This window comes from Megalops cyprinoides, chromosome 12 (genome assembly GCF_013368585.1).
Source record: "Megalops cyprinoides isolate fMegCyp1 chromosome 12, fMegCyp1.pri, whole genome shotgun sequence".
Classification (NCBI taxonomy): domain Eukaryota; kingdom Metazoa; phylum Chordata; class Actinopteri; order Elopiformes; family Megalopidae; genus Megalops; species Megalops cyprinoides.
The window spans coordinates 30099258-30152803 of record NC_050594.1 but is presented as its reverse complement, the minus strand read 5'-3'; the positions used below and the strand labels follow the sequence as shown (position 1 = coordinate 30152803).

Here is a 53546-nt window from a genome sequence, read left to right as displayed (position 1 = left end):
CTGCAAGAGGCCCAAGAAAGAAATAAAAGCCACTCTAAAGAAGGTCAGGACTGAGGCTCTCTACATCAGAGCGAGAGGTCACTGAAACAATTACCCGGCCTCCTCTCTGACAGGAGTGCATTCAGACAGACGTGCGGGAAGCCCATCACTGGCAGTACAGTAGCCGACTTGCCCGGGGCTGAGGCCCGACAACCAACTGCAGAATCCACTTTCATTGTGCGTGTCAGTGGTTGGGGTTGCCTGGATACGCAGTGACCCGAGCCAAACGCAGCAGTTAGCGCTTTCATCCACGCAGTAGGCACACTGTAAATCATGTGAAATTTCTACAGGAAATGAAATCAGGGTTATTTACAGGGGGCCTGGGAGCAGGACGTGAAAGCACACGGACAAGGACGTTTTTTGAAGGCGAGGATTTACAGTAACACCGCGGTCCCGGAACCGGGGGGCACCACGGCAGAGTGTTTGATGGTGAAGCAATGAACAATTCATCCCGTGGCAGCCTGCTGAGCTATAAATAGGGGCAGTGGAAAACTTTAGCCCGCTCATCATGAATAACCGGCTCAAAACCAGATTTTACCAGATCGTGTCTAACGTGGCATCACCTTTGTGCACTTCACATGAAATTATTGTAATTTTCACTCAGAGATCAGGCAGCATTTAATGACTTTATAATGGTAATTGTATACCGGGGATAAAAAAAATTCTTAAAACTCACTATTTTTCATTAGATCATTAGAATTTAATTGATTCCACACGAGAAGCACCTATATAAGCAGAACTACCATATGAAATACTATCAAGTAAGGGGGAGTCAGCTGCTATTGCATTAATTAAACTCCTTAATTAAACTGGAATGTGTGCTAATCATGGTATAGGTAAACTGTCACAGGTACAGGTAAATTTTCTTCCTGGCTATAGTTCACCGAATACCACTGACCTCAGAAGACTAAATGTCAAAGTAAAAGACTGAATGGAACTTAGGGTTAGGGTTAGCAAGCATGTCAGTGGTTGTTCAGATGTGGTTTCATCTCTCTGTAAACATGCTTTGTGCCCTCAAAAATAACACTATTCAAACACAGTGAGTGACCACATGAATGAGCAGATGAACGAAGAAAAGGCTTCCAGCGGGATTAATGACCTCAGGAAGCTACATAAAATGGCTGTGGCATAGAACATCAGGATTTCACACTAACAGCACTGTCAGCGTGGGATGACAATGCCTCCGCCATCTGGCCGAGCAGACGGGACTGAATTAAACATGAGTGTTTTTCTTATTTTCTGCAAAAGGCGTGCCTTCTCTCGTTCTAAGGGAGAAGGGGTGGGTGGGCAGTTAAAAACAAACATACTGTAAGCAGAATTTCTCTCTCTACTGTCCTTGGCCTCAGAAACGGTTTCTGATCTGGGGCTGTTAGGCATGATTAGGAAATACCATGTAATCTCCGGTGACGATGATGACAGTCATTACAATTAATGTCTTGGCACTGGCTCCTCGGAGCGCATTAAAAGCCAATGAGCCTTCTATGATTTGCTTCCTTTGTCAGCCTGGAGATCAGCGACTGGAAGTCTGACCTGTGCCTCAGGCAGAATAAACTGCCCTTTCCTGAGAGCAGCATCTCCTTTTAATACAGATATCTGAGAGCTCTGTTCAAAATATCTTTATCATCTTAAAAACCGTGATAAGATAAAGAATTGTTTAAAGTGAAAACTTCTCATCATCGTTGTAGGAGCCATACTGAGCAATTGCGTGCATGTACTACAAGCACACACATGAATAACTGACGCTGTAATGGAGAAACTTTGTTTTACTAATGCATTACATGTTCATTTTGGTGTAGAAGACACATTTAATTTAGATGTATCATTTTAAGGGTGTTTCAGGTGACCATTGACCTGTATGTAGCTCTATGTCTCTTGGAGAAACAGGAAAGAGTCGAAATGCTCCTTTTGTGAATAATGGCAGAGAAAAACAGTTTTTGACCATATTTAGAAGGCCCTCCTGTTTCGTTTTACAGACAGACACATTGACTTATTATTATTATGAATACATGCATAGCTTACAGTTTACATATTTATCAATTCTCTCGACTCTCTCTTTCGTTCCCGGTCACAACTCCATCTTCTTTACCACTGCTCCAGCCTCCAGAGGTGGCGTAGTCGAGCAAGTTCAGCTCAAAGTTGTAGCGATTGCCTTTGTTGCTTTTTAATCTATGGTCAAACTGAACAGAGAGGATGACAGTAACAAGCTTGGGGCTTGGAGCGCTAGAGGGTGGCCTGCTACACCCAGAGCAGAGAAGGTGGGCACCACAGAGCACTGTGGGCACCCTGTGTGCATTGCATGGGGTCCTGCACCAGCAACTTATGCTCTTCTTGTGAGCTTATCTTGTTGAAAAGACGGCAGGCTGAGAGAAGAACATGCCGTGCCTTTCCTTTTTGGTGCAGATATGTTTAACTTCTGAGCTTCTGAATGCAGAGCGAAGGCTGTGTCAATCAAGATGAGCCCAGGTGTCAAAACCAGTCAAAGTGATTACGTCGGATGGCCGCACTGACAGGATGATAGTGACTTAGCATAATTAGCCTGCTGTGCAAAAGGCCCATCAGCGTGCTTTTGTTCAGTGGCCCAGTGATGCAGCACGGTATGCGCACATTCCGCTGTAATGGCTACATTGACAGGGCCTCCCTCTTTTATCTTAACCCAGCATTAATTAACGTGTCAGGTCCACACACGCTCCGGTTCTCACGACTCCAAAGTCCCGCGTGACGGCACTGTTACAAAAGCCTCTCAGGGCTCCTTCTGCGAGCGAAGGTATGAGAATTCTTTTTACTCTTCCTAATACTTTGAGTTTTATAATTTCCTGTAACTGATCCTCACTGTTTGTGTGGGGATGTAACTCTAATTCAGTATTATGAATTTTGGCGTGATGCTTTTCGTTGGCAGTCTTTCAAGCCAGAAGGAGCAAAACAACAACATATTAAACCCAGAGCATGTAAAAACAAGCATTTCATATCGGCATCAAGCAAGAAGTCCGGGGACACTCTGGCATTTTGTACTGAGGACCTGATCTGTTTTTCACATTTCAGACTAATATTCTTAAAGTGGTTAACACCAGTCCCCATGCCCTTACCCCACCTAAAAGGTTCATGCTTACTAAAATATTCCTTATATTTGAAATCAGACACATAGCTGTAGGACACTGTAGAAACACAAGCACCGCAGAACGTCAACTGAGAAACCTCATTATATACGATGTAGGGGCATGGGAGAGCTCAGATCCAGGTGAAGTGACAGGTTAGAGTGGAAACACAGTTGTATTGATGGGCTGCATTCATCACCATGGCCGTGAACAGCAGTGGCATTAGCAGGCTCAGCTGACTGCGTGCCCGCTGCTGCAGGCCCCAGGAAAGCCCAGGTATTTTAGTGCTGACTGTAAATCCAGCTGCTCAGGGAGAGCGCAGAGCAGCTGCTGATAGTCCACCCACTCCGAGCGGGCGGTGATAAGAGAAAGATCAATACCTCGTAAAACCCCACGGGAAATTAGAACTGACTCAGTCCAAGTATTTGACTACGCAGAACTAAACCATCCCCTGTGACACCATGCAAATCCATCCATTTTGTATTTACACTGGAGTTCATCATTGAGCTGGGCAGATGAACAAAGAACGCTCTTGATGCATGCACCCTACATCCGACCCTCTCTTTAAGAATGTACCATAAAATTACTTTTTAATGCACCAAATAACTCCTTAATTCAACTTCAAAATCAATCAAATTACACACATTTTTGTTACCACTTTACAGATGGAAATTATTTCAACAGTTTGGCATCTTCAAATAGAATTTGAAGGATAAAATAAATGACATTAGAACACTTTCTACAATGATAAGGAATACAAACCTTACAGAAGTAATCAGTGCACCTGGAGTAGGCATTACTCAAAAGCAGACATTTTGTCGATGCAGAAAATCATCTCTTGATTTACCTAAAAATATTCAGTGCGCAGAAGTTGAGTATTTCTGTATCTTAACCGATATCAGTGAAGATCACATGGGGCCATGTGGCTCATACTAATGATGCTGGAACAAGCTGTAATTTGTGCTGTGCCACTTCCTGTCCTGTCCACTCACTCTGACTGCCAGCGAGCCTGTCATTAAGAAGGTCTTACTCACACCAGTAAGGGTTAAACACCGCCACCAGTCTTCAAGTGAGCCTCACTGTTATTACAGCCAAATCAAAGGATCCTGTCCATAGCCCCAACACATTAGCTCTATTGAGCTTTACAGAGCAAACACATCAACCGCAGAAAATAAAAAAAGAGAGGGGAGTAATCCTGGACTTGGAGGCGTAATTGCTTCTAATAACACTTGCAAGAGTGTGGGACCATATTGTGCTCTTTTTCCCCCAAGGAGCTTAACAGCACTGTGTTCGCAGAATGACCCAGTACAAAGCCAGCCAACGAGGAACCTGCTCTCTTCAATAGAATTTTAATCATCCACCAAAGAGCCTGACCACAATCTGCTTGTATTTATTATCCAGGGACAAACTGTACTGAGTGATACACTGTACACTTGTAACTTATTGGTTGCCCATGTTACTGTGGCAAACTCATTTTACTCCAAACAGTGTAGACTACAGACTGATTGCCTTCCAACTTCCGGTTTTGATTTTCCCACTCTTGCATTCCACTCCGGGTTAAGAACTGGAATAAGAAGATTACGGATTTCAAAGTTTTATGCAACAATTTTAATTAGGTAGCCAGTATGAACACCCATCACTCGCCTGCACGTGCTTTGTTAACTATTGATTTTACCAATAGTTAGTCTAAAGCTTTAACTAACTGTATTTTCCTGGGGACAGGCAGGAAACCTGTAATCCAGACATGTCAATTCCTCAGTTTCACTTCTCGACAATGCAGTGAACAGTAGCTGGTCCTGCTAGGGGGAACCCATTAAAAGGTTCTAAGCAGAACTCTCTCTCTTTTCACCTGGGGCTGCCCTGTGCAGAGGTGACCCCTCAGCGGTGACGCATTCCGTGGCTCTGCCCACACGAAAACATGTGGGCTGATTTCTAAAACACACAGCTTCACAAAAAGGTCACAGAAATTGAAAAAGTGGTGCTTGAATTGAAGCAGAGGACATTGGCGGGAGGCACTGATACTGGATATCAAATTAAATTGATTAGAGAAGGGCAGCACAGAGGAGAGAGGGGCAGAGCTGATGGCTCTCAGCCTCAGGGGCTGGATCCAGCTTTGTCTGTGCGGGGATTACGTGCTCCCTGTGAGATTCTCTGGTTTCCCCCCGCCGTCCAAAGACATTCTGTCTAGGTTAATTGGGATCTATATGTTATCATTGTCCCTGTGTCATGTCATAGACTGGCATCCTGTCCAGTGAATGGCCCTGGTGCCCTTTATGTTTACAGCAACCTACTATAGGACTTAAGTGGTGCCTTAAAATGAGTGGGTGACTGCAGAAGTCCTTCAAACTAGTAACTGCGTAGAAAGTTCATTCTATAGCCTTGTGATTGCACAGACATCAAAGTTAATGGAACCTAGTTAAGGTAACGTCTACATAATGTGCAACGTTCTCTTTGTAAGGAGACTGTTGTTTACAACAACTGACTGCCAAAGACAACTAGGCCAAATGAGTTTGGACAAAATAAAATAATCTGTTTCTCAAGCAAGCAAATCTCAAGCATGCTGTATAATTATAAATATCACAGATGATTCTTCAATGTATTTTATTAACTTCATAATGTTAAAATGAATAATAACTAATATGTATGGGAACATGGGCTCTCCTGAAACAGAAAAAAAATTCAAGCCAAAGTTACACAAAATTACACTCAGACTAAAACCAGACAGAGGGCACTTTCTTAAAGTTCACTTTTAATACAGGTCCTCTGGCACCCATTAAGAAAGAAACATATTCAGATACAATTAACATACTGATAAGCAATGCAGGTAACACACTTTCAGATTAATTAAAGAGATACACCACATTGAACAGCGTTCTCTCTGGGACCCCAATTAGATCCCACCCACAGGTTATTTTTATTCTTGCCCCCTCTCTCCTTTAAAGCTCCTCACATTAATTATCAACTGCAGTCTTTTTTTACAACCTAATTCAGTTGATAAGGAAAAACAAGCCCTGATATGTTCTATGCCCCTATAGTGCAGGAGTGACCCAGCGCTGTTTGAGGGTTGGGTCCGCCACACAGCTACTTAGCAAAAGCCTGCCTTTCCTCAGGAGATAAGAAGTCAGTGTGGTTCAGGAAGCCACTGCAATCTTCCTTACTTCTCAGCACGTTGAAGAAAGCTGACTGGCATGCTTCTCATGGGGAACCCTTTCCAATGATAAACCTGAAGAAGGGGCAAATATGAAGGGTCGCACGTCACGGTTTTTACCCAACCCTTACCCTAAATCCTAAATTACAGTTGGCATGCTTTCAAACCGAACTCATGGTTTTAGTCTCTGACTCAGAGCTTTCCACTCCATCATTGCCGCCAACACCTTCAGACAGACAGCAAAGTAAAAGACTCCAACAACGAAAACTGATAAAGGCATCTACTGCTGTGCTTTGGGATACATTTTCATTTACTACATGGTCTGGGGTGCAAAATGTGATGCCTTTTTATTATTTCCATCTTTACATAAACCTCAAAAGTAAAAAAATGCCTGCTTCTTTAAAGATCACGAGCTTACAGGTCTGAAGACAAGGCTCCGAAGGTTTCTTTGTCCAAATCGCAGCAGAGTGGCCAGTATGTCCCGGTAACTATCATAAAAGCATAACTGCTAGGGCAGCAGGTGGGTATTGAACTGGATATGTATAAAGGGTTTAGTTCTTAGATGCGTTTGCTCGGACTTTGTCACAACACAGCAATATTCGTCTCAACACACTGCAGTTTAATTGTTGATTGTTCATAGTCCTTTTAAAATACATGTAATCAGCTATCTAAACTGAGAACTCACTCTCCTTTTTTTGATATTGCACTCCATCATGCATTTAGGACGCACACCCATGTGTAACACTTGATATTCTCAGTCGATCCTTGCTAACAGTGCAGGTGGTTTGGACCGACTTCCTTGCTCAACGTTACGGTATTCTGAAAAATCTCATGTTTTGTCAAAAATAAACCACTAAGCACACATAGAATTGATGCTAAAACGGTCAACTACAAGGTATGGGTTATAAAATATAAACTGGTTAACGTATGAACCCAGTGCTTTGTTTCCAGAATTTAGGGGTTAGCTGTATTACCTCACCGAGTTTTGGAACTGAGCGGCTAATTCTAACCGCTTTCTCCGGCTATCACGTGAAGAGCCTACCGGTTTCCTTCTTTTTCAATATGATTTCGCCGATTAAACAGGTAATACAGCACTGACACGAACCATTACAGCAAGCCAAGCGATTTCATTGCTGTTCACTTTTACTTACCTTTCCATTTAACATTTACATTTACTATAGAATAAGCTATTTCAGAGCATAACGCGCGTCTGTTAAGTACTAACACGAGCGACCAATTCCAAATAGATGACAACAAACACGATGCTCTTCCAGCGAAAACGGTAGCTATGCTCATACGCTGTGAATGATTTCGAGTAGAGGCTGATTTAGCTAGCAACCTCTGCAAACGGAACAGTATACCATCAATAGAGACAACATTTCATGTTAAATGACGATGTGAGATGTCTTACCGATTGTGGAAATGTGAGAAGAATGAAATTCATTGTCCGTGAACCTGCACAACAAACAGGTTTTCCCAACCCCGGAATCTCCTAGAAGCAGCAGTCTGAAGAGAACATCGTACTGCTTGGCCATAGTGTGCAACGCTATAGAGCCGCCGCGGTCCGTGATGGCTAGCTGGCAGTGAAAGGAACCCTAGCAGTCACCTCCGGAAACAAATGCTGAGAAAGAAGGCTTTGGTTTGCATTTCGACATTTATGCGAGATGTTTTGGCAGAGTGCAGAAATTCGTTACTAAGTTAACCACCTCCTCCGTGCCAGAAGGGACAAGGGTGGATCCTGATACACGCCCTATCTATTGGACCGCGGGAGAAGAGGCAGGGATGCGCGGTGCAGCTCCTGTCGTTTCTACATCATTGAGAGCACAGGGCGGAAAAGGGGTGGAGAGATGGGGCGGGGAAAGAGACGCTACCTGGGCAAAACAGTTTAAATAACAATACATTCATATGATGTAATGCACTTTAGCCTATTTCAAAGAACTTTAGCTAATTCCAACACTACCCGGCCAATACTTTCAGTGTCCCAAGGATGGTAAAAAAAAAAAAAAAAAAAACATTTACGCTGTGGAAAACATTGGAATTCATAGGCATTTTGTTCATGGTGGAATATTGATACATGCATATCTCTTTCATCCCTGTATGTTCATTTATTATTAATACAAACCAAGATTATTTAAATGTGAGAAATTAAGCATGCGTGGGGGTCACATTACAGAATTTAAAGACAGACTATGTACAGTGTGGTACAACTAGAAAGAAAGCAATGGCAACAACTTTATTAACTTAAGGAATTCATAGAATCTGTATCAATTGATGTAGCAAGAACAGGTTGGAACATATTGTCAATGTGCTGACCATAACATGGACTGGGACTCTGTATTATGACTGTCATGACAGAAGACTTTGTGCTGAAGTGTTTTTCATTGATTTGTGCATGTAACTCAAACTCAATCTGTGATGATTTGCAAAAAATCAAGTTAGGTACATGTATCTCATTGATTTGGTCCCTGCTAACCACAATGGGATGACACCGTCTATTTGAGACAAAAGGTATAGTTTCTAAACTCAACTTTATATCATTACAGTATATGTGCACACCTATTATGTGTGGTTTCATTATGTATGCAACTTCACATTAGAGCAAAGTCAGGGAGTTAAATCAAAACAAAAAAGTAAACATGCACTTGGAATGTTTTCTGCATAAGTGCTTGGGTAAAACATGTAGGCTGATTTAATTGGTTTAAGCTGCTTACAAAAAGAATGAGCCCCTAAAACTTTCCTACTTTGTGTGAACTTATTGGTCCAACTTTATATTTTGCAGTATTCCAGTTCTCAGAGAAGTGTGCAGTGCAGCAGCACCAAATGCATTTGGTGGCGCATGCCATCCATTCTCCTGCATCAGAAGACGGCAGAGATCAAATACAGTTTCATCACAAGGGTATTGGGCTTTGGGTGTACAGTCCTCTTTGCACATAACCACATCCTCCATGTCAATTGGTCTGACATGGTAAATGGCAATTTACTCCTTTAAAAACGACCAGTGTGATCAATATGTATGTATGAGAACGTGGCGGGGCCCGTTGCTGGACCATACGCAGTTAAACGGAAAACCCTCAGTGAATGACACTGTCAGCAGGAACTGCCGCCAAAACGCGCTCCTTCAAGCACCAACGTCTGAAACCGCTAGGGAGCGTAGGAAACCTGTCATTCACAAAGCGGTGAGGCTCGCCGAAGGATGCCGTTTCGCAATGGGTTTCCTGATTTTTAAACACAGTCCCTTCTGGCTCGCCGTAATTATACTCAGCAGTCACCACCCACTTCACAGGAAGTCTCCAGCCCACGGCTCTGGAAGGGAAAATGCCAAGCTGATGTACTCTGACTGAACAGAGGTGTTCCAGCTTTTTGTACGTTTAATTACTATGGAAGACGTACTCTCACCATTACGGTGTTTCGGTGAATACCATAATTCCGAATCATTCAAGGACGACAACGTGAAGACGGTGACATCGGTGGAACAGGTAAATATAACGTTATCCGATAGCTAGCCTACTCATTTATCTATAAAACTCATTTTCTGTGGAGCTAGCAAGCGTGTTGACTAACCGATGTCTTTGTTTTTAGAGGATAACATTATCTTGCAAGCACCTGCATAATCACTTCAGTTTACATTGAAATTGCGTTGGAATTCAGAGGTCAGGATTCATTTTGAGTCATTCATTAGGCTTGCTTGTTTCCTTGCCGTCTTTCGGTGCAATTTAGGTTAGAGACCCAAGTGGTTAAAGTTAACTAACCTTGGAACTATATGGTTGTTTTGCGTAAACTGAATTAATTTGACTAAGCAGTTTCTCAGAGAGGGTTTAGCCAAAGATTAACTACAGTACCAAATCCCGAGATAGTAAAGTAGCTAATTCGGATTTCAAGATAGTGAGCTAGCTTCATGACTTGCAAACAAGAAATGCCTTTGACTGTAAATAGCTGGCTCCAGCTAGCAAGATTTTTAAGGCTACTGTTAATTTCTTTGAAATTGTGAGCTTATGGCAATCAATTATGACAGCGCCTCCCCACTGATATCTTAGAGCTTGCTGCAGAGCCCTATCAGTTCAGAACTTAACTAGCAAGCAATTTTAACAGGCAGGTAAATAATTCGCTTAAGATGAATACGAAGCAGCATTAAGTTTGACTCTAGCTAATGCCATGTGATATTACCGGTTTACTACCATGACTGGATATGAGCATGCGTCATTGTAGCTGTCAGTCACGTCATGTGACAGGCAGATTTTAGGGAGCTCTCCAGGCTGGTCCACTCAGGTGCATTAAGTGAAGTTAGCAAAATAATATAGGGCCAAGGGAATAATGCATGTTTATACAATCAACCGGTAGGGGTTGTTTTATTAACATTATTATTGGATACATAAAATTAATTCAGTAAGGAGGAGTAGTGAGATGCTCGTGTCGCATGCTGTGGTCTCTGAGAATCCGGGTTCCATTCACTGTTATATGCTTTTTTTCCCATACTAATGTCATACTCATTTCTTGAAAATATGTTATATATATATATATTTTGGAGGCATAGCTTTAATAACACAGGGTATGTAAGCCCATTTCTACTATGAAAAAAATATTATATTCATTAATGATGGTAATTAATTATAATTAACAAATTTGTCGTTTGTCTAAGTCAGAAAAGCACTGCTATTTGCAGTCAAACACTGGCTCAGTGTGGGACCACCCTCCCTCAAAAGGAAGCATTATTGTGGCCATACACTAAAATAATGGCAGTAGAACTGTATTCAAAACTGTTTGCAAACTGCATGGGGAGTTTGACTACACTATCAAGTTTATAGGAAGGAAGGAAGTTTATAGAGATTATATAACATAGCCATATTCAATAGGTATCAAGTAAACTATTTTGTGTATATCGTAGTATATCTCCAAAATGCATGTTTTGATCTGTTGCTCAGTGTAGATTGTAGTATAGATCTTGCTGTGTTATATCGGTGTTGCAGATTAATTACCCTGCAGTGCACTGTCTGGCTAGCGTCCACCGGTCATGCAAGTGATCACTCTCTGACAACATGTGAAGTTATCACTTGCTCAGCAGGGAAGAGGGCCCAGACGGGAATGTAGTCCATATGTTTTTTCCGCCTTTTAAGGAATAATTCTGGCAATTTCTGTATATTTTTTTAAGTATGTTTTTGTGTGACATCCCATCATAATTACCTGCCGAACTGATACTTTCATAATGCCATTGACTGCATTTTGCAGCAGTTTTGCATGTCTGAGTTCCTTGTGTTTTATATCACTCAGAAAAAAGTTGAAGACTCTATTCAAGAAGTACTCAGTGCTTACCAACAGAATCACAAATTACCACAGTAAGTAAATTTATGCTCCGCTTTACTGCAACTTCTACAATAAAAGCAAAGCAGTATAACCAGAAATGTAAAAACTATCAAAGACACAAAAATGTTACAATGGAGTATTGCATTTTTTCTTGTTGTGTTGAAATAATTATTATCTAAGTCCCATCTTCTGGTGAGCATTGCATTCTGACATATAACAACTCTGTTTAACTCTCTGTATTATATTTTCTAACCATTTCATCATTTAAGACCACAGAGCAGCTGTCTGAGTGTCTAATATCTTGCGTGTGTTGGGATGGTATTCATTTAGTATATTCCTGTTGAGATCAGCACCCCCCAAACATTGATTTGGATTACACCATTTTCTATTGGTCCTGTGCCATGTTTTAGTCATGGTGTAATGCCATGCTTATTTTAGGGTGTCCATAGCAACCGCTGGGTATGACAGCACCATAAGGTAGGGTTGGCATTACTGGCAGGAAGGAATGAGTCATGCTTGACCAGACAGCAGAAACTGTATTTATTTCTCATTTTATCCATGGTGTACTCAGCCAGGCTGAAAATGATTGCATGACCGGGTTGGCGCTCTTTTGACACATCAATGACATCAGCTGGGGGCATTACAGAACTTTCTCAGGATACCCACGTTGTGTGACATACTGGGCACTGTGTACGGTTGAATGAATATCCTCTCTGTGTATCAGGGAAACAGTAAGTCCATGTGCTGTAGGCCTTCCATGCTCTAGGTCCCTCTGCCTAAGCCCACAGTGACCTTGTCGTATTGACTGATGCCTGGCAGGATAACCGATTTCCCTTATTCAAAAAGCTGGAGGTTCAGGCCTAATGAAGTGGCGCCCGGCAGCCTGGCTCCACTCTGACCCTAATCCCCCCAGGTGCGACTGTGTTAGGAAGCCACATGTCCTCTGAGCCAGGACCCCACGACATGGTTGACTGATCCGTGGCTAAAAGCAGCCTGGGTAGCTTCAGCACGTCTAAGGCCATCCAATTAATAGTCGGCATCTCAGTGGCTTACACGTCTGAAAGGATAAGCTTTTTTTTTTCCTTCAGCAGAGGGAATGAGTGTTAACTCTCTGTCTGAGCCAATGTGTCACTGCTGAGTTGGGGACACAGGCTAGTGCTGGCTCACGTGTATTGTGATAAATCATGAGTGCTGGTTTCCAATGGATGCCCATTGGTATCTTGGCATTCAAAAAAAAAAGTCTTGGTCCTACACTGTGACAAAGATTCCAATTACATTTAGAAGCTTGTGCAATGTACATTTGTACACATTTGTGTACATTTGGAGTGCACTTTATAATGTACAGTTATAAAGAAGTGTTGTGTTTTTTGTTTTTAATTTTTTTTTTTCATTCTCTTAAGATTAAACAAGCCAAAAGTGCACTCCAGAGAACACGTTGAGTTTGTCATCGTATCACAGCTGTAGTAACTGTTTCTGCATGGAGAGACATAACTGTAGACCTTATCCTGGTGTAACTGGGTAATCATCAGGCCTTCTGGGTAAGGCCCCTCTGACGGCCACCCGTTACTCTGAAACAGAATCTCTCTGACACACCCTCGTCATCTGAACCAGCCCCGTCTTTTCATCCCACCAGTTTGGGCTGGGCTGGGGGGGGGTGGGGAGGCAGTTCACTGGAGCCCTTCCGCCAATGGTGTACTCATGATGCAGACTGGATTCGCTCCCACAGGGTTGGAGGCAAAAGGAGTGGGCCAGTGTTTCTATGCCAGCTGGTCTCCCAGTGTCTTCCCCTCGACGTCATCTCTCTCTCAGCGTCTGCTTCTGTGCGTGACCTTCTGTGTCTTTGTGGGTCTCTTCTCCAGGCCTGCACTGCTGAGAGAACAGCACTATGTGTATCTGAAGAGAGGCTTACGTTATCTTTCAGATTCGTATGAGGTATGTCCTGCCAAGAACTGACTGTAATGCAATTTTTGTGCTGCTTTTTATTTTTTTGTTTTCTTAATAACTTTCTCGTGTCCTGTATAGAGGTTGAGAAAGGGTGTGCTGAGCTGTGCTGGGTTGGATGGAAGGTTTTAATGGGGGAATCACAAAACACTGTGTATTGTACCATCTGTTTATCATAATCCTCAATAAAAAATGAATTGCAAAAAGAACTGACTGCTTTGCATGCAAATGAGCAAATGGTAAGAGGAGAAAGAGCTTAATTCTCACATGACACCGTTTTCAACAGAAACACTACAGAACGGCCTTTATGTGTCATTTTAAGAAGTTGGCCTCACTCTTCTATTGTCTATTCTCCTGTATGGCTTTGGTAGGAGTGCGTGTGTGCTCTTGGCCAGACCTGTATGACAGTGAGTGCTGACTCTGCGTTTTCTTGCCCAGTGTTTGGACGCCAGCCGCCCCTGGCTCTGCTATTGGATCCTACACAGCCTGGAGCTGCTGGACGAGCCTGTGCCCGCCTCCATATCCTCAGAGTGGGTGCTCACATTTGCTGCCAGCTGCCCTCTGGCCCTCCTATAAAACGTCCTAAGAGCTGTTTAAGGCGAGAATAGTTAAGCCCTTCATTTCAAGGCAGGCTCTAATTGACTGAAGCGCTCAGTGTTGTTGGTCAGACTCTATTTGCATATACTTGGCTCTGTGGTGTTGCTGTAAAGTTCCATAAACTGACCTGAACCATAGGTAAGTCTGTGTTTGAAATGGAGTAAGGCAAATACTATGGTTTCCCTGTGGACAGAGCTTGCAGGCTTTCTCTAGGGATGGTGCTTGGGGGCTGTCTATAGGGGTGGGGCTGGTGGGCTGTTTCTGTGGATGGCGCTTGGGGGCTGTTCTACAGAGTTCTACAGGGTGGCTGTGTTTGAGAACTGAACACCTCTCCCCTGCTGTTTTCCAGTGTCTGCACATTTCTGGCCCGGTGTCAAAGCCCAACGGGTGGCTTTGCTGGAGGCCCTGGTCAGCAGGCCCACTTAGCTCCAACCTATGCCGCTGTCAGTGCCCTCTGCATCATTGGCACAGAGGAGGCATACAATGTCATCGACAGGTAGAGTATGGGCCAGCAGCATCACTAATGAGAATGACTCAATGCTCACTGAAGGCAGTTAATTAATTAACCAATCAATCACCTAACGGCTTAATTGAAAAATTGATCAAGTTTAATGAACAAATGTAATATTATGTGCATGCACAGAAGTGACATAGCTTTTGTAATGACGTCCACCTCGGGTAATGTGTGATTCTGATCCCAGCCCACTTGGTGTTGTCTCCTGTGTTTTCCTTGGCTTCATTCTGGGGAGGAGACACATGGGGCACAATTTTGCCCATGGAGCAGTTGGGGATAGTTTCTCCGGGAAAGCAATGAGAAGAGGTCCTGATTATCCTAATGTATTTTCCAGACTCTGCATTCTACATAAATAAAATGTAATGGATAATAAAATATAAAAACATAATATATATTATATTTTATATTTTATAATAAATATAAACATACTATATATAATCTACTTAACAAAAAACAGATGATGAATCTATTGATTCATCAGCTAATAGGAAAAATGATCAATTTACAGCCCTGCTATCCATACATGTATGTACCTAACATGTTAGACAGTAGTACCATACTGTGTAACATCTGTAATGTCTAGCTTATGTGTTGTCAGTCTGAAAATGAATTGCTCTTATTGTAAAAAAAACTGGAAGCTGTTTATTTCTTTGAAACCAGAGAGGCCTTAAAAGCTTTAAATATGTTCTCTGGCATTTTATGAAATTTTCTTTGGGTGGCATTTTGTGAAGTGTCAGTTCCTAAATACTGGCGTTTTATACAAAACAAAGCAGCTCTCTGGACTGGCCTTGCAACCGACCTTAAATAGGATGCCCTGATTGAGTGTCTGCAGGACAGCGCAGAGCAGGCAGCCCTGTAGGACTTCATGCTCTCATATACCTCTCTCCTCTGCACAGACAGAAGCTCCTTGACTTCCTGTACTCTGTGAAGCAGCCAGACGGCTCCTTCCTGATGCACGTGGGCGGGGAGGTGGATGTCAGGTGCGTGTGCCGGAGGCAGACGAATCTCCTGCCTACAGCTGACAGGGGCTGGCTCCACACTGCAGACTCACTAGCCAGAGCCTATGTACCCTTGCATGTGAGTGGCTGAGACTCTCAGTAAATATGTCGAGAGGATGGCCCTTGTCACAGTGGTGTTTCAAAGCTGATGTGTCAAGCAGCATATTGGAGTTAGGTTGGAGGGGGGTTCGGGGGGCGGGGGGAGGGTGTTGGCTGTTGGGGGAGAATGGTACCAGAAGACAGCCCTTTGTCGCAGTGGAATTTCAAAGTTAGTGAGTCTGCCGTGTGTATCTAGCAGCATGTTATGCTGGGGGGGGATTGTCCTGGTGTGCGCCAGGCACTGGTCGGTACCGGGCGCATGGGGAATCCTCTGTCAGATCTGCTGCTGGAGAATCACTCATTGTCCCCTGCTGTCATCTGATCTGATCAGATGCCAGGACAGCAGTCTGACCACCCAGGCCTCTCTCTGACGTAACCGGTCTAACTCTTCACATACCCGACTTCTCTCTAATTAATATTCATGGGCAATCCCTATATTTGGAAAAGAACGCTGACACAGGCCTATTCATCAGTCTGTTCCATAATCTTGCGATATTATTAATGTACTATACTGCTCAAGCTCTGGCTGTAAATGTCTCAAAAATCTGTCAGGACCTGAACATTGTCTCTCGCCAATGGAAGGGATACATGGCCTCAAAAGGAATTATCATGCGGTTCCCAAGTGGCTCTTGGCGGTAGAGGTATTACATACATTACATTACAGTCATTTAGCGGATTTACCCAAAACGACTTACATAGGTTACAATTTTTGCAATGTTATCCATTTATACAGCTGGATATTTACTGAGGCAGTTGTGGGTTAAGTACCTTGCCTAAGGGCACAGCAGCGGTGCCCCAGCGGGTAATCGAACCAGCAACCTTTCAGTCACGCCAGGCCTCACGTGGGTGCTTGCATCCTGGCACACAGTGGTGACTGGCAGCGTGAAAAACAGCCACCGTAGTCATGGTATCAGGGGATCGCACACAGCTCACTATCATCCATTATCATCCACTAACCACTGTTTTCCGTCTGCTTCCTATCCCTGCTCCGGGCTCCTGTACGGAGCTGTAGCCCAAGCGTCTCATCCCGTTTTCCAGTGCTGCTACCTCGTTGCCCTGCCCATCAAAGCCAACTGCGTTCCAAGAACCGGACATCCTAGGAGACAGTCTTATAATCACTCTGCTGTTAACTACTATTGTCTATCAATCGTAAATGTCTTAAAGTACATTGCATAACTTGTCTTTAACTCTATCTGCCCAGTGCCGGCCAGAAGCAGATGGGGGCCCCCCCCCTCTGAGCCCGGTTCTGCTCAAGGTTTCTTCCTGATAGGGAGTTTTTCCTTGCCACTGTTGCCTTAGGCTTGCTCTCAGGGGGTCTCAGGCCTGGGAGCAATGTAAAGCTACTTTGTGACAACTTGTGTTGTAAAAAGCGCTATACAAATAAAAATGAATTGAATTGAATTGAATTGAGCTCACCACGCGCTGCCAGCCTCCCACATGGGTCCTTCAGCTGTCGCTGCGGTTGTGACAAGCCTATTGCTTCTATTGTAAACTACCAAAGTTGGGTGAAAAAGTTGGGTGGAGGAAGTGGAGAAAAATGTGAAAAAAGGAAAAAAAGGAACGATCACCATCTGGCACCATCTGTCTTAGTTGTCGGGTTCACGGGAAGTGTCTTTCTGATGTGTTGCAGGAGCGTGTACTGCGCTGCCTCCGTGGCGTCTCTGACACACATCATCTCGCCCACGCTCTTCGAAGAGACCCCCGGCTGGATAGCCAGGTGAGCGGGGCAGCTGAAGGCTGCCAAGCTTCTGTTCTTCACATCTAAACCGAAAGTGGGGTACACAGGTTGGGCGCTCGTAGGAGTACATCACTTCCTAGCTGCCGCTGTTTGCTGGAGATACACACACCAACTCTGAACCGACCCATCAGTTCTTCTGATATGAGCCGTGAACCGTTCCCCCTCTCTTTCCTCACAGATGTCAGAACTGGGAGGGGGGTCTGGGAGGTGTGCCGGGACTGGAGGCTCATGGGGGCTACACCTTCTGCGGGATGGCGGCCATGGTCATCCTGGGGAAGGAGCACATGCTGAACCTTAAATCCTTGTTAGTAAGTGGTCATGCTTATGGAGAGAGCACAGAGGCCAGTCAGGTGTGTGCGAGGCACGCCAGAGTTACAGGAAAGACATGACGCGCTAGTGTGTTCCTCAGTATCGTGAAGCATACCTGTGATTGCTTCCAACATACAGAGACTCCCTTAAAATGTACAGGGTAACATACTGCTTGGTGGTGAATGTATCACTAACACTGCACTGTAATAGTGCCTTTATTCTGTATGTGAATAAGTGCATTGGTCCTAGCTGAGAGTCTAGAGTAGAGTTTGGAAAAAGCAGGTATGGATCACAGAATGTACTAGTGCAGCTAGATAACCAGGACTACCACGAACCTGGAAGACAGTTTGTGACCACCAGGCTGTTGCAGGGTACCACACTACATCCAGTAACATGCAGGAAGGTAAAGCTATGTATTACCCAATATCCAGCAGGGGGTTTGAGGTTTTCCACGTATCACAGCCAAAAAGCCAGCTCCCAAAACCACACTATACATCAGGCAGGAAATTACTGTCTGAGGCAAAGATGTTCCAGTGTTCCGCAACTGCCATTAAATACACTGGCTAGGAAAGAGAGATAGAGGACACTACAGAGAGAGTAGTCAAGTGAAGCTTGACTACAGAGGGGGCTTTCAGAGGGACTCAGTGAGCTTTGATTCCGCAGCTCTGTGGAAGCCCCAGTCCTGCTTTCATTGTGAAACCGTCCAGTGGGAACTGCACGAGTACTGTACACATCTGTTACTTTCACCAGCTCAGAAGATGAGTCGGAGAATAGAACTGAAATCCTGTCGCTCTGAATTCTCAGACTGTCAGATGTCCTTACTTCACCCCGTGGATGCTGGCCTAGTGAGTGGCGTGTAGGCATGTTCAGCATACAGATTTGTTTTGACGACACTCACCCCTCTGATGTGAAAATCTTTGAAGAGGGGTTTTGATGTTCCCAATGTAGGCTTTTGTCCCAAAATGTGAGGCCCCCGTAGAGACAACTCCCCCTCTACCATGCCTAAGGTCAACCAAAAAGTAATAATAAGACATTTGATTTATCGGTCTAGTGCAAATGTTACACAATTGACAGAGGAAATAGAATCTGGTGTGAGAGCCTGCAAAAACTAAAATACTAGTTTGTCTCCTGAATTCAGCCTCAAATGTCAAGAGGGACTAATCCTAAGCCATGGCCTGTGTAATACTAATGAATCTATAAAGCAAGTGCTGTCATGTGTCAGTCCTCTCCTCCCAGCATCTGTGCTTGGTTAGTGTGTCATGAGCTACTGTCTCCCCTAGCGATGGGTGGTCTGCAGGCAGATGCGGTTTGAAGGCGGGTTCCAGGGGCGCTGCAATAAGCTGGTGGATGGCTGCTACTCCTTCTGGCAGGCCGGCCTGCTCCCTCTGCTGCACCGCGCGCTTTACACCGAAGGTGAGCCTCCCGTTTGAGCCCTTGTAGGACTGCGAGTTCCCAATGGCCTGCTTGCAAACATGCAAAGTGTTCTGTGAGAATGCAGATCCCATAGGAGCTCTGTTATTTGAACCTGCTGACCTCACTGTGAGAACTCTTGGATCCACTACTGTTACAGGGGACTCCACCCTGAGCCAGAGGAGCTGGATGTTCGAGCAGCAGGCCCTTCAGGAGTACATCCTACTCTGCTGTCAGAACCCAGCAGGGGGCCTGCTGGACAAGCCTGGCAAGTGAGTCACCGCAAACCACCAGTCCACAGCGCTTCTCATTGCTGGTTTTATTAGTTACCAGCCAAGGCTGAAAGGAACACATCTGTCACACTTAAGTTTCACCCAGCTATTTGATACCCCCCCTCCCCTCCCCTGACACACATGCTGCATTAGGTGACCGCTGTGGACAGAGTGACATGACTCCTCAGTTGTAATGGGTGGTTTGGCTCATCCTGGCCGTGGCGTAGGACGGCTGTGCATGAGTCACCCGACAGGATTATGCCCCTGTCATGCTGTGGGTTTTCTCATTGCAGATCCAGAGACTTCTATCACACCTGTTACTGCCTGAGCGGCCTGGCCATAGCGCAGCATTTTGGAAGCAGGGATCTCCACCATGAGCTCATCCTGGGCAAAGATGAGAACAGACTGGTATGTATGGGGGAGCCCCCATGCAAAGGCGTGTATCAAGACCTCCTGGTACATGGGCCATGCTAGCAGCATTTAAGTACCTACATGATCTAGCTGTCTTTAAGCCTTATTTTTCTTTAAGAAATACCATGTCACAAACTATAGGGTTAAAGTGACTGCACAAAAAATAATATACAATACTGTACTTTGTTTGCTTAGCTTTTTTTAGTCAAACTGGAGTCCAGTGGATGAAAATTATGGATTCATAATGGCTTCATTTTATGGGACTCTGTTAGGAGGAAAAAAGGTGTTGTCCCTTATTTTCAGACCATCGGTCTCTCAGGGTATGTTAACGTTCTACACTTCCATCTGGTGGTGGGGACTAGTAATGACATAACACCAAACTCATTCTCCTCATGGACTTTTGCATCAATTCAAGAGCTGACACCTGTTTTTGACCTTTGAAACATAGTCTAAAATGATGATACAGTGGATTTATTCTGCCTTCTGCCAGGTGCCGACTCACCCAGTGTACAACATTTGTCCAGAGAAGGTGGCCCAAGCTCTTAAACATTTCCACCAGCTGTCTGTTCCAGTGCAGAGGGAGCCGGCCACTGGCACTCTTAATCTGCCGTAGTCTCCAGAAGAGAAGTGCTTCTAACCTGACTGCTACAACCACTGCAAGCAGAACATTGCGCCCCCTGAAGGCATGGAGTAGAAAACCCTGCTTCTTTGCATTTTCAACCCAAACGGGATGTCTGCACTCAATGACTCTGTCTGTAGCACACCAGATTGCAAAAAAAAAAAAAAAGGATGTCTACAGTGGCAAGGTCTATTTTCAGCCAGTCTTACTAATAAAAGTTTTTATTCTTGTGATGGGTGAAGTTATTCTAATTCAGTATCTTATGTTTTCAGTTAAATCTTCTCCTCTTGTAGCTGTGGAAATCTTGTCTGGAATCTACATCTATAGCTGTGTACAAAACAATATGGCAAACTAATTAACATGAAAATATATCAATATGTAAGCATAAAATGCTCATGTATTCTCATTTGAAATGTAACACTCATGAAAAAACAACCTATTTACCGTCCTAAGTAAAAATAAAATACACATTCACACTATAGTTAATATTGCTTAGCATATTGCTACTAATATAGAATATAACTCTTATAATTCAATGCATAGACCACCACTTTTGGGTCTTTGATCAGTATAACAAAAGGGTCTTGTGTGAGAGAGGGAAATATACACAGGTAGATTACATATGGGTTGTGATCACAGGTGAGTTAAGCCTTCAGAGCCAATGAAATACCACCACCAAAGGAAGAGAATTTTGCACTACAATCAACAGGGTCAAATGACAAAGTTCAACTACAAACATATCACCTCACATCACATTCCAGTTGCAGATTACTGTAGAATAACAGTGGCACTTTACATCAGCATGTTTGTACTTGTAGCTGACATCCCAAGACAACAAAATGATCCCTTTCCTCTCTCGGACAGTTGTGAAAAGGGAACACGCTGCAAGATTAAAACAGATGGCTGCCTCTCCTTTGGTATACTGGATATTACACAGAATCCTTGTATGCAAGGATTCTGTGCAAGGAGTCTTTTTTTTTCACAACAGCAAATCAGTGTAACTTGTTAATGGTATGTAAATGAAGTATATATTCTGTGCAGACATCAAACTGCAATGAGCCAATCACAAATTATTACATCACAAAGCTGTGTAAGAGCATTTCTGCACCGCTGTGATTTCATGACACCAATTCAGGGCCAAAACAACTATGTGAGAGCAAGAACCACACATTTGAGACACCAGTAAAGGATAAAATAGTTTTATTTATAGTCTCATAGTAAAGGTAGGCCTCAACTTGCAAGACAATTGTTGGCAGTATGTACAACATACCTGTAATTTCCATGGAATGGAATCAAACAAAGATCTATATAGCACACACTAATCATGTCCTAATAATGCAAAAAAGAAACTGACATACATACACACATCCCCTAGACAGACAAGTTCCTCTGGGGATGTTATTTCTGTAAAATTTAGATCAGCAACATTTATAAGTTTACAGTGTAACGCACAACACACTGATATGGACTTTTTTCCTTTAATAAAAATAAAGGTAACTACCTTTAACTGCATTGATATAACATTCAATATCTATTTTATATCTTGGGAAAACTACATGTAGCATTTTACATTCTCATTTTCCATGAGAATAACGCAAAATACAAAACATCTTGATGAACCTGTGAAAAAGAAATATTCAATCAGTGTTATCTCTTTTAAACTTGGAAGCCTAAATTCAGCCATCTAAATTCATCCACTAATTCAAGCTAAAGGACAAAGTACAATACAAGTTTGGAAGTTCTTTCAATACATCACTTTCAATATAAGGATTCTTAAAATCAAAACAAAAAAAAACTCATAGTGGAAATCTTCAGCCTTCTGTGGGGCCTGAGGTGGGACGCTTATACATACACTTTTTTCTTAAAGTAACTTCACATTCTGTTGTGGAAAAGTACAAACATTAAAAAGCTAACTGCTCTTAAGGGCTTTTAAGGGTTTGTTTAAATTTCAAAAGATGCTTGAACAGGTTCATACAGGTGACCCCCCCCACCCCCAGAAAAAAAAGAATGTTTTGTTTTTGCTTTATTTGTAGCTGTACGGCTTGCCCTCCTCCAGATTTGACGATGAGGATTGCTATGAGGTTACAGAAGCGTCAAGTCTTTCACCTGCGGAAGCTGCCTGGCGTGGAGTTGGATTGTTGCTGTTGCTGAGAAGAGAGTGCTGGGATGGAAAGGGAGGCGGGGAAAAGGAACAAAGAAGCTTTAGATTACTTCTTGTGGTCACGGTCTTCCTCAGGGTCTGCTCTCCCTTCCCTGGACTGGTGCGAAGGAGTTGGGGGAGAAAGGGAAAGGGGGGGGGGAGACGGGAGGGGCCAGGAGAGTCTCTGGTCAGAGCACACTGGGCAGGTGGGCGGGGTCTAGCTGGTTTCCACCCTCAGCTTCTTCCTGTTGGGCGGCTCCTCTGGCTCGGACTCTGAGCTGGAGTCGGACCCCCCGTCGAAGGCGGACACGGCGCTGCCCTTGGGGTTGGTGTACAAGCTGCTGTCAGAGGAGTAGTTGTTGGCCTGGAGCTGCGTGTTCCCCTTGGCCTTCTCCAGTGCACGGACTGCAGAGAGACAGAGAGAGAGAAAAAGCAGAGGGATGGAGAGAAAACAAGGAAGAGAGGGGAAAACGAGGAACATCAACATGTCCGATCTGTCCATTTGATAGTGGGTGGTAATTAGCCTCCCTTCGGTGATTGGTATATGCACAGTATATATTAATTTGGCAGAATATTCCTCTGTAAACAGGAAACTGTAAATATTTTGTAATTCCAGGGAATCCCTCTTAACATTTTTGTAATTTGTGTATACTGGAAGCAAAAATTTAGATCTATGCTTTTGTCAACTCCATAGGCCAATTACCAGTATATAAATATGTATAACCTGTTTTTTAAACAACCTGATTACCATGAATGTAATGCAAAAAATTATATATATATATATATATATATATATATATATATATATATATATATATATATATATATTTATTATCACATTCACTTGGATTCATGGTTATTATACCCTACATGCTACAATCAGTATTTTACAAGACATTCGAAATTTTGTCTCTCCCACCACCCAGACATTGTTTTGAAGGTCAGTTGTGTCTCCTTCTATATTTAGAGACCTCAATAATATAAGAAATCCTTGACGAAAATATTGATTTTTTCTGTTGCAGAATAAAGAACAATAAATGAGTTTGATGCATGATGTTTGATTGTTTGTACAGTCTTTCATTGAGTTTTTCAGTCTTTCATTGATTATTTCTCCCTACTAGACGGCCTAGATATTGTCCCTTTGCGTGCTTTGGCAACACATTACCAAATGTCCTCTCCCTGCAGTACTTAATATTAAACATCAAAAGTATTTCAAAAGTGTTCCTCTTGTTCTTGGGTATCATTAACCAAAATACTCATTCAAAGCAGTTTTTGAAACTTTATGTTCATTCTTTGTTTACTTTATATGTTGCAAACAGTGCAAATGACTAGTCTACATACTGATGTGCATGAACAATGGTATATACAAACGGTCACATCACTTTAAAGATGGACAACATCACAACAAGCTTGCACAAAGAGGCCTAGACACACGCGAGTGTTCTACAAGCAGACGCCCAAAACTTCCTAAAACAAATAAGGGCTGGGTGTGCGCCCTGCAGCGCCGTTATTCAGGAAATGACAGCACGGTTTTCGGTGTGCCCTCATTTACATGTGACCTTACACAAATGACCACAATGAGAAATCTCACGCTTTGCATGGAGATTTGCGCACGCAAAGTTTGAGCGCTAATTTGCGCTTCAAAGGCCCTGCCTTACCTTGCTGCTCCAGCAGAGCGTTCTGCCTCTTCAGGTCGTCGATGTCCTGCTGGTGCGTGTGGTTTTTCCTCCTCATGTACTGGATGTACTCTGTGGCTTTGTCTAGGATTTGAGCTCGGGAGGCCTGTTTGATAGATTGCTGTCAGTGACAAAATGACTAAACTAAAACATGATGCAAAGTCGGATGGTCCTTGTCACATCACTGCACAGTCCATACACTCCTGTCTTTACCAGCGTCACTTGATCTGTCACACACCCCCTTAAGACACACCCCCCTGTTGTTACAGAGCTGTCTTTAAAATGCCCATAATACACTACACAACTCTGTTGACAAATTGGAAAATTCCTACAACAATGTGAAGGTAAGAAAAGCTTAAAAATACTGAACTGTTTTACATAGGCAATATATCAATTCTTGTATGGGATATACAATAAAAATGCAGGTGTCATGTGGATACCATTTACTTTAAGGCCATCAGCAACAACACATTTTTCCAAAGACTCAGCCTATGGGGAACAGATTAGTCTGGGATATGACTGAAATGAAGTCAAAGCAATTAATAATATCCTCAGAATCTGCATTTCAGTTGTTCAAGTCATCAAAAAAACAACACCATTGTGGAATTACTCAGTATTTCAATACAAACTCACAAATTAAACAGATAAAGTGTCCATTTTTCTCTTCAAGTAACAAGTACTCAATTGCAAATGATGAAGATAGCATTGATGTATTGTAGTGTCCAATGTACATAGCCCGATGCCTGAGTACATAGCAGCCTTGAGAATGCTTAGATCTGTCCCACGTTTCTAAGCATAGTGTAGTACACTCTAGTACTCGCAAACGCTTTTTATGCTTCTCTCCCTTCTTCACCCTATTTTTGTATCAGGAATCACACATTCGGCCCATCTCTATGCTTGCAAGAGCGCTGAAGCGAGGCAAGTGCAATCCTCGTATACACTCAGTTGACCGTAAGTCCCACAATGCACCTGGAGGGAGTCACCGAGAGACTCGCAAGCCATTAGAGGGAGATGCAGCAGAGAGAGACAAGGGAACCCTAACAACATACCCACCCCCACCCTTGCAGAAGAAAGCCAATCTATTCCGGCACTTTGGGCCTCGGGTCACTGCCATCTGGGGTCGTACCCAGGCTGTACTGCTTGTGTAGTGGGTAGGGCCTGTGCACTTTTGCTGACTGGGACACACGGGAGTCCTTTGCAAATGTGCTTCATGCTTACAGCATTAAAAGGAAACTGCAGTATGTGGCTGCTTGTTTTGTGTGTTGCTGGTCTTCCTGTGAGGATGCATACATTTCTAACAGGAAAACCAACAAGCATATTAAACTACTAAACTATTAAAAATACATGCACTTAATACAACCAGGTTTACGTTGGTTCAATAACTGCAATTCAATCCTGTGTCAGGAATATTAATTTCTGACAGCTTAGCGTTTTTTGTTTACATACAGTTACTAGCTGGTAGAAGAGCATTTATTTTTTTACTGACCAAAAAAGCAGCAATGGGGCCACTTTGAATAGGCAGAGTAGCAGAGCTTGGCAGTATGAACCCGCATCTCTCTGCGCTGAGGTCATCGTGGAAGATTTGCTTAGTCTCTCTGGCAGGCACACACAGCCGTTGGAGGCCAAAATGTCAAAGCTCGAGGACCAGAGTGGAAACATTTCGTAAGACTTAATGTGAAATGAGAGGCCCTTGTGATTGCTGAAATCATTAAAAGGCAAATACATTTCCTTGGAAACATGTTCTTCATACTCCTCTCAGTCCTGCCAGAGAATCTGCCCTCTATTCTGAGCTCAGCTCCTGTTGTTATGACCCCCCCTCTCCGCCCACTCCTGCTGTACTCAGTCATCCTGAGCCTCGCTCAAAAGGGGGAGGTACCTTCTGTACCCCTGTCTTGGCGAGATAAACCGTGCACACTCACTGGCTCTGGCCTGTGGGTCCAGATGGTGACGTCGTCTGACTCAATTCTCTGCCACAGCGCGGTGACAGAGAGACGTGACCATTCAATAGCATTTATGGGAGAAAAACATGGATGCTGAGAGCCAAAAGACTAGGACATCCATGTGGTTAGGGTCTACAAGTAGTGAGCCTGATGGCTAATTAGAACAGAATTGTAGAATAATTAGAATTATAATTTATTCAAAAGCAGAGGCCTAGGGGAAGACACACACTTCACCCACATTTGATATTAGAGGATCCCCTTCCTGGCTGAAGGAAACTGAAATTTAGGAAAAGCTGTCAAAGATTTAGAGCTATATCTGCTTACCCATTTGGTTTCCGAGAGGTTATTATGAGTGTTGGGATGTGCATCAAGATGGAGGAGAGCAATCATGCATTCTCATCACAAATATTCAGAAAAAAAACTGTAAATTAATACAATAGGCAGTGCTTTGTGTAGGCCTAGATAAAACTACCATGAATAACTGAGAATCCTTTGAATTCTGTTAATTATGTGCTTAGGTGCCATCATTAATCAGTCACAGCCACATTAATGATTGACCGATTCCAACCAACAGGGATGTTTTGATCTTTACAGTAACTCTCTCCACTTGCATAACAATCACTGATATCGAATTTAGCTAAAAATGGTTAAACCACACCTCTTGGTGAAGTCCTATTTACCCATAACTGTATATTTAGTGTTTTTCAACAATGGCAAATTCTTTCTGCTATGGTGAAAATTTTCAAAATGTGCACAAAACACACCTTAATGAATTCATTAAATGGTCTAGCAGAGCAATACAAAAACCTGTGGGAGTATGGTTAAAATACAAAAAAAAACATTTTAACTTGACATCCCAAAAGCTGCACTACAACTATGAAAATTGTACAAATTCATGTTATATCACATTATATCACAACTAAATAAATACCACTTGTATTACATGGATGAATGGCAAAGAGGGCACATCTGTAACAGACAAGACAGGATTGACTAAGGATTTAACACTAGAGTTAATACATCCACGGCCAGTTGCCCCAGCTGTGCGCAATTCTCTCTGCAGTGTAGTTAGTGCTTAAGTATTTACTCAGTTTAAATTTGCACAAGACTATGTTGAAAGGGTTGCACTGCACACCTTAAGTTCTCATACTACTTAGGAACTAGTAAAAAGAAACACCAATCACTGCTATTCGACGATGTGTTGCAACAGATTTTTCTGTTTTTTTTATCACCTGTATATGTTCAAGGATAGATTATACCCTTTTCACAATGTTTTGTCCAGCAAAAAAAACACCAAATCAATCTCAACATCCAGTATGACCATGTTGCCACACAGACAACTAGTTATGAATAGGAGTCATGAAAGGAAATGTTGTTTTGTCGACAGTTTGTAACTTGCCATTGAATAGTGGCCATGCAAGCTAAGATGATAGCTGAGTATTAACTGCAGTGAACTTTAGCTATATAGTTAGATACTGGTAGCTTGATACTGCACTATCAAATTGGTTAACCATCCCTTAATATCCATATGTTGCTACATTTATATCCATCTGTTGCTATATTTATATTGTGTGTAAATAATTGCTATCTAGCCAAGGAAACAACACTGGTGACTTAAGAGGTAGCTAACAACAAGGGAAATAACTAGCTATTTAGCTAGCTTCTAGTAGTACCTTTGGAAATAGCCACCTCATTCCAAAATACCAAAACCTTACACATTTAAATCTATGTTCAACATTTGCCAGCCATATTTCCAGATCCTTTTCCCTACATTGTACTCTGCTTGAGCTAGTTGCACACACCTGTCATGACAAGTGGCTGATTTAATACCGTGGATACTGAAAAGTGCAAGGGGTTTAATTGAGACTCAATGCACGAAGTCTGGAAGGATGCAATGCAGTGCCAGCGCTTCCCAGCCTAGCTCACGACGCGCACTAACCTTTTCCCCTTGCAATGCAGGCACGGAATCCCGTAAACTGTGGAAGCTGTCTTTGATGTGGTCCCTGCGTTTACGCTCCAGCGCATTGTGATGTGCCCTTTTGTCTGCCTGCAATGAGAGACAAAATACAGATCAGCACCCACCAACAAACACAATGGCAATTCAAAAAATTTGCAATAAAAAAAAAAACATAAAGCATACCACATTCCATCCCACTGTAAGGTCTCAATTAAAGGGCCCATTGGTTGTTATATTGAACTCATTCTTCCCAGGCTGTATCGATATGCTTTTATCATACTTGAGCATACGTTTTATAAAAACAACTAAATCAATCAATTTATTGCATGTACTGGATTATCTAATGACATTCGCTCATATTGTTCTCACTCTCTGCTCCATATAAAATTCCCTGACTTCTCCATGACACCCGAATAAAACTGGCACATTTTCAAGGTAATGCACATAATGTACTGAGAATTCAAGGTGTACATTTCCATGAAAAAAGTAATGAGACACTGAATTTTCTCATTCTCTAACCACAACTAGTCAAAAGAACATTTCTGGACCATTATAAAGAGCAGTTAGCTAACTTTCAACTTTTTCTGTGGGAAGAGCAGACAGTACAAGTGACCTTCAGTGTACAAACTGCCCGGGTAACTACAGTAAAACATGCAAGTGGTAAGTGATATGGACTCAAGATATTGTTTTATGGACAGAAGTATGCTTCTGAATCAGTTTACCTCTATATACAGTACCAAACTAAATCTGGGATTCTCTGATTTTCTGTACCGACATCAATAATTAAATTCCCTAATTTACTGTCACTGGATTTCAAGTTTGTAAACTCCCTGATATTCTGCAAACTAAGAAACCTGTGGGAACCCTGCGTTGACCAAACTATGTTGTATTGGCTCAGTAGGAGATCTGAAAGACAGTTAAGACTAGCTAGCTTGCAAGTACACATTTTACATTTAGGAAATTGAAGACACTATACTTTCAAACATCATGTGCCTACTTCGAGCCAACAAGGTTTGGCTACCTCAAGTACTGGGTAGGCAAATGGGTACATAAATTGCTAGGTATGCAAACAAGCATCCTAACACCAGTAGGCTTGCTGCTACACTCAGGTGCAACCTTTGGTGGAAACTAACTGTCTGAGGGCAGTTACACTGAGGTAATATCATTATGCTGAAAAATAAATTACTGTCAAACTGTTGACTGTGAAAAAGTGCAGCTTCATCAATCCCAATTTGTTCTGTTGCAATAAGAACTGGAAAACAGTGTGACTGGTTTTATTCTTGGAAATATTGTTTATATTGCTCCTTTAGACCTATTGGGAGATACAGTATTTCACTACATCCTGTATCCTGTAAAGATGCTGTGTGTGCTCTGTTAGGCAGGTTTTGTGATGTAACGGTCATCTACCGCCCCGTATTTGTATACTTACAACCACTTGAAAGGAGGACATGCACATTAACTGACAGTCAAATACTACCATTTTGACAGGCTACCTGGGGTTCCATTCCCCATACTATGACTGCAGCCACAGTGGCCATTTCACCAGTGGCTCCTGGTGACTACAACCTGTAAAATCTCCTACCTGAACACAGGGTTAACATCAAACATCATCTCCCCATCAACCAATAATCAAAGTGTTCACATGCCTTCAGACCTCCGTTAAAAATACTGTTTGAACCCTTACAAGCAATGACTACTGCAGAGGTCATTGATTAAACTGAAAACAGAATGTGTGGTGAGACAGGTTCCTGCAAGGGCTTTATACTGTAATACTCCACTTGCAAGAGATAATGATGGACAGTGGAGACATGCGGGTTATGTCACTGGCAACTACCAGCAGCAAGGTTGCTTGAAGTCATGCATACCTGCAAGCAGGTTTCAGAGGACCAAACATGTGACTGGAATTAATGGTATGCGTATTTATAAGATGGATGCTATTTGCATTCATTTAAATCCAGCACAAAAAAACCAAACAAAACAAGGGCCTAACTGAAATTTGGACACAAACATTAGACCTAACACCATGGACTAAGCTATGCAGAAAAAATAAGTGGAACTGTGTCAACTCTTTACATCAAGAAGCAAGAGGAAGGGACTGTCTAATAGGTAGGCCCCTGGGATTTCTGTTCCTTACTCTTTTTTATTTAAAAAAAAAAAATGATAAAAAAACTGTAACTGTTTTAAAAAACTAACTGCTCTTCAAAACTGGCCACATCTATGCTTTGATTTCTTTCACACCAAGTCCTTTTCTCACAAAATTCATTCACACTGTACTGTATTAAAATACAAACAGTACAAAACATTTGCTAATCATATTTGTACAAAACATTAATGTTACGTTATCCTATGAGAAAAATGTCAGTAATTTGGAGGTAAAACTCATACATGTTGATGTTTTGGCTCATACATTTTTCACAGTGAGTTTCTTACATCAGTAAAATGTCATATAGTAAATAACTTCAGATGTGCTTAATGTATTTTTTTGTCATTTCACACCTACCCGTGCACCTTTTAACATACTCTTGGTCTACATAAGAAGTAGTCACAATCATTTGCTGAGTTTGCTGAGAATTTTCCATTATTAAAAAATGATTACATATATATGTATGCTTGTGTATATCTAAGAAGTACCATCTTTTATTTTGTTTAAGACATGGGACAATATTCTACAGATTACAGTGCATGAGCACAGCAAATATCAGAGCCAGAAATTTACAGACAATGCCCATTTTATTATGGGGGTGTAGTAACAAGGCTACTAAATAAATATGACTGCCATTGTGGCTTACAGTCACGCTTAGTGAATCCATGATGACTCATGTCATAGTCTAATGCACAACACTTGTAAAGCTTTACCCATGTCTTCTCCAGTAATCTCCACCCTTTGAAGTTAAAGGGACAGTTCTCACATAGTTCTCATAAGAATGGCATAAATTCAGAAATTCTTTTGATATAATAAAGCTTTGCCTGTTCCAGTTGAAAGGAGAAGGCTTGCTTTTACCTCCAACATGTTCTGTAAAGCCTCTGACACAGACAAGCCTCCATTTCCCACCACATTCTACAGTGACTTAACACGTCATGTCTTCCAAAGCTGGCTTTTCTGGAGCAGCAGTGGCCATAAAGACAAACTTGTATTCCAAGCTATCTGAAATTTGTAAAATGCATGATATTAACTACAACACTGTAAATATTGTAATGGCCTGTGGTGTTTACGAACAGTGTCCACAGAGCAGGACAAAAATGACACAGTCCCTGCGGCACTGCTACGTCGTCACGTGCAGAGCCCAGGAACCGAAAGCATTCTTATAAAAATGCTTACCACTTACTAAAATGTACATTTCTACTTGTTTGTTTAAGGTTGACCTTAAACCTTAAAATTTTTTATGTGCCACACAGAATATTAGTTACTAAATACTTTCATGGATCGAGGTTTTTCCGTCCACAACATCGAGTAATGACATATATATATGGTTGGCTAGTCATTCTGTCCCAGCTTCCCAGCTCAAAACTGCTAGCTGGCTAATTAAAAAGCCACATATAACTATAACTGATGCACTATTTGACTATAAAACCAACAACTAGGATATATGCTTCGGTCTTGCCTTGACTGCGCTTCAAAATTATATTATTTTATAGATTAATTTAGGTTATCACCACAGCTACACCACAGTCCAAACAACACATCTGACCCGTTTCACTGGGTTTAAAGGGCATTTTGTTCGAACGGTAGACCAGCTAGCTGGCCATTAGCTAGAGGAAATGGATAATTTTGTCTAAATATAGGACGCGCTGAGACTTGTGGGTTGGGATTACCCTTTCATGCATATCAATACAGCTAGCGAGCTAGCACGTTGTGAAATCTCAATGAATGGTAATGTTAGCCATTTAGCACGGAAAATCAATAACTAACAAGTAAGACCTGACGTTAACAAAAACTTTTTCTCAACCTGTTTTTCCCCACAATCTGCCTTTGAAATAATGTTTGTTGGTGAGCAACCTACATCGCAAGATAACTGAATAGTGGTACCAGCAGAAGCTTACTAGCTGTTAGCCATCTCGCAGGCTATCACTGAACGGCGATGATGGCTCTCTACTCTTCCGTCATTGGCACGGTGGTGCCACACACAATTCCGGCATCGTAACCCTGACTTTCACCCAACCGGAAAAGAAATCCAAAATCAATCAAGCCAAAGTCGCCCCACCTCCCATAATAATCATAATAATAATAATAATTTTTAAAATGTAATTACACAATTCTGTTTAGCTAAGTTAGCAAGCTGAACTAGAAAACGTAGCTTGGTAACAATATATTAGGTAGCTAACGTTAACTATAATAGCTAGCTAACGTTCCAGATCTAATAAATAGACAAATCTTACAGGATATCTACCTAGATGACTAGAACGAACAGGCATTCCCAATCCTATCGTGATTTAGCCTGCTACCTAGCTAGCCAATTCTGCTAATGTCTCAGCCGCCAAACTAGCTAGACAGGTCGCTAGCAACCACCGAGCAGGAAAGGCTAAAAATACAGAAAAACACAAGGCATTTTTATTCTCAAGATTGGGCTAGCGAGTCCAAAATGGAAAGCCACCAGCTACTTACGTCACTATCAACCTCGATGTCATCGTTATCGCTCATTCTTCGGTGGGAAAATTTTATATAGCTATTAAAATTATGGCAAAAATGAAAACGAAGTAAAAACCAAAACGAAAGGAACAATTAAACGAACCTCTCACTACAGGGAGTAGGAACGAAACGCGATCAACGGATTCACACGTGACGCCTACACACGGACATTTACAAACCATGACACGCCTGTGCGACCTCTCCTGGCTATATGGGAATTGTATTTTTATTTTCGTCAAATGCTTCATGATGTAATCATTTTTGAACTACGTTTCCCACATACCCTGTGTTTTGGGCGCTTCCGGGTGACGTAAAAACATTAAAACACTGGGATATGTAGTAATGGGGCACGTCAATCAGCGAGGCCATGATGGAGACACGTGGAAAGCGACTGCATTTGAGATTCAAGTACGGCTGTCCGGATAAGCGACCAATATGGATTTATAATGGGTCTTAATTTTAAGATACGTTTCGAGATTCCATTGCATGCCTTGATTCACATAATATTATGCATTTAATAGTATTAGCCATTACTGTTATCTATTTTTGTCATTACTTTTAGTGTAGAAGACACGGGCAAAATGGGTTGTCACAATTTACAAAATTCCTAACAGGTTGATTATAAAATGGACATGGCTGAACAAGTTAGCAAAGTGTTTTCTATCATTCAAGTTGGCAAAAGGCACGTTGTTGTTGCTGACGATTGTGAACAATTGTATTATTGTAAATAATTATTGTATTATTGTAAATAATATTTGTATTAATACAAGAGCAGGCAACAAACATCCAGGGTCAAGCACAAAAGAGTCACTTGCAGTTTGATAAGGTGTATTTTCTAAGTAACACTTTAACTTTTACTTTGTTGCTAACATAGGGTTATGTACTTTTATCATATTCAGATAAGGAATACTTTCTCATGTCAATACCAGCTTAATTTGTTATCGATTACGATTGCATGTTATATTGAAGTCTGAAATATAATTGGCTGCCAAACCATTTGACCTACTAGCTTGAACCGTGGTACAAATTTCACAGAACACAAAGAAGGGGTCTGGAATTGATTGTCTTTTTGTAATTTGATAGGTCCGTCACATCCATATTGTTTAATTTAGAGGCTTGCATGAGCAAACTTGATAAAGAGAAACCCATGCATCATGCTTTCCAAATTTCATGTCAACCTGTAGCCTCCTAACAGTAATAACGAAAAGAATGATAGACTAAGAGTAATAGTTGTGGATGAATAATATTTGTAAAAAAAAAAACAAAAAACAATTTAGATAAAAAAAAACCAAGCACATATTATATGTAAAATTGGACATAAAAATGGAAGGGTTTAGTTTGCTTTTTCAATCAAGATCAATGTTTTTAACACTGCAGCGCAATGCAGTGGGGCGTAACTAGTTCATCCAGACCAGGCCCGTCTGGAACCTGAATAACAGCTCCCTATCACGGCCCTAATTATCTATGGTGAAAATGGTGTATCATCTTCATTTACAATGCATTTACATTCATTCATTTGGCAGACACTTTTATCCAAAGCGATTTACAAGTGAGGTACAATTTGCTGCACAGCTTGTCTCTGCAGGGAATCCTCAAGTGTGTCACATTTTGCATGGAGATACATTATTTCACTCCCACACTGATATACATAAGGTTATATATTCAATAAGAAATATGACTGGGGACTTTGTACTGATTATTTCCATTTGAATCTATTACTACAGAAAGCTGCACTACATTTATTTCAGCACCCAGCAGCAATTATATATATATATATTTTTTTATATATATATTTTATATATTTATGTTAGATACCATGTGTCTATATGAATACAATCAGGCTTTTTGAGTAATGCAGAAGGCTTCATTAGTGACCCCTGACCCCTTCTTCCCTGTGTAATTTATTTAATTCTTAAGGTCAATATTTGAGGCTTTTGCCCTCTGCGCTGAACTCTGAACTCATGGCTGTCTTTAAAAAACTGAACAAATCCAACACTGAGATATTGATACAACATCTTCTGTCATTGCAAATGACAGCACAAGGTGGAAAAAGTGGATATCTTCTTTTCGGCTACATCTGAAACAAAATGGCCTCTCTTAATGCACACTAGCCCTGAAGCTACAAGAGGGGGTGAGACGTGGGTGTGATTACTGTAGATGCAGGAAAAAAAACAACAAATATAACAAGAGATTGTGCACACTATAAGGAGCTTATGTGATGGATTATTTGGGTTGTGGGTGGCATCGGTCAATCTGTACAAACACAATGTGGTACAGCACATCCACACATTATAGATGCATATGGGGGGACCTGTTCCATATTTCTGTTTCTTTTCAAAAAGTGGAGCATTGCCAGAAACCCAGCACACAGCTTTCCCCCTTTGCTAATCAGCCTTTTGCTCGTCAAGGGAACTCAACGTCACAAAACGGGGTCGTCTGGTAATAAGACACCTTCTGATGCAACGCAGCCTTCCTTTAAGGCAGTGCCAACCTGTGTGCACCGGTGGTTCTTTCTTAATTTCTCAAAATAATATTAATTAAGCTCCTCAGTCCTGTTGAACACAGGTATACTGTAGTGCCGCAGTTCCAAGGGTGGCTAAACCTGTTTGTCAGCAACATTACCGCACATAACTGCAGGGATTACACATGTTCCTCCATTTGCTGCAGATGCACCGCATAGACTCAGCCCAGCCCCCCTGGATGGACACATGTGACCTGAAGCATTGATGGGAATTTCAACCCCCAACCCCAGCCACCTTCATTTTGTTTATGTTACCATACCAATACTCAGACATTCCTGATCCATATTTCTCCCCATAGGCATTCAGTAAATTTAATGTCTGGTCTTTCAATGGATAGTGTTTATAGTCGACTCATTGGTATGAAGGGTATAGCGATGGTAATGATCAAGACTGTCCCTCTGCAGCCTGTAATTATGAGGCCAGATGGTGGTCCTTCTTCCAGGCCCCTCCCCCATTCCATCCCAGCTCTCTCTCTTGGGTCCCTGCCAAGGGCCTTTAAAACCTGCTATTTTCCCTAACACAGCAAGGGTCAGCAAGGTCAGCAGACAACCTTAATGGATGTTTTTGTTTTGCTTCTTTGAACCTATTCATTGTTTTCTGGATTGTCTAGTTCAGAGGAAGGTAATGGTTTGTGTGGCATTGTGGGTGATGTAGTATTTCATAGATTTTTGACCATTTTAAAATTAAAAGAAAATTAATCTCATGGTAAACTTACCATATTTTTGAAAGATATGTCAATGCACTAATATATATTTTAAAAATAAAACTATTTCATGATGGGCTCTTCATATGTTTATTTCAAAAATCTCATCTGGATCCAAAACATTCCACAACCCACAGAATATGATATTAGGCTGTTGAAATTACGACTGGAAACTAACTGAATTGCTAGCCATGTAAATCACTCACTGTCATGTTAAATTATGCACAGGTGGCATTACATTGTTAAATTTTCACTTGGTTTACATCACAGCATGATCTTTGACTCCTGTGATCCCATTGCAGTTCCAAGAGTGAACACTGGAGAGTGCTTTTAGTTTCTAGGTTTTCGGTTAAAGAGACTTAGATTTTCAGGGATTGTTTAACAATGGGTCAAAAGCATTTGCAAGAGTGTGAGTGATGTGATTCAGTTATTTGTAATTAATTTACAGTGAGTGACATCTTAGCAGGCTAATATTAATTATACAGTTTCACTTACTAATCTGCCAACAAAATGCTAGTAACAGTGTATGAATTCGCTACAGACGTATTTTATGCACTGCACTCTTTCTTACTGAGCACCTGTCCTTAGGTCTCGTGAGTAACCAGCCTATGACAGTCAGCTGACAAGCAGAGTGGTTGGGTAAGCCGTGAGCACAGAGAGGGGCAGATCTCTGAACCCACTGACTCCACTGCGCACCTGCTGAGAATGAGCCAGCGCCAGCTACTGGGAGGGGGATTACTGACTATTAACACTGCTGGAATGCACTTCTGAGAGCACGGTCAGACCAATACAGTGGGGGAGCCTATTAAGAAGGGGACTGCTGCCCATGCAGGCTTTCCTAAAAGACAGACTACTGACCATTTCTGACAAGAAAGGCAAATTTATGCGTGACACCTGTGGATCTCATCCTGGAAATTAATATCCATAAGATTTTCTTAGGGACAGAACTCAACCATGCAATGTTTCCTGGTCCACTTTATGATTGCATTAGAAGCTACTCCCTTGTTCCTAGGACATAGCATTTGTTGTTATTGTGATGTCTTTTGTTTTATAAGTATTTGCATGGTAAGGTAATTTTCAGTTGTTTCCTATTTTTTAACATTTACCTTAGTGTACCCAGGCACATACTGAACCACGAACCTAACCACTTACTCCTCTAGTAACAACTAGCTGCTCTGTTTTGTACAACTGAACTCTGCCCCTTGCTAGCAGCCAGAACTATTGTACTCTTGGCATAAAAGATTCTCTGGCATCCATTCTTCTTGGGGCACCCGCAATAATAGCACTGTGGTTTGCATGTATCTGTTCATAACATTCTCATTCACAGCCTGCCAACCATCTCTACGTGTGGTACTATTTTACCATTCTTGAAATGTGAATGGGAAACAGGAGCAAAGTCAGGGACAGCTACTTTGTTGGATTAGAAGTGGCCAGCCTGACCCATAGCAGGAGCCAGAATTGACCAGTGTTACTATCAAAGGGTCACAAGAGAATTATTTTAATGTTTCTGTGACATTCATAAATTATGCCGAAGACTGAAAAGTTTTTAGTATTGCTCCATGTGTTCATTTGCATGTGAAACCCGTTTTATTTTACTCTTTATATCAGGGAGACGTGACAGAATGGATGTTTTGCCAAACTTACATTGCAATGCCGCTGGTTGTATGCTTCAGGTTGTCTGACAAGGATAACATGAATATTGTATGAGTGAGAGTGCTCTCGTCTTTATCTCCACTGTAAGAACATTTTATTTCACAGGCCCCGCAAAAACATTTTAAATCATAGCTATAACTTGGTTCATAATGGGTGGTCTTTCCTTCACAGCTCTGAAGTACCACAGATTTGCTACCATAACCTTAATCAATACCTTTTTGCCATGATGGTAGATCAAAGATACTGTTGTTATCTTGGGGAAGCTGCAGTTAGTTGGTTAGTTAGTTAATCTTTCAGTTAGTGATACTGCCATTGCAAGGGCTGCTTTGTCACAGCTAGAAATAATGTCAATTACAACTGACATCACAGCTTGGTCTTTTGTAGCACAAACTCAAGATGCAATTGTATGGACATTAAAAATAAAAAAAACTGCATATCCTACAGCAGTGAGATGTTACTCTAAGAAGGCTCAGTTCATCTTCTGAGAAAGAGTCACATAAGAATCTTATCATGTGTTGCTGAATGTAGCTGACATAAAACCAATCCTTGTGGGCAACCAGTATACACCATACTAATGTAACAGTCATTCTTTTACCTGCTGTCCCTTTATTTCACATCATTGCATTTTATCAGCACATTTTCTTTAGGGCTTCTACACCACAATGATTACATTTGATTTATGTGTATTAGCTACCTGTATTACACAAGTTAATCTTTTTAAAGTCTTATCTAATATGAATTGTCAATTTAAAACCAAATAAAATTTACTTTGACTGTAAGTGCTTGCAACACAGAGTTCTAACTGCCTGTACCAAGTCATTTGGAAGTAAAGTGATAGTTTTGCTGGTGGGACATTTTCAAGTCATCTCACAAAGCCAGATTAGGTCAGATCTTGTTATACTCCAATGACAATTGATGTGAACTCATCTTGGAGTGGGGAGGTCATGACAATACCCCTCAAAACTGTAATGAGGTCAATAATGCATACTTTAAAATATCTGCGTTTCTCTCTCAGAGTTGATGGGTCAATGGTGAAGGTATTCTCCTTTATTGACAACCATACAATAACTTCTATTTTCTAACTCTAACGCTCTGAGTAACAAATTACATTCCATTACAAATTTGAACAAGAATTATGTTTTGTAATTTCTTACATATCATGTCCATTTAATTTTATTGACAACCAAATTCGCTGTTGCTTTAGAAAACTCACTTGGTTAAATTTGTTATTCCTAGTTTAGGAATAACAACAGAAGCATCCAACTGAATGCATAACAACAGAGAGTGACTGTCATACTACAGTGTTTCCCACTGGGTATCACATCAGTTTCGGCAACTGGCTCTAAAATTGGCAAGTGTAAATGTGCTAGGATAAGACAAACATAATTGCTACACACCATCCAGTATTACCTGTTGTTCAGGCACTGGCTACACATTTACAGATTAGATAACACTTACAGACTGACTGACATGATGGAATGAGTTAACATGGTGAAAACAAGCTTTTTGCTGCAGTAGACTTTTTTCTCACCAGCTATAAAGTAATCCCCTTGGGGTTGAGGGGGTATATTTTGCAATAAAAATAGTTTAAGCCAAACATTATGTCATATAAGCATTGTTGAAAGTTGTTGGCTATTGAACCGATGCTGACACCAACCAATGCATGAACCAGCACTTTGGCTGTAATATGTTAATATAGCTGCCCTGCCTGGGCTTTCCCTGTGTACAGAATAACATATCCGTCTCACCCAGAATTCTGCATTCATCTTCTGCAAGGCATTCTGTCTGCCATTTCTTATTAAGAAAAACACAACTGTAAAGAGGAGATCAAAATTAATTAGAATACAAAATGTGTACAGTATATAACATATGAGATGAAATAAAAAACGATGCCTTGTCAGGTCAAAGAAAAGCAAAAAACAAGCCTAGCTGCATTGTCAGGAACACATGTCTGAGGACAGCAGCTAATTGTTTGGATGAGGGAAGGAAACTGGTTTCTGAGAAAAATAAAACACTTCTCCCCCTGCTGTTATCAAGTGTTGTCACTCTCCACTGATCGAAGCCTGACCTCATTTCTCCTCATGGGAGGCAAAAGTGAGAGAGAGGTAAGTATAGTGATGTTGTTGTGTTTTTGCGGTTTGCCTTTTTTTTGCCATATGCAGTTAATTACTCTTATTTTGAAATAGTGTGTAACAGAACAATTGTATTTTGAACATATATTTTGAACATATATTTTAAATGCTGAATCAATTAAGTTTGAAATATGATCTGACATTTCTATTACCTGAGAACACTGTTTTCAACTATCAGGTACAAGCAGGTGTGGTTTTTGTATAAATATTCATATTAAAAGACTTTTAAAACAATGACATGACACTCTAGAATTCTACAACCTCTCACTCTTAAGAACTTTCTCAAACAAGAAATTCAGAACAAATTAATTTCAAATTCACTCAAAATTTTTTTCTTTAAAATGCTCAGACAAAATATATCTTAAAAAATACTTACATCACAGAGTATAAAGAGTATTGGTTTAGTTCACATACAAAATGGGGTCTCAAAGTTTTGAGGCAGGTAAATGATTTTTAGCATTTCATCACAGACTGGTACATGTAGCACAGCTTCTTCAGCTCTCGACTTTTAAGGAATTCAAGATGAACAGGCTGACTGCACTCACAGAACGAGATTAGAGCAGAGAATCAACACCTTTGTGTGCTTGCATTTTCTGAGGCCAACTTGGAGTGAATCCCTAAGCAGTTACCAGAGACCATCTCCAGTGTTCCTGGGTATGAATAGAGGGGGCTCTTCAGGAAAGAGCTCAACATAGAGGAGTGACCACACTGCCAGGCAGAGCTATTCAATGCCCAGTCTGATTGCATAACAGTTATTGATAGTCTAGTGCCAGTCCATGAATGCCAAGTAGAAAGGCACTGTGTAGTGCCACAGCAACAATTGTACTCTGTCCTCACAATCCACCCCATTGATGCTAAGGGAGCTTTCCCACGCTCCTGTTCAAAAACAGATAACATGAGGAGGTTGAGGATGTCCCAATAAACAGTGAAGGCTGTTAGTGTTGCAACTGCTTTTGTTTCAGGACTGGGGCCAGATGCTTCAAACAGTGGTAAAGCTGCACTAATGTGGAGTTCTTTAGGCTTTTCTACTCCAGGCCAGCTTATTGCTGACTTCAAAACTATTACATCACTATACTGACATTATAACATATCGGGTGTGAGGGTCTTGGACAGGTGATGCAACGAATGTAAATTTGGAACTTTGTCAAAACAACAAATCAAGTTGTTACTGGCATCTCCCTATGGAAAATAAGTGCCACATGTTATCAGTACTATCCAGGGAGAAGTAGACTAATGAGGTCAGAGTGTCACCCATCTACTTGTTCAAACCCACTCCCCTCAAATACTTTTCACAGCTACTGTATTTACATTGAGCGTCACTTTGAGTTTGTGGGTCCTGCTATGCATACGGTCTCACATGTGTAATCCCTGTACAGACCAGGAGTTCCCCTCGCAGCTCCACGGTCCTGGAGCTCCCACTGAAACCTCTAACATGCTGCACAGTTGTTTTTGTGGAGAGAGTAAAGTTGCAGCCAGTTACGCGGCAGTAGCGTATGCCCCTGTTCCATGTGATGCCATGTGATGGGGAGTGGGGGGTGTTTCAGCCCGCTGGGAGGCAGGGAGTGAGGGGGGTTAGGCAGAGGAATGTGGGATGCAGAACTGAGCACGGAACTCACAGCAGCCTCTCTCACTGAGCCACCGAAAAACCTGCACACTATGAAGGTAAGTAAAAAAAAGACAATTCTTTCACACAAGCTCGGTCGATAATGTGCACCAATCAAAAAAATAAAGATAAGTTAAAAGTATTTTTTAAGGAGCATTAAATATAAAATCGTTTAAGAGTGGCTTTAGACATCTTTTGAAGTGGACTGCTGTCTTCAACATCTGTGCTTTCCTTTTAAGAGGAAAAATTGTTGATGAATGGTATTGATAATTTCAGTTACCTGACATGAATAGTGATGCATTTTGCTTTACCTATCAAATACAAAGTGAGTCGATATGTAAATACTGTAGCAAGTCTCTCAGCTTCTGAGCTTTTACAATGAAAGTGTCTGCTGGGGATCCAGAGTCCACAATGAATTAACTTTTTCCTGACTGGCACAACCATTTATGCAGAAATTTCTTTAACAATCATGAAAATCGTACTGAATTGTTTTGTAATTTTATAAGGTGGATTTTAATGGAGCATGGACAGTTACTTTTGAGTGACTGCTCTCCTGTGAGTGCCCTCTTTGATTGGCTGAAGACCAGCTGCTGTTCACTGTCAGATCTTTGTAGCGCGTTGCTTGTTTAATGCCTCCTTAAAATGTAATTCATTCATCGGAAGAGCCTGGAGTCTCCTATCAAATCAGCTGACTTTGATCATTATTAAAAAGGCAAAACCACACAGTTTCAAGTTTACAGCCACACAATTTCCCCACATTTTTTTAAAATCCATTGTCTTCCACTGCTTTAAAAAAGACAAAACCCACAATACTAAATTATTAGTGTCAGATTCAATGATGCCATCTATGACAATGGATAGAGATGGCAAAAAATACATTTTTATATACTTTAAATTACACAGTACAACTATTTGATATGGCAATTACTTTTGTTTTGGCAAATCTAAGCAACTTGACTTTGCATAAATTCTCAGGTCAGCTGAGGACAAACAGTGTACTATAAAGTCCACTCGACAAATTGGAATCTACAAATCCTGTCCTGTGTTTGATCATTGTGAGTGCAAATTCTGAATTTAAGGCTGATGCTTTTGGTTTAATGACGTGACTTTTTTTCATTTAACATGAATGCAGGTGAAAGTGAAACCAAATATAACATCAGACAGGTTCATCATAAAAGGAAGAAAGGAGGAATACAATGATTCATTTTTACAGTTACGGTCATAATTTATTTCCACAGGAAACTGAATTTGCTTTGATGTTACAGAACAGGGAAGACCTTCTCGTACAGGTGGATCCATATTCACTGTGCTGTTAATATGTATTGATATGATGTTGATGTATATACACATACTGTTACATCTTGGTAGATCTAAATATTTGAGAAAAACAAAACAGCCTAGTTAGATTATCTTAAGCCCCAAGTAAACCTCTCTGGACTCTGCTGTATGTAACAGAAATAATGTGCACAGCTGACATTGTCTTAAATGACACATAACAGTCCCTGCATCTGCCTAGCTGCTGGGCAGTGGTTTACATACATGTAATTATGAGTCTTGATGGGCTGGAACAGCTAAACTGTATGTGAAGACACAGTCAAGAAACCTGGTGAGTCAATCTATGTTAACAATTAATTGTAAGAGCTAGTGACTGCAAGTAGGTATGAATATTGAAATAGCAGGGAGGTGCAGTAGTAATGGGATTGAAACAGTACACTAAAGAACATGTACAACCTCATTCTGGCCTTTGGCTGCACGTGCCAAGTGGTTGGGTTTTAAGGCATTGCGCAGTTGTAACAGCTGAAAGTCACAAGAATACCTTGTAGCAATGAAGCAGGCGTATTCTGGAAACCACTCTGGGCTACTGCTAACTGTAACTGGCTGATGATTAAAGAATGAATGAGCAGTTTGTGGAGTGTAGATGTTATGGCATGAAACAGAACACTGTCTGATCACTATATGATGAACACTGGTGCAGAACTCAACAATCCCGATTGGATTTTCTGTCTCTATAACACTCTGAATGGAATTTGCCCTATATGTACTTTTTAACAAATGTGCTATCAAGCACGAGAAACCTTGGGACACATATCATGTGATCATATGTTATGCAGCTTTCATTAAAAACAAACTTTTTAATTTTTTTTGGTGGCAGCACAAGGAATATGAGCAGTCTCTTAAAGTGAAGACAAATTCAGAACAACCAACAAAACTGCACCTACCTATCTGAACTCACTACTACAAACCTACGTTCTCTCCCAAACGCTACGCTCTGGTACCGAATTTGCATCTGGTGGTCCTGTCACATTGCAGCACGAAATCACCATCCAGAACTTTCTCCTTCATTGTCCCTCATTGGTGGAATGAAGTTCCATATGCCATCCAATCTGCTGAGTTCCTCACTATCTTCAAGCAACATCACATCTGAAGACACAGCTCTTTCGTGCTCACTTGAACACCTGAAATACTAAAAAAATCAAGTCTATGGTTTCATGCACTTGTGTCTCTACTAACTAGCTTGCTCCTTGTCTGGCTAGCTATTGAAACTTAGTCATGCAGCACTTCTAATATTGTTGACTCCTTACATGGTGTCAGTGCTCCCGCCCCCTAGCTATTGTGTTTTGTTTTTCCCTGTCCATGTGCTTTTGTTTTCCTTGTGTTCTAGCCCTGCCCCACTCTCCGCCCTGTCTCCGCCCACCCGATCACCCCCTCCTGCCTGCTTACACACCTGCTTCCCATCTCCTCATCAGCCCAGCCCTATATCTACCCTGCTTGTCTCTGTCTTGTTGCCAGTTCGTTGCAGTGTGCCTTTACCTGTCTCGTTCCCGCCGTGTTTTCTGCCTGATCGCTATTCCCCGAATCGACCCTGCCTGCTCTTCGACCGTGCTCCTGCCTGCTGTCCTGCCTTGTTCACCTGATCTTCCTGTCTACCTGGTTTGACCCTGCCTGTCCCCGGCTTTGATTCCTGTCTGTGTTTGGACTGCCTTCCTGGTATTTTGACCCTGCCTGTTTTGGACTGCCTGCGTGTTCTGCGATTTTGTTAATAAACGCCTGGACTCTGGAGTTCTTGTGGTCCGCGCCTGAGTCCTTGCCTGTGCCTTGTCACATGGATATTTCCTGGTGTTGTACTGCGCCTCACTTGTTAGTCACTTTGGATAAATCTGTCTGCCAAATGAATAAATGTAAATATAAATAAGTCAAGTTGAGGTCAGATTGGCAAGCCTTCAATGGTAGAAGGATTTGCATTCAGAAGCCTTCAGTCATAAGAATTTAAGCTGAAGTGAACTTGCTGTTTCTTTGTTGCTTGTATTTTGGTGTTTCTCAGAATTCAGACAGTATCGGCTGAGGGACCGACTCCGGAATGGACGCCTCCACGAACCAGACAGCGCAGGAGTACGGTCTCAGCCAATACGTGAACCATGGCGACCCCTATAACGCCACCGCCCACAATGGCACGCACACATTCTCTCTCGCCTTCGACCCGGTCATGGACAAGGCCATCAGCGGCATCAGCGTTGTCATCCTCTTCATCACCATGGTGTCCCTGGGCTGCACCATGGAGCTGAGCAAGATCAAGGCCCACATCATGAGGCCCAAAGGGGTGGCCATTGCGCTGGTCGCCCAGTTCGGCATCATGCCTCTTAGTGCCTTCGCCTTGGCCAAGATCCTGCAGATGGGCCCCATAGAAGCAGTGACTGTGCTCATCTGTGGCTGCTGTCCAGGCGGAAACCTGTCCAACATTTTCGCTCTGGCTCTCCAGGGTGACATGAACCTGAGGTAAACCCACTGACACACTAATCACCAACATATTTCCTGAGAGCAGCAGGCCCTGTGACTAAATCCCCCACTCTTAAGGAAGTCAGCTCTATCAATAGAGATCACACCATTTTAAAACCTTGGTGAAGCTGAACAAAACATGAATAAACACATTAAACATGATTTATATCTCAAATTGATTTTCAAGAGATCAGGAATAGACAGACAATAAATAAGTAATTATGTAAATTGTCAGATTACTAGTTTGAAATTATTTAGAAATGAATGTTTTAAAGCATGTAAAATCATTACTTTTAAAACCTCTATGCATCAATGTATTGTTAACATTGAACAGTACTATTTCCAGTGTGGTACACTTTACTCACTTCCTGGTCAAGTGGTAATGAAACAGTTAAATGGAAATCTTGTTCAATTTTTGATGAAAGGCAGTAATGTTTTGTGCCCTTAAACCATGATCATAGCTGGATAATACAGGATGATCAACATAACCTGTTTCACTTCTTACTTTCCTATTCTGAAGGAAGTGATTAGTGTTACAATAAAAAAAAACTACAAATACTTCACCCTCATGTTTTTAATGCTGGTAAAATATGAAGGCCATATAAAGGCTGTAACATGGCATAAAAGGTGGAGGAGTTTTTTTCACAGTACTTCCATTTTTTCATAGTTTTTTTTAGAATCATACACAATGGGCATTCTAAACTGAAGATATTTTTCATACCTGCTAATATAAATTGTACACAAAGACTCTGTGGTTTATGGCTCAGCATGAATGGAATGTAGAATCTTACATCTCACTTCATGTCAAACTTGTTTTGCAGGGCCACTAGTCATGTGATTCAGATAGATTCATTTGTACAGTTCCCTAGTGTTAGTTCCCTATGAAAGTTAGATAGCTGTGAAAATATTACACTTCTTCCTTGTCAGTGAATTTGTTTGTAAACTTTATGATACATGGCATCATAACAGGACACTTCTATAAAATTAGTCGATCCTTGGGAAATGTCCTTCAATTTGACAATATACAGTGCATGTTTACAGATGTGACACCTTCCGCAATAAAGAAATGGTTTTGCAGATACTTTCAACATAAAGACAGTGCCAATAAAGAAAGTTATTTTTGTCAAAGCATTTGTTTTCAGTATGTAATTTGAGTTATACAAACTAAGGTACAGTCAACTGTACAGTTAGGGCAATTTGCACTTTTTTATTTATATACACGTTATCATCATTAGTAGTAGTAGTAGTAGTAGCAGTAGTAGCAGTAACAGTAGTAGTAGTAGTAGCAGTAGTAGCAGTAACAGTAGTAGTAGTAGTAGTAACAGTAGTAGTAGTAACAGTAGTAGTAGTAACAGTAGTAACAGTAGTAACAGTAGTAGTAGTAACAGTAGTAACAGTAGTAACAGTAGTAGTAGTAACAGTAGTAGTAGTAACAGTAGTAACAGTAGTAGTAGTAACAGTAGTAGTAGTAACAGTAGTAGTAACAGTAGTAACAGTAGTAGTAGTAACAGTAGTAGTAGTAACAGTAACAGTAGTAGTAGTAACAGTAGTAGTAGTAACAGTAACAGTAGTAGTAGTAACAGTAGTAACAGTAGTAACAGTAGTAGTAGTAACAGTAGTAGTAGTAGTAGTAACAGTAGTAACAGTAGTAACAGTAGTAACAGTAGTAGTAGTAGTAGTAACAGTAGTAACAGTAGTAGTAGTAACAGTAGTAACAGTAGTAGTAGTAACAGTAGTAGTAGTAACAGTAGTAACAATAGGGAGCTACACAATCTGAGCAATGCTTTGTCACATTGTTTTCAAATATATCCCCTTAGAATATAGTGAGCTGCATCGTTCTGGAGTGTAGTGTCTTAGGAGAGCGACTTTAGCATTTCAACCACTCAGGGAATAGAATGGGAAAAGGTATCAATATTTCCATCAGAAATTGTAGATGTGCATGTGTATGCTAGAGACCTGCAGCTATATTGTTTTTAGGTGGCTACTTTTGTTTTTCTGTCTCTCTTCCCTTAGCATTGTGATGACCACCTGCTCCACTGTAATGGCACTGGGCATGATGCCACTGCTCCTCTATCTGTACTGCCAGGGCTTCCCCAACATAGAGAACGCTGTGCCCTATGCTGGCATCTCCATCGCCCTGGTCTTGACCCTGGTGCCCTGTGCTGTTGGCATTGCGATCAACCACTGGGCACCACGCTATGCCAGCATTGTCACAAAGGTACAGGGGACCCGGTTCTACTGTAATCCCATGTTATTGTCTGTTAAACAGGGAGATTATAGTTAGGTGATCCAATGCACTGCATAGGGCGATACTAAACTAACTGGGACAGTACTGTTAGGGAAGTGTTTGAAAATGTCCCAGATCAGTTGTTACACATTGAGAAGTGGGTTTACTTCAGATGTTGGTTGACCTGTACGGTGCCAGACTGAGGAATATGTAGCACTCTCCCAAAACTATGTTAATTACATTGTAAAAGGCAAAGTAAGATTTCAAAGCGGTGGACACATTACCCTGTTATGGCCTTAACTGTTAGCCTGCTGGATACCTACAACCGATTATTTATGTGTGGCTTCTAAAATTAGAGGGGTTAAATTTTGTACTCAACAAGTGTTGTATTTGTCTGCATGAAAGAGGACATAGAACTCATACTGAGCAAGGATTGACACCTTCTTTGTCCATAATATTATTGACTAAATGTGCTCCACAGGTAGGCCTCAGCCTCTTATTGATTGCCTCTGTGGCAATTGGAATCATGTCCGGCATCACGGTCGGAGGTGCAGTCTGGGTTCTCCTTTCTCCGAAGATGATGGTGACTGCATCGATGATGCCACTAATGGGCTTCCTGCTGGGGTACTTCCTATCTGCTGTCCTCAGGCTCAATGCAAAGTAAGTCAACTTCACCTTCAGCCATGTTCACAAAACAGAACTGTCAGCACCCTCCTGTCCACAGTACCAGGCTGAAAAGCTTACAGTGAATCAATCTGGCAACCACCTCATGGGAATTAGATTCACAGCTGGAAAAATGAAAGAAGAGGAGACAGTAAGAAAGAGTGAACGACAGATAACAAGAGCAATGGTCCTTTTCTCCTGGTTTTCATAGGAGTGTATTCTATCCAAGAGCTGTGGCATAGTAGAAAAAGAATCTCCAAAAATCTCTGGAGGTGAATAGTAGAGAATGCGTTAGCACCCCCTGTCTCAATCTGATTGAGTGTGTATAAAGGTGGTTTTATAAATTACCTCAGGCGTCACTGAAAGATTAATCCCCAAAACAATCAATTAGGATGCACAACTGAGAATCAGTGGCAGGCATATTTACAGTATAACACCAGCTGTAAAATGTTATAACATCAATTGTGAAAACGGGGGTGATAGTGTAGAATAGTGGTTTAGGAGCAGGACTTGTAAACGAAAAGTTGCCAGTTTGATCCTGACACTGCTGCTGTACCCTTGGGCAATGTACTTAGCCCACAATTACCTCAGCAAATATCCAGCTGTATAAATAGTTAACATTGTAAAAAAAAAATGTAACCTATGTAAGTTGCTCTGGATAAGAGCATCTGCTAATTGCAAATAATGTAATGTAAAAACACATTAACCAGAGTACAGTACCACAGTAACCAGAGCTGTCACAAAGGGCCTGTTTGTGATACCAGAAGTGTTATTACATGTGGGAATATACTTATTCTAACCCCTCTAAAATAAATAATTTGTCATAATGAAGTATTTTGAAGATAAAACTAAAATACAGAGCTGGAACATAAAAGGAATGAATCACATGACTAAGCATAAACATATCACACATATCACATTCCTGCAAGAGGCTCCACAGAATAACGTAAAAAAAAACTGAAAAAACATGCAATTACATGTAAAGGGCTGTATCGGTTTATTATTCCCCATGTAAGTCCAACAGAGGAGTGCACAGTCCTGCTTTATAAACAACTACTGTTTACTATTAGTTAGCTTATTACCAATGCAGGGCAGATGCATGTTCATTACTGTTCATTGGTTTAGAGACCACTTCTTTTTTTGGACTCTTTACCCTTATCTCTACCCCTCATAAGTCATTTTCCAGACCAGATTTTTGTTTTACTTCTTGACCAGTCTTAGGTAGGGGCACATATTGTAACTTTGGTCTTATAACCATTTCTGATCATATACTGTTCATACACTTGTCCATTGAGTCTCCTCACAGGGATCCTTCTTCTAACCTCTTTTTACTAGACCGGGACTATTTTTTCTGTAATCAACATACCAGACACCTATCTTTCTATCTTATTGGAATCTGGGAAGGCTTTCCTAAGGACTGCTGTAATCTCAAATTCCATTGCTAAAATTGAGAAGAATTAGAGGGTCTGAAGAGAACAAAACTATTTTATTATGCAATATTACCAAACAGGAGATTTTAGCAGTCATTAAATCTTTAAAACAATAGTTACAGATGATTATAGCTCAGAATATTAAAAGAAATGTTGAGGTCAGCTATTCAATTTGTACTCAGCTTCTTTTGAGATGGGTTCTTTGCATACCACCAACTGTAAACAAATAAGCAATAAAATAAATAAATTCAGAGGCAAATAATCTCTTTTTTTCAAATGCCACCTGATAAATGGTCATCCTATATCCTTTACATTTTAACAATATTGATTGAAAAATACTTTACTGCCTAAAATCCTTTCTAGAAGTATTATCCCATGCTTATTTGAGCCTGACCAGACCACTTTTGTCAATGAGAAGCATTCTTTCTTGAACATCAAATGTCTTCTTGGCATTGTTCAATAGCATAACCTTACTCAGCAGAAGACCCTTGAGTCATGTACATGTGTCATTGTTATCCTAAGAGGATGTTTGACCAAATTACTTCAGGCCTCATTGTTAAATTGATGCTCAAGGATCCTCAATCCCAAAAATGTCATCAGCCAACATTAACCACCTCACAATGGCGGAATAAACTGGCTTCATTCTGCCAGAGATAGGGGTGGGTAAGTGGGCCACCACTTTTAGGCACCCTGCAATTCCTCCAACACCCGCAAGTTGCTCTGATGACATCATTTGTGCACTGTGCCACGTGCACTTGGAAGAATAGCTGTTGCATTCGTCTTGCCTCAACACTCGCAAGCGAGTGGAAAACTTGTAGTAAGACCGGCCTAATATACCTCTGCCAATTCCAAGATATGGTTGGACAAAGGGGAAAAAGCATTAGAAAATATTTTTTAAAATCCCCAGAGAGGTGTAAAAGGGAGCTTTATCACACACATATCATGGTTCTGCAAAACAATAGCCATTTTGGCATAACATTAAAAGGGAAATTGAAAGAAATATTTTGGTTGTGCCTTTGAAGAAGTCACATGGTTCTTTATTTTAGGCTTGATCGGCGATAGTCAGGCTTAGCCTAACCAGCTAAAAAAAGTTACTGTTTATGGCACCCAAAGGTAATTTGATTAGCTGGCATAGGGACAAGCTACAGTTGGCTTATGGTACAATCCCTTTTGATAGCTCTGTGTGAGGAGGAAATGAGGAGGCGTTCAGGATGGTCTGGTGCCCCTTTCTATCAGTTTTACCAGCAGAGGTCAGTGAGATAGTTGAACATGGGCAAGTGTGCCTCAAATGGACAGGATCAACACAAAACAGAAAACACCATTGTAAACTGAAACGTATGCTATCATGGGGTGGGGCATTTTGGTTGACTGGATTGTATTGTTAGTTCTGTCTTTTCTGTCTTAATTATATGGTACCTGTATTATGTCATTTTAAATATTATTTAACCCTCCTTTCTTTGATTCTGTTGTATCTTTTCAGAATGTTTATTGTCATTCATTTTTAAGTTCTAAGGTGTCACAAGATCCTGTTATGATCTTAGAAAATATATCGACTCAGAATCTTGTAGTAGATTTTTCGAACAAACCAACATTCGCCCTAGTTCACAACTAATTAGCCTAACCTGAGGAAGTCAGTGCAAATGCTTTTTTTTCCCTCTCAGATGCAGGAGGACTATTGCAATGGAGACCGGGTGTCAGAACATCCAGCTCTGTTCCACCATCCTGAAAGTAGCCTTTCCCCTGGAGGTCATTGGGCCGCTCTTCCTGTTCCCACTCCTTTACATCATGTTTCAGATCATTGAGGCTCTGTTCCTCATTATCCTCTTCAGGTGCTACCAAAGGCTGAAACCAGCATCTGAGGGTGAGTGTCTCAGATCCCCACTCTGTGCCCTGCATGCAGAGATAGATGAGTGTCAAATTATAACACCAACAGGGAGCACAGGTTGTGCAAGCTCAGGACACACTTTGAGCTTTTTCCTACATATCTAAAAGGCAAATAAAAGGCCTGGTCTATTTTTCATGTCATAGAGAGATTTCTAAAAACATTACATTATAGGCATTCAGCAGATACTCTTATCCAGAGTGACTTGCATCAGTTACAGGGTTTTACAATGTTATCCATTTATACAGCTGGATATTTACTGAGGCAATTGTGAGTTAAGTACTTTGCCCAAGAGTACATCAGCAGTGCCCGCCTGTGGGGAATCAAATCGGCAACCTTTAGGTTACGAGTCCTGCTTCTTAACCACTATGCTACACTACTGCCATAAAAAGAATGTATAAACTGCTAGAATTGCTGTCAGCAGAGCAGTTAATATAAAGCCTGTCTTGTGAGAGGAGACATCAGATCTAGGTTGGTTAGTGCACATGCTCACTGTGCATGGGGAGGAATCCACATCTGGTAATGCCTGTGAAAAGGGCTGTTAAAGTTACCTGCTGTATAACCACATGTTTGTGCTATGTGCTTGCTATAATGTCTAAAGAAAAACAGAGATAAGACTTACATTTTTCCTCTTGATCTGCCACAGGGAAGACAGTGTATCTGGCAGTGGACGGTGTGGTAGAGGAGGTGAAGGTGCCGTAGACACAGTTGGTCACGTGTCGTTTTGCCGGGACAGAGAGCCCAAAGGTGCCAGGACTTGGCCTGTCCCAGGGTTCCAACGGATGCGAAGACCAGAGGACTGCTCTGAAAATTGTACTGGGGTGTTCGTTTTTTGGTCTGAGACAACACGTCTGGTGGGGTGATTATTTCAGGTGCAAGAACGGACAGAGGCAGTCCTATTTCCACAACACTTGCTCCCTCACTTTGGGGCTAACAAGACAATCCATTATCCACCAGCCATTAACACATCCTCCATGCAGCTCTGAGGCTGTGGTAAGGTCATCGCACTGAAGAGGCATGAAATGCCAGAGGTGGGCATTCTGCAAAAAGTGTATATGAATGTGGATCTGATACTACAAATCTACCTCCATGAGATTTCTGCAGACGGCACTCAAGACTTATGACACAGCATCTTTGAAAGCAAACATGTGCGCCAGCAATCCTTTTTCGCCCATTCCGTTGTTGTTGCTTAAAGATATTTATATTTATATATATATATATATATATATATATATATATATATATATATATATATATATATAAATAATGATCACATTTGAGCTCTACTGTAATGTATACACTATATTGATCTTTCAGCAGATTTCTGTTAATCTTTTGTTTGTGTTGAACGCCTTGTGCTTCCTATACAACCAAAAACACCCAGTAATGGGCATTTGTTACAGAAAGAAATATCAATGTTTAATTAAAGCCATGAAACTGTATGCAGAGCTGTGATAGGTCAAAGGCAACAGGACGCTGTCAGAATTGTAGGCTGCGGGCTTTCCCACTCGCTAACTCTTAGCACTATCAGACTCATAATGCCACTACATTACACTTTGATGGGATTCCTTTCCAGAGGAAGACCATGTCTGTTTCCATGCTCCATGTTGGATGCTTAATGTTCAAACATTTATTCTGTGCACATTGAAGTGACAAAATACAGGCTATACATAGAAACACAACATAATTGCTATACAGCTACAGCCAAGAGACATGTGTCTCTAAACAACCCCCAAGTTCTTTACCTCCAGTCTTTATTTTAATCTTTTATCACATACTAATAGGTATTATTTTGTTAGATTTTGTTGTCGAGTCATGAATCTTACTCTTGTGGTCATTTCAATGTTTATCTGCTGCCTGTGCATCCGCTGTAGTATTTTCATTCTTGATCATGCACAGCGGGTCAAGATTGTTTGTACAGTACAGTGTTTAATCTCTAACATAATGCATATACCACATATGTGTAGGGTATATACAGTATGTGCTTGTATGGCCATGTTTTTTTCCTTTGATGTTAGCCGATTATGTGACTCCATGCTTTTTTCTCTCCATCTTCCATGCTGAATCTATGCACTGTGACAGGAGAGACCTCATTTGAAAGTATGATGATATTGGTGGTGGTGGAGAATTTC

The 53546-nt window shown here is 41.3% G+C and overlaps 4 protein-coding genes across 5 annotated transcripts in view; 2 read left to right on the top strand and 2 right to left on the bottom strand.

Moving 5' to 3' along the window:
* The window catches only part of rab15 (RAB15, member RAS oncogene family), a 14468-nt gene extending 6405 nt beyond the window's left edge, over positions 1-8063 (bottom strand). The window contains exon 1 of the mRNA XM_036542241.1: positions 7691-8063. Coding sequence (XP_036398134.1) covers positions 7691-7814 — 124 coding nt within the window. The 5' untranslated portion in view covers positions 7815-8063. The remainder of the gene's footprint in view (positions 1-7690) is intronic.
* Positions 8064-9530: 1467 nt separating this feature from the next.
* LOC118787051 (protein farnesyltransferase subunit beta-like) lies at positions 9531-20682 on the top strand. The gene is made up of 12 exons (XM_036542461.1): positions 9531-9755; positions 11545-11609; positions 13437-13509; positions 13957-14048; positions 14465-14611; positions 15526-15609; positions 17357-17443; positions 17643-17772; positions 19054-19186; positions 19344-19455; positions 19749-19863; positions 20357-20682. The coding sequence occupies exons 1-12, from the start codon at positions 9657-9659 to the stop codon at positions 20477-20479; spliced, it is 1260 nt and encodes a 419-aa protein (XP_036398354.1). The 5' UTR covers positions 9531-9656; the 3' UTR covers positions 20480-20682.
* A 1479-nt stretch (positions 20683-22161) lies between these two features.
* Positions 22162-33007, bottom strand: LOC118787098 (protein max-like). Of its 2 annotated transcripts, none has more exons than XM_036542525.1 (4): positions 32802-33007; positions 28181-28288; positions 24284-24422; positions 22162-23030 (listed from the first exon to the last, which is right to left on the bottom strand). In XM_036542525.1, exons 1-4 carry the CDS (start codon positions 32835-32837, stop codon positions 22843-22845), a joined length of 471 nt encoding a protein of 156 aa, XP_036398418.1. In that variant the 5' UTR covers positions 32838-33007; the 3' UTR covers positions 22162-22842. The 2 variants fall into 2 exon arrangements, with proteins under 2 accessions (XP_036398418.1, XP_036398419.1); XM_036542526.1 differs by having other exon boundaries at positions 24284-24407.
* An 8385-nt stretch (positions 33008-41392) lies between these two features.
* On the top strand, positions 41393-52582 carry slc10a1 (solute carrier family 10 member 1). Its single transcript, XM_036542889.1, has 6 exons — positions 41393-41497; positions 44761-45212; positions 47226-47430; positions 47921-48099; positions 51194-51393; positions 52061-52582. The coding sequence occupies exons 2-6, from the start codon at positions 44797-44799 to the stop codon at positions 52114-52116; spliced, it is 1056 nt and encodes a 351-aa protein (XP_036398782.1). The 5' UTR covers positions 41393-41497; positions 44761-44796; the 3' UTR covers positions 52117-52582.
* The last annotated feature ends 964 nt before the right edge of the window (positions 52583-53546 follow it).

What these genes read in the sequence shown, in the direction of transcription:
- LOC118787098 (XM_036542525.1), bottom strand. Translation starts at nt 32,837, where the DNA reads ATGAGCGATAACGATGACATCGAGGTTGATAGTGAC. An exon ending in ACATCGAGGTTGATAGTGAC is followed by an intron (nt 28,289 to 32,801) that starts GTAAGTAGCTGG and finishes CTCTCATTGCAG; the next exon opens with GCAGACAAAAGGGCACATCA. An exon ending in CTGCATTGCAAGGGGAAAAG is followed by an intron (nt 24,423 to 28,180) that starts GTTAGTGCGCGT and finishes TGTCACTGACAG; the next exon opens with CAATCTATCAAACAGGCCTC.
- LOC118787051 (XM_036542461.1), top strand. Translation starts at nt 9,657, where the DNA reads ATGGAAGACGTACTCTCACCATTACGGTGTTTCGGTGAATACCATAAT. An exon ending in CGGTGACATCGGTGGAACAG is followed by an intron (nt 9,756 to 11,544) that starts GTAAATATAACG and finishes TATATCACTCAG; the next exon opens with AAAAAAGTTGAAGACTCTAT. An exon ending in GCAAAGATGAGAACAGACTG is followed by an intron (nt 19,864 to 20,356) that starts GTATGTATGGGG and finishes GCCTTCTGCCAG; the next exon opens with GTGCCGACTCACCCAGTGTA.
- slc10a1 (XM_036542889.1), top strand. Translation starts at nt 44,797, where the DNA reads ATGGACGCCTCCACGAACCAGACAGCGCAGGAGTACGGTCTCAGCCAA. An exon ending in GTCCTCAGGCTCAATGCAAA is followed by an intron (nt 48,100 to 51,193) that starts GTAAGTCAACTT and finishes TTTCCCTCTCAG; the next exon opens with ATGCAGGAGGACTATTGCAA. An exon ending in GCTGAAACCAGCATCTGAGG is followed by an intron (nt 51,394 to 52,060) that starts GTGAGTGTCTCA and finishes GATCTGCCACAG; the next exon opens with GGAAGACAGTGTATCTGGCA.